Source organism: Miniopterus natalensis, chromosome 16 (genome assembly GCF_054644295.1).
Source record: "Miniopterus natalensis isolate mMinNat1 chromosome 16, mMinNat1.hap1, whole genome shotgun sequence".
Taxonomy (NCBI): Eukaryota; Metazoa; Chordata; class Mammalia; order Chiroptera; family Miniopteridae; genus Miniopterus; species Miniopterus natalensis.
In genome coordinates this window covers 28558139-28630227 of record NC_142096.1, presented here as the reverse complement: position 1 = coordinate 28630227, position 72089 = coordinate 28558139, and the positions used below count along the sequence as shown (strand labels likewise).

The following is a 72089-nucleotide window of genomic DNA, read 5'->3' as shown; positions in this document are numbered from 1 at the left end:
CTTCAGGTGTCTTTGTCAAATAAGTTTTGGTACTAAGCTTATAAAAAAGAAAATGATGGTTTTTAAAGCTTTTTAAATGTTGGAATTACAGATAAAGGATGGTAGCCTGGAGTACACTGTTCTGTACCCTGTGTTGTTTTTAATTGGCAATATATTAGAATGTGTTCTTAGAGAGCTTCCTCATTTATAAGCAGTTACACCTGGCTCGAATGCTAGCTTTCTTGTAGAAAATAATTTACATACATACAGTGGTTTATGTACATATACATATGTGTATAGATGTGTGCATGTAGGTACAGATGTATAAGATTCATATATATTGGTTCTATTGAGAGCAGAGGCAGGTCTAGATCAAATTGAGATATCAGGCTGGCTCTAATACTATAATGCCTGGGTTTTTAAATATATATGTAGTTAGAAATAGTAATAATAGTTTATAAAGAAGATATGCAGTTTAGCCCAAACCAATAGAATTGGCATATATAACATTACCCTTTGTTCAGCGTTGGAGGCAAGAAAGCCTTAAGAACTAGAATTTAGTTTTCAGTGTTCCTTAAGAGAATGCATTGCCAAGTAAACATATTCAGGTTTATTTGTAATATCACTATTCTTTGTAGAAAAATCGCTACTAGGAAAGGCGAGAGGCTGTTTAAATCCCGGAGAGCCTTTTTTTAATTGGTGTGTCAGCACCAGCGACGGGGAGGAGAGAGCCGGTCCCAGCCACGCAGTTGTCCCCGTGCCCGGGCGTTGGGCAGAGCAGCCTGACTAAATAAGGCAATGCCCAGTGCGCCTTATCAGCGTCTCACCGGCCCTCGCTCCCGGCCCGGCCCGCCCCGCGGCCGAGCCCAGCCTCCTGGCAGGTGGGCCGCTATCACCGACAATGAGTTACTACGGCCGGCCTCCGAGGGGTTGCACCTGCGTTTTCTTTTCTCTCTAAAGCTGAACCTGAAACGCCCAGTCTCTAGAGAGGACAGAGGAGAGTTCATTTTACCCGTCCAAAACTGTGTTGTGCATGTAAGCAGACTTATTTTTAGTGGTGTGTCAGGGGAGAGTTTGCTCAGGAATTCATTCACCGCCCCTGCCCCGCAGCCCTCGCCCCCCAGCCCGGGCCCGCCAGCAGCCGCAGCGCGAGGCTGGGGTCCGAGCAGGGAGAAAGCCATCACGGCCACCCCCAGGCCCCCTCGGTGGACGGGAGGGAGGAGGAAAAGCCGAGCTTTTCATCACATGGGGTCATTAACGGGCCTCTCATCTTTCATTCCCTTGGGCCCTGTGTTCTGCGTGTTTAGGCTCTGCCAGCCTGGACGCAGAAAAAGAAAGTGGAGCATTTTTTTATTGGAATTGGCCCACGGGCTCCATCCTAATGCCCACAGCACTGGTCTGAGTTTGTTAGTCTTCGAGCCTACAAACTGGCTCTCGTCCAGGCGTGGCCGTGCGGGGCTGGGGTGCGGGCTGAGTGTGTGCCCAGGCACATGTCACAGACATGCCCACAGCCGAGGGTTGTGTGTGATAACAGCCGAAGGTAGGACGGAAGGTGATGGGTGTGTGGAGACAGCTCTGAGCTGGAGTCACAGCTTGTATCCATCCTCTGTCAGCTCCTCTATCTTCCTCCCCCCCCCCTTCCCTCCTGCCTTTTCTTAACCCCTCAGCGTAGAAGGTTAAAGCAACACATCGCTCTGGCCCTGACTCCTGTGCCAGCCGTCACCCCCAACCCCTCTCTTCTGTGCTCTTTCCTCTCCCTCCGTTTCCCCAGGTTCCCTCCCTTCCCCTCTGTAAGTGCTCAGCAGTCGATATTTATTAGAGCTCATTGATATTGTGTAAATGGAAACACATTGTGTTTTCTGTGTATTTTTAGTTTATATGAATGGCACAGTGTCACAGCTCCTTTTATTTATACTATGTGTAATACATTAATAACATTTTACATTTTGTGTATAATTTTTTGGTGTTTTTTGCGGGGAGTTGCCACTCCAGGCTGTGTTTTCAGATCAATCCATGCGGCCCCATGTGTCTGACATGCCCTGACTGGTAGGTGTTTCAGTGGCCTCTAACTCCCCACTGTCACAGGCAGTGCTATAATAAACATTGTGTCCAGCTCTCTTTTAAAAACCCAGATACAGCCCTAACCACTTCATTGGTTAGAGCATCATCCTGCGGACTGAAGGGTCCCAGGTTCGATTCCAACCAAGGGCACGTACCTCGGTTGCAGGCTCGATCCCCTCATGTGGGAGGCAACCAATGGATGTGTCTCTCTCACATCGATGTTTCTCTCTCCCCCTTCCACTCGCTCTGAAAAGCAATGGAAAAAATTTCCTCGAGTGAGCATTAAAAAAAAAAAAAAAAAGATGCAGCCCTGCAGTGTGGCTCAGTGGTTGAATGTCAACCCATGAACCAAGAGGTCACCAGTTCAATTCCTGGTCAAGGTACATGCCCAGGTTTTGGGCTCAATCCCCAGTAGGGGGCATGCAGGAGGCATCCAATCCAATCGATGTTGATGTTTCTCTCTCATCAATATTTCTCCCTCTCCCTCTCCTCTCTCAATTCACTAAAAACTTACATAAACAAAAAATAAAACAAGATGTAGTTCCTTAAAGTACCTCTAGTAAAACCTTGGGGTGCCTACTCAAATTCAAATGGATACATTCTCAGGTTCTTCATTTAAAATGTTGTTCTACAGTTTAGGATACTGTTAGTACCCACCACAGCATGACTATTCTTAGCATCTCTGTCCTAATGGCACAGAAAAAAATCTGAACTTCCTGACAGGGCGTGGAATGCCTCCTGTGGTTGGGCAGATAGCTTCTAGGTCTTCTGTTTTAGAATAAAATATTCATACATCTTCCTTAATAATAGTTCCTGTCTTTGATAGGCCAAACTGGGAAGAAGATTCTAGACTATTAAGGGGGCACTGATCTGATCCTCGCACTGTAATTTAAAGTCATGGGGCGTAGGAAGAACACGTGCTTTGGAGTCAGGCAAAGTCTGGACTCCACCTTGGGCAGGTCATTTAACCTCTCTCAGCCTTGGTTTCTTCACCAATGAAATTAGGATAATTATAGAACCCTCCTCATAGGGACACTGAAAGTTCATGCTCGAGGTGGATCTTGTATAATGCCTGACACAGGGAGCCTTCCATAAAGGGTAACCATGGAACATCAGGAACGTCTCCTCACCTCGGGCTGGATTAGAGAGCTCTGCAAACGTGTCTCTCAGGGTTTCTAGGAGCCAGCTTGGGCATGTCTGCACAGCCTCTCACCGTCTTCCAGTTCACTGGAAGGTCAGAGCTGCTGCTCAGCTCTCCTAGGAAGGGAGATGGTGGTGGTGGATGGCATCAGTGGTTATAAGAAAAGGGCAGGGTGTAGGAGGGGGAAGTCCACCCACATTTAAGGTTTATCCCATGCCCTAAGCTCATCAGAGCAGGAATGAATGTGAGGGGATAATTGTGGGTCAGGCTTGGGGTCATTCCCACTAACCACAGAGGTCAGATGAGAACAGCTCTGGACGTGTTGCATGAGCCAGGCCTTGGTACGTGGATTCTGGCCATCAGGAGAGCATTGAGCATCTCTCACAAACTCCCACGAACCTGGAATGTGGATCCAGGAGATCATAGATCACTTCCCGGTCAGGGCACATGCCTGGGCTGCGGCCTCAATCCCCAGTTGGGGGTGTGCAGGAGGCAGCCGATCAATGACTCTCTCATCATTGATGTTTCTCTCTCTCTCTCCTTCTCCCTTCCTCTCTCTGAAATCAATAAAGACATATTTTTAATAAATAAATAAATAATAGACATCAGTAGAGGGCATATCCTCAGGTGAGGATTTAAAAAATAATCATCAGCCATGAATCCTTGAGGACCTTTCTGCTCTGTGCTCACGTGTACACACACATCTGTTGCTGGACGTTTTGATCTATGTTGTTATGAAATACAAACAGCTTCATATTTCACCTTCCACCAGTGGCCTGATTGCTCTGTATAGGCCATTATTTAGGGTCCTTTACCATTCAAATTGCAGAAAAGTTTTGGCTAGAAGGTATAATCACCTTACCTCTACCTTTATTTATGAAAGCAAAGTAATTCATTTTAGTAGGAAAGCTATTATAACTTTTTACAGATAGTGAAAAGAGGTCTAGTTTTCATTTATACGTAATAAGCAAACTTCTTTAGAAATAAAAGTATAGCTCCACAGTTACTGAACATTCAAGTTGAAGGGACTTTAGAACTCCGCTTTTCCAGTCATCTTCAAGCTGTAGTTTCAAGTTCTCTGGAAGTTGCCAGATTTTGTGCAAGGCCTGCTGTGGGAGGCGGGGAAAGCCGAGGAAGTGAACCAGGTCCTGCAACCAGAGCATGCACACCTGGATCTGATCGTAGGTGGGGTGGGGGGAAGTATGGTAAATTTTGTTACAAGAATGAATTGGACTTCTCACTGGAACCCCATCATTTTATAGATGAGGAAGGTGATGGATCACACGCAGGTGAGAGGCCTCTGGTCACAAAGAGCCAGGAATCAACAGAAGAACTCAAATCTCTTAACCCCCACAGACAGCTTCCCTTCACGCAGTGCTCAGACTCCAGACATAGCGCCTGCCCACGCAGCCAGTGTCAGGAACAGAGAGCTGAGCCTGCCGGGCTGCTGTGCTGGGGAGGAAGGCACACCACTCGAGTGAGTGCTGTGTGTCATCGCCTCTCCTTCCAGTCTCCCTCTTGTTTGTTTCCACACCTTAAGCCTCCTATCAGGTAAACGTTATGTTGACACAATTTGGGGTCAGCTCTCAAAGAAACTGAACTCATTTTAGAAAAGTTGAGTGAGGTAGATCTGAAGCACGGAGCACACCCCATACCAAATTGTGACCCCAGGCAAGGACATCATCTGGCCGGCCAGGCTCTGGGCCACAAATGGGGACCGGTGTTATCACCACCCACATACTGGTGTTTCCAGAGGAGGGAGAGTGGCCTTGCAGGTTGTGGTAGCTTCTAACTGGTAATAACACTTGATGTGTGTGTCTTCAATTTACAAAATTCTTGCACACAGATCTCACTATATCCCCACAACAAACATGATGACCAACTCTGTGCCTCCAACAGTTTTAGGTAACCTGTCCAGGGCTACACAGCTTGCAAATGCTGGGCCCAGGGCCCAAACAGAGGCATCTGACCAGAAGCCCCACCACCCTCTGCTGCCCCGGCTTCCCCCAGGGGACACTCGCTGTCACCTCTCACGAAGGTCAGGGATGCAGTAGTTTGCCACAATATAAGGTGCTCTGTTTGGTTGCTCTTCTCTTGTTGCATGTATTGCTTTCTTTTGTGGAGAGGAGAAAACAGGCACTTTATTTTCTTGTATATACTTAAACTCTGGAAAAGGTCTTTTTAAAAAACATCAGCACTGGTTGGCTACGGCTGGGTTAGAACCAGGTAAAAGGGAGGTTTTTCGCTTTTTTATATTTTTTGAACCACTTGAATATATTATTTATAAACTTAATGTATATATTTTAATATGTTTTATTTATTTTAGAGAGAGAGGAAGGGAGAGGGGGAGAGAGGGGGAAAAAAAGCCACATAGATGTGAGAGAAACACTGATTGGTTGCCTCTCATATGCATTCTGACTGGGGATCAAACTCATAACCTGAGCACGTGCCCTGACTGGGAATCAAATCGGCGACCTTTTGGTGTACAGGACGACGCTCAGCCAACTAAACCACACTGGCCAGGGCAAAACTTAATATATTTTTAAGTTACTGAGTTAATTAAATGGATAAATATTATCTATAGTGATGTTGAGTACTCTATGGCCGGTGTTATGTGCATTGTCTGTTCGTGAGGCTTTCCATGTGTCACCCGTGATCCTCATAATAACCCCACAAGGTGGGTTCGCCACCACTCTTGAAACGAAGGCTTGGCCAGGCGAGGGAACGTCCCAGGGTTGCAGGCTGGTGAGGGTGAGAGCTGATTCGCATCCGATTCTAGAACTCATGCTCCTAACCACTCTAGGCAGGGACTGGACAAACAGCAAGAAACTCGACTTCCAGTGTGTTCCAGTGTGATGGAAGAGAGATTCTCAGGTTGGCACTTTTGAAGTCTCTGCATCCTCAGTAACTTGTCTCCATCTATAGTTCAAGTCCAGGGAGACTGTGAAATTTCTGTTATGCTGACTTAATCCGAGGATTACGTTTATGCAGTGGCTGGAACAATATGCCGTAGATTGAGGTATCAGGTTTTCTGTGCCAAATGTTACAAATGCTGAGACACCTAAGGACATGCCGAGGGCAGTGGGTGGAAGGGAACAGTCAGAGCCTCCAGATGGAGGAGACAGCAGGGACCAGGATGGATGGCAAGGTGGTCTTGGGGCGGCCCGGCAGGCACAAACTTCATATGCCACCACCACAGACGTGAAGTGCCTGCCTCAGAGGGTTTGGTGTGTGTCACTGTGAAACCCCAGTGAAGGACAGCAACACATCAGCATGTTACAGAGGTCTGAGGACATGTTTAACATGATTTATTTTTTAAATCTGTTATCTTGGAGTAAATCATTTGAAAAGCTAGTGCAGCTAATAATCCCTTGTTCCTTGATAGCATCGATCATCCTTTTATTTAAACTAAAAATTTTTACCCGTGAGGGTTATTATATACAAGAATCAACTCATGCAAAAAGGAGAAATATATATGCTAATTTAAGATAAATGTTAAAAGTCATTTCTGGGGGGGAAAAGTTCATCTTTATTCAGATGATAAGGAAAACCAAGTATTTACAGCTGGAGTGAAAAGGAAGACCACCCTAGGAAGAGTCTGTACAGCTTCATTAGGATTTTTTTTTGCGGGGGGCGGGGTGAATGCCCAATTCCAACATTCAGTTCAAATAAGCTCCCACCACTCACTAGCACGTGACCCAGGTTGGGTCATAGGAGACAGTACACGTCACGTTCTTAGAACAGATAGTGCAGGTTTAGCCTGGCATAGAAAAAGCAGTCCGTGTTAACAGTAATTATCATTTTCAATGCTTGCTTGCTTGCTTAATACAATACATACATCCCAGGCATTTATATTTTTCCAGTGGTGATACATCAGGTCCTTGAATAAAGTGGTTTTGTTGTAACATTGGTGAGATGCCCTAGGAGCTTACCTCTTGTTTGTATCAATTAGCTTGTGGCAAAGTTGGTTTCCTAAACCGTTTTTCTTGACGTCACAGGACCTGTCGTGCCATAAAGTGAGGACCTACAGTACTCTGTAGATTGCAAGCCACTGCGTTGACTAGGAAGAGTCTACACCTCTCCTTTGTGTCTTGCCCTGCCCATGCCATGTAATGACCAGAGGCAGGGGCTGTCCTCCAGGCCACAGGGAGCGTAGACACAGGTCACCTCCCTGCTCACACCTTCACAGCCTGGAGTAGGCCTGTCTGCTGTGGGTGGTGTAAACTCCTGGGACCTGTCCCATCCAGTCACCCCTCTTTTCCCTGCCCGACCCAGAAATTTGGCCTGTACCCCTTTGTTTTCAGCTCCTACCACCTATGGTTTTATTTGTCTGTTTAATGTTCCTCTCCAGGACTCCTTAAGAAATGTGATATAATTTTTCTTAACTTCTCCTTCACCCTGTCGCTCCTAGAAATCATGAGACATCAGCCCTTTGTGTATTGTAATCCTAGAGTATGTGATATCTTTATAGGTATGTGTGTGTTAGCTGATAATAGTCACAGAGAAGCACACAATATAATGAAATTGAATAATTTGGAAGTTATTAGATATGTCTGTAAAAGCACTAGGGATCATTTAAATTACATACCCACCCCCTTTTAAAGGCCAGATTGGTCTCTTTCCTGCTTGATTCTTTCCTACCTCATAGGACCTTTCTGTGCCTCGGGTCTCAGGGCAGGAGGTTAGAAGAGCCCACCACGTGTCCTTGTCCTGTAGGAAGATCCAGTGACTGTCGGAGCAGTTCACGAGAGGGTCTGACGGTCCTTTGGGGACATCGTACTTGCATGATCTGTCATGCTGTGGACACACTTGTCCTCCCATTGCCAGCATTTCTGTGGCAGGTTCTTGTCCTAGACTTGTAAATGCACCATTTATTCTAAATAGTTACACAGAGCTGTGGTGAAAGAGGCCCTTACATTTGTCCTTGTCATTTAAGAATGAGCTTAAACTGTATCTTAAGAGAAGACGAACTAGGAAGACCTCAGGTAATTTTCTCACCTACAAGAATATCAGGGAATCTAGGGAAGCATTTGGGAAAGAAGATGGCATGTTATTTCTTAAAATTTGGAATTACCTCTCCGAAAGCTTAGAGCACTACGGTAATACAGGATTTATTTCCAGTTGTGTGTTCATGGTACTCAGAGCATAATGATATTCAGTACCACCTGCATGCCTTCTAGTAAAGCCTGGCATCTCTATTTCCTTCCATTCTCTCCATCTCTATTTGGCTACTATGTAGAGAAATTTGAAAGCTTATAACCCCGACTCCGTGTAACCAAATAATCTACTAATGGGCCCTCCTTTGTTAGGGACTTTTAAAAGTCGTTTCACATGAATTGACTAGTGAATACTCTTTTCTTGGTGTAACGTTTCTAAGATGGTTTTCTTGCTCAGCCCAGAAAATAAAAAGCCCAGTCTTATTTACTACCTGCTCGGGTATAAAGTTTATTCAGCAAAAATAACCAAGTTGAATCTTGGCTGACATAAGGTAAAGTCTAATAGGCCAAGCAGTTGAAGTAAATGCCGCAGGCCTATTTAGACAGAAATCCTGTGCTTTAGCTAGATGAATGGGATCCTATAGCCAGTCTGAATTTTAATTCCACAGCCAGCAAAGTGAGCGTGTCAGTATTAGCATTTGTACATTAAGGCCTCGAGGCAAAACTCCTGGACTTTTAAAATAACTTTTTTAAAGCTGACCGTCTGATCGTTCATGATAGAGTCTGGCTTTAGGCTAGCTTTGGGCTGTGGATGTTTACAAGACCTTTATATCGTATTTAACATTTAATGACAAGGGGGCATTTTCAGTGTATTGTTCTTCTCTGAAGGAACAGCTTCAGCCCAGGTGAGAACTTACACCTCCTTCCCAGCACAGAAGTGTGTAAACTGCTGGCCGGGGAGGGCGGTGGGGAGACACACCTTGCGGGGGGTCGGAGGGGGGTTAGAACCAAGGGAGTCTTAGCATGCCCACTTCTCAAAGCTCAGGAACTTGAGAGAGCTGGCTCTTCACCTGATTGCACTTCTCTTAAGGCTCCCTCGATAGATGCATTACGTTTTACAAAATTCATATCTGGAAATTAGTCTTTGAAAAGTTACTCTGCAAATATCCCAGTAGCACTCAGCCAGAAGCCACAGGCACCATTCCTTTCCCTTCTGTTATGGTTCCTGTTTCTCCATTTACTCTCTAGTTTTCGGTGACTGCTCCAGGGTCCCTGCCATGGGTCATCCCTCCCAGAAATCACCCCCCCACACACACAGGCAGTGAACACTTGGATGCAGAGAGGGAGCTAAGTCAGTGTGTAAGGTACCGAGTCTCACGCAGCTTGAATCCAAGCCAGAGAGCAACTGGATTCCGTCAAAAAGGGAAAAGGTGCCGCCCGCATTTGCCGGGTTTGTGCACCACGCAGGCCAGTTTAAATATAGCCACGACCACAACTTGTCCAGAATTAAAATAGCCCAGAACGAGTGGCAAATGGCAGGGAGGAGGGCTCTGGGCCACGAGATGGGCTAAGGGATGGGGGAGACGGGCGATTGGGGGCGTTGTACAGGCTCGAACAGCAGGAGACAGGCCACCCGTGTCCAGCACTGTCGCTTACCTCTCAGGTCATGTAAATTCCCAGAGCATGAAGGAGGAGACTGGTGAAGACGCTCAGGAGCTGGGAAGGCTATTTTAAACACTGATGAAAATGTGCTGTCGTATTATTTTTAAGTTACAGTCTGGTTACCGAATCCCAGTTTAATGATTTCCCATCTGAAGGCAAGGGCAATGCCATTGCAGTTAGGTTTGCCGAGGAGAGGAGACCTGTTTAACCCATCAGTTGAATTACATAGCAAACCTGTAACCAGGCCTTGTTTGACAAAGGAGCCTGGTACCGTACATAGTGAAATTATAATTTTAAAATATGAGCAGCCCTGACTTAACTAGTTGCCAGGGCAGTGGTTGTAATCGTACTAGAGTTTTAGCTCATATTTCACTTAAAGTGTTCATTCCTGACATTTTTGTTTGGTTGGTTCTTTCTAGTTTTTCTTGATTTCAACTCTGTCATGTTCCCTGGGATTCAACAAAACTCCAAAAATTATTAGAAGATAATAAATACAGTTAATGTTTGCCCCAAATGAGAACAAACAAAAAAAAACCTTCAGACACACATAGTAGTGGTTCACATTTGTTGGTTTAGATATATACAGGGCTGGGCTAAAGTAGGTTAATAATAATAAATAATACAATAATTAATAAATAATAATACAAGAGTAAACTCTGTGTTTCATGTACTCACAACTATAAAACTACTTTTGCCCACCCCTGTATGTCAATCAAATATAACATCCACATGTTAAAATGTGTGTATATTACATATTTACATGTATTTATGTAATCTTTCCCCAAAATTCACTAACGGATTAAGCAAACATTTCATACTGCTGTAGAAATTTTAATGGTACAAGAGATTCACCTTCTCAGAGCATTTAAGTTGATAGTTACTTTTAAGATGACAAAGCAGATTTTTTATATAATAATAGTAATCCTAGGACTTCTCATTACATTTAGAATAAAAAAGGTTTGCTTCAAAAATTAATTTCAGACTTTTAGAACCAGGGTAGATAATCTGTTTTCTGGAATTAAGCTGGCACCAGAGAAAAGAATTTTTAGCAAATAAATTGCAAGAAGTTCTTTATCATATTAAAATATGTCCCTCTTGGTGACCTGGTACAATGTCTCAGAGCCCAGGGTGTGGCAGCCTCTCTCAGACCAGCGTCTGAACCTTTGCGTTCTGAGCTGATGTTGCTGTGACATCTCAGAAATACATTGCAGAGAAATTTCATGCTCACAATTGGCTGCTGTCAGCAGTGATCATCTGCCAGAGAGAAATTCAAGGGAAAAGCAGCTTTTGTTTCACCACCAGCATCACAGAGGGCTCCGAGAGGATGGTGATGCCTGCACTATACATGTAATAAGTAGGGAAAGAAGCAGGAGCACGGTTTTCAGAATTAGGTAGAATTAATTATGTGTGTCCAGAGTAACAAATAATTTAAAAGAGTTTCTAGACATCTGTGAATCATTAAGTATGTTAAGATAGAAAACCTTAGGAGTTGATCATGAAACGAGGGTTGAAACAGCGCTGAAAAGATGTCAGGAGAGGGAGGCCAGTGGTGATTATTTTAAGAAACCAAATTCAAAAGTGATCCGAAACCTGGAGAAGCATCCATAGGAAGACAGGGAACAGCAGGATATTCGTGACATTGGTAAGAGCTCCTAACAGCATCGATGCCAGCACCCAGCTGCTCACCAGCCTCAAGCTCCAGGTGCTGTCTCCTGTTCCTTGTCTTGCATGGGAACAGGCTTTTTAACTCCTCACTGTGTGGGACAAATGCCATTTTCCAGGACATTCCAGTCCCTCCCCGGAGGAAGCTCTGTCTACAGGACAGTGGAGTCCCCACCTCAAGCAACGGAGGCCTCTGCTAGCTGAGCTTACTCTTTTATTCCCCCCCCAAACTGTTTTAAAAATGAGACCCAGACACCTTTTTTTCATGTGAATGTGAGCTTTATTTATATATTTTTACTGCACCCATCCCCCCAACCCTTTGGCAACCATCAATTTATTTTCTAGTATCTATGATTCTGTTTCCATTTTGTTTATTCATTCGTTCTGTTTTCTAGACCCCATATGTAAGTGAATTCATACAGTATTTGTCTTTCTCTGTCTGGTTTATTTCACTTAGCATAATATTCTCTAGGCCCATCCATGTTGTTGCAAATGGCAAGATTTTATTCTTTTTTATTGCTGAGTAATATTCTATTTTTTATATGCACCACATCTTGTTATCCATTCATCTGTCAGTGGACACCTAGGTTGCTTCCATAGCTTGGCTATTGTAAATAATGCTGCAATGAACATGGTGCATAGATCTTTTTAAATTAGTGTTTTTGTTTTCTTCAAATAAATACTCAGAGTGGAATTGCTGGGTCGTATGGCGGCTCTAGTTTTAATTTTTTGAGAAATCTCTATACTGTTTTCCATAGTGGCTGCACCAATTTACAATCTCACCAACAATGCATGAGGGCTCCCTTTTCTCTAATTCTTCACCAACACATGTTATTTATTGATTTATTGATGACAGCTATTCTAACAGGCATGAAGTGATATCTCATTGTGGTTTTTATTTTCATTTCCCTGATGATTAGTGATGTTGAGCATCTTTTTATATATCTTGGCCACCTGTATGGAAAAATGTCCATTCAGATCCTCTGCCCATTTTTTAATTAGACTGGTTGTCTTTTGGGTGTTAAGTTGTATGAGTTTCTTACATACTTTGGATATTAACCACTTACTGGATGTATCATTGCCAAATATCTTCTCTCTTTCAGTAGGTTGTTTTTTCGTTTGTTGATGGTTTCCTTTGCTATACAAAAACTTTTTCGTTTGATGTAGTCCCATTTCTTTAATTTTTCTTTTGTTGCTGCCCGAGGAGACATATACAAAAAAATATTGCTATGTTTTCTTCTGGAAGTTTTATGGTTTCAGATCTTACCTTTAATTCATTTTTTTATTTTTACATATGGTGTAAGAAAGTAGTCCAGTTTTATTTTTTTTGCATGCGTTTGTGCAGTTTTCCCAACACCACTTCAATGAAACTACCTTTACCTCATTGCATGCCCTTGCCTCTTTTATCGTAGATTAATTGACCATGTAAGCGAGGATTTCTTTCTGGGCTCTCTATTCTACTCCAGTCATCTATATATCTGTTTTTATGCCAGTACCATACTGTTTTGATTAGTGTAGCTTTGTAGTATAGTTTGAATTCAGGGAGCATGATATCTTCCACTTTGTTTTTTTCTCAAGGTTTCTGTGACTAATTGGGGGTCTTTTGTGGTTTCATGTAAGTTTTAGGATTATTCTAGTTCTGAGAAGAATGCTTCTTATATTTTAATAAGGATTACATTGAATCTTACATTGCTTTAGGCAGTAAGGATATTTTAACAATATTAGCCCTTCCATCCATGAGCAAGGTATATCCTTCTACGTATTTGTATCCTATTCAGCTTTTTTCTTCAATGATCTATAGTGTCAGAGTATAGGTCTTTCACCTCTTTGGACAAATTTATTCCTAGGTATTTTATTCTTTTTGATGTAATTATAGATAGGATTGTTTTCTTAATTTATTCTCTGACCATTATTGTTGTATAGAAATATAACAGATTTCTGTATGTTGATTCTCTATCCTGCAACTTTATTTATTAGTTCTAATAGTCTTGGTGGAGTTTTTAGGGTTTTCTATGTCTAATATCATGTTATCTTCAAATAGTGAGAGTTTTACTTCTTCCTTTCCAATTTGGATGCTTTTATTTCTTGTCTGATTACTGTGGCTAGGACTTCTGATACCATGTTGAGAAGTGGTGATAGGGGCATCCTTCTCTTATTCCTTAACTTAGGGGGAAAGCTCTGAGCGTTTCACCTGAGTATATTAGCTGTGGGTTTGTCATATGTAGCCTTTATTACGTTGAAGCGTGCGTCTTCCCTACCCATTTTGTTGAGTTTTTATCATAAAAAGATATTGGCCCGGCCAGGCATGGCTCAGCAGTTGAGCATCGACCTAGGATCCAGGAAATCGATTCCCAGTCAGGGCACATGCCCAGGTTGTGGGCTTAATCCCCAGTCGGGGACGTGCAAGAGGCAGCCGATCAATGACTCTCATCATTGATGTTTCTATCTCTTTCTCTCCCTCTCCCTTCCTCTCTCTGAAATCAATAGATATATTAAAAAAAATTAAAAGATTGAATTTTGTCAAATACTTTTTCTGCATCTATTGAGATGAACATATGATTTCTAGCCTTCATTTTGTTGATGCAGTATATCATGTTGATTTATGGATGTTCACCCATCCTTGCATCCTGGGATAAATCCCACTTGATCATGGTATATGATCTTTTTAATGTATTATTGAATCAGGTTTGCTAATATTTGGTTGCAGATATTTGCATCTGTGTTCATCAAGGATACTGGCCTGTAATTTTTTTTTTTGTAATGTCTTTGTCTGGTTTTGGTGTCAGGGTAATGCTGGCTTTGCAGAATGAGTTTGGAAGTGTTTCTTCCTCTTCAGTTTCCTGAAATAGTTTAAGAAGGAAGAATGGGCTTGTTCTGAACATTATGATTGACTCTCAGAGGCCTCTCCTTTCCTTAATGTCCCTCACATTTTCAGGATAACTGGTCAACCCAAAGCGACTCCACATGAAACTATAAAAGGGTTTTCTGCACCACACTTCATTCATGCCAGAACAAAGTGAACAATGTGAAGTATCCCATTCTGTCACATCCATTGCAGCATTATTTGAGTCGAAAATTGTATATAAATGCATTTTATGGTTTCTACTAAGAATCCCACAGAGCCTCTCAAGGCTCCAGGGTTCTGTGCCTTAAATGCAAGGGTATTTTCACGTTCCTACTTCAGAGAGCGCAGAGCAACCAGAAGGTGAGGGCACCCCCTTTTGCCACCAAATCTTGTCATTTCGGTAGGAGCTATGATTGTATTGAAAAGGAAGGAAGAGTTGTTTTCAGCACTCATGCCGCTGGCTAAGATGTAGCACATTCAGGAAACATAACTTGGAAAGTGGCCCGATGCTCAGAGGTAGACCCAGAGGCCTCTATCTAGGGCTGCTGTCAGAAGCCAGCAAAGCAGCCGGGCCTTGCGACCCACACTGGACATCTATCTCCCAACCGGGGGAGGGCAGGTTTGGTTTGGCAGATAATTCTCCCTGTCCCTCCTGAGGTCAGCCTGACTTTCCCCCAGTTACAAGATAGTAGTCAGTAGATTTTGAATTCTTTGGCCTGAAGGGAAATTCTTACCTTAGCATTAATCACATCCCCCATATTTGGGGGGTGTGGCATGCCTTCTCTGCCTGGAATTCTTCTTGAGATTCTTCGGGCTCAGTGTGGACCTCAGATTGGTGAGGACTAGTTCCATTCCTGTTAATGCATCTGTCACTAAGGAATGGAGTCACAGAAGGCAGACCCTGCATTCCCCAGGGACTGCGGCAGGCGTCTGCCCATCCTACCGACAGGCGCGCATCCCAGGCCCCGAGTCAATTCCACCATGAAGAAAAACAGAGGTTAAAAGTTCACCAGAATGTGTCCGGCAGACAGCAGACTTCTGGTCAAGAAAATGCCAAGTATTATAAGCCCCATAAGGATGTAGTAGTATTGAAGCAGATCACTGCAGTCTCTCAGGACCAGAATGAAAACATTCCTATCGTTTGAGCCAGCATTTAACATGATTCTTTTATTTACTTTATTTGAATCCTGCCTTGCATGTTACCATCATCAACGAAGGAGAAGTATGTATACGTTTTTTACCTCGATGTACACACATTCATCTTCAAAACTGCCATTGCCCTCCCTTAATTGTACCGAGTGTTATTTTTATTTAAAAGCAGAAAACCAGTCACACTGGTTTATGTATTTGTTTCTGCCTGCATTTTCCTCAGTGTCCTTGGATACGCTATTACTTTACCTGTTGAGTATTGAGATAAAAATTTTCTATTTTCTATTTAACACAGCAAGTGCTAAAAACAGGTAAAATCACAACAGAAATTTTTTGAGATTCTCATGAGGAAAAGAAAGAAATTTTTTAAGAATTCAGGAAAAACTGAATGATCTTCTGATATTTCCTTTTAAATTTAGAGGTGTTAATTACTAATTTGGTGATTTGGGGAAGGCAACTATGAGTTGGATGAATCTGCAGTATTTTTAACACCACCTAAAAATGTTCCCGCTTAAAGAATAACCTTGATGAAAACCAAATCTTTCCTATAGTCTCCAGTGAGATGTTTTCTAAGCTGTGTTATTTCATTTGGAAGTCAGCCAAAACTGGTTTTAAAAATACATATATATGTAGGAGAAGAAAGCTCAAATTTTGCATTTTTCAGTGGGAATCAGAAATTTATTAAAACTAAAGAATTGAATAGAGAAAGAAAGAGGGCTACAGACTCAGAAAGAAAATATGAATATAAGAAGATAGAACTATGACTGTGAATGAACTTTTATAGCAGAAAAAAATGTATAGATGAAATAATTAAATGACAGCATGTTTGCTAAAGCAAAATCTAGAAGTAGCACAGAAATTTCTTTTCACAGCATAGTCACCCAGCTTTGCCCATAGGTTAGGAGACCCGGGTTCTGCCCATTCATCCCACTGAATTGCTGTGTGACTTTGAATATGTTACTTAGCCTCTCTGAGTCTCAGATCCCTACAGAAAGAAAAGGAATTGACCACAGGGCTCTCAGAGGCCCTTCCAGCCCTAATTGTGGTTTTTAATCTGTCTGGTAAAGCAGAACTTTCAAGAGGCACTTCCTCAAAACCAGAAGGTTACCACAAATCAGAGCAAATCATTTGTGCTCATTAGATTGTTGTCCCGAATATCTGTCGCAGCAAAAGACTGATGATTTAAAGTGAAAATCATCAAGGAGTTCTTGGTTGAACTATTGAGTGATTTAATGTTACAGACCAGGCATGAAATAAATGAAGGTAATAACTGAATTACAATTTCTACAAGGAAACGTGAGGTGAATAAAACTAGTTAGCTGAGAATAACTGTACCCTACTATTTCGGCATTCCTCACAAAGCAGTCCTCTCATCAACTCAACCACTTCAAAATGTGTATGTCGAATGTGATGCAGCTTAAGATGCAGGATGGTTTTCATGGCCAGTCCCAAGCAAGTTCTTGTTCAGACAGTTCAGCATCAAATGCCCGATAAAGGAGTAGATCCTTTTATTGTTCAGCATTTAAGCTGTCAAGACAGGACAAAGGGAAGGGGTGAACTGGTAGACTGAGCAGTTGTAGAGAGCCTTTTTTTATGATACTGATGTTAATTTTATTCTTATTTTTTATAATTTATAATTAATTTTCTTATTTTTTATAATGTATGTAATAATTGACATACATTATATTCATTTCAGGTATACAACATAAGGATTATATCTTTGTGTCCTTTGTGAAGTGATCGCCATAATAAGTCAACTTCTGTTGCCATACATAGTTACAGAATTTAGAAAAACATTTTAGGTAATATAATATAGAAAATGGGGGTTTTGTTACCTAGGAGAATGTGTCTCAACTGTGAGTAGGAGGAGTTCTAAAGGGTCCTGTCATTTTTGAGGAGGTTTGCTTAATTTTTTTTAAAAATGTGTAAGGACTTACACAATGGAGAATTTGAGCACCACAGAGTGCGCCTTTAGTGGGCGTTTGCAGCAGTAAGTGGAGCTTGGGTCCGCCTCGGCTGAACACTGCTAGCTGCCGTGATGCGTTTTGACCATTAGATAGTCTTAAATTGCTCTAATCATTAGTCATACTTTGATTCGTGCCCATAATAGACCATTAGTAAAGGACAAGCTACCCAGAGGGTCTTCTCAGGTTCCCAGGGTTGCAAAGTTCCTATCGGGCACATCCAGATGTTTCTGTTACAGCAGAAAATGTAGTCATGATTCTGCCTGGTTTTGTTTTATATAGTATGCATCCATTTTAAAATAACTTGACCCCCCCTTTTGTTACCAAAAGCCTACTAGCTGACCATTCGAACTAAAGAAATACTCTAGTAGTAAACCGAATTTAGTCAGAATAGGGCAGTTTCTACAGAGTCTGCCATGGGAAGGACAGAGCCTTGTTTCGATTAATTAAAAAGCACCTAAATCTGTAATAGCAACCTGCATGTATAGACTTCACAGTTATCTCCTCCCCGTTTTTCACTTGATCCTAACTGAATCCCTTCAACTTCCTCTGGCCCAGGGTCTACCGTCAAGCCATGTGCCCTTACTCCCTACCCAAAGTTCTGCAGTGGGGACTTCCCCACCCTCGCTCGAGTCTCTACCCTGCGTCAAGGCCACCTCCTACCTCCCCTGCTTCTCCCAGAGTGAGAGCCCTGCTCAGAATCCTATCGGCCTGAAGTCAGGTCCTCCTGGTCCCATCCAGCAGTTTTAATACTCCTTCCTGCCATCCATAGCACTTTATACAGTGCTGATTCCAAAGTTTCACCACTTGAACCCCCAGAGTCTTCCTCCCAGCCAAAGTCTCAGCAGAAGACTAATAATGACCATTTATCCACGAAATACCCTCAGTGAGTGAGTGCTAAGTACTTCATATAAATCAGTTCTGATGCAGAACAATTCTGTAAGATATCATCCCCATTTGACAGGTAAGGAAATTGAGGCTAAAGTTACATGGCTTGTATGTGATAAACTGGATTGACCCAGGTCTGTCTGGTTCTAAAGCCCACAGCTTGCTCGCTCTCGCTCTTAAGCTTAGGATCCTTCAAATCACCTTAACACATTGGATCAACCCATCACGGTCCTTAAATTTTTTTCCCCATTTCCTTTGCTTCATCTAGGACCCGACTCCAACAATTGTCACCTTCTCAAAGCTTCTTCATTTTCTTCTCTGGGCATCTTTCTTCCCAACTTCCAACAGGATCAGCTCTTGTTTCCTTAAGCCACGAGTGAAACGTCTTTTCCCTTGACTCCCTTCATCGTTCTGGTTACTCTCCAAATTTCCTCCTTCCTTTCTGGGTCAAAAGTCTCCAGTATGTGGCTGACACCTGCTTCCTGTGCCCCTTTCCTCACCGACCCCCTTCCGTCTGGCTCCCGCAGTGGCCTTCGGGTTAGAACTGCCCTCTCAAAGCTTCTTAGCAAATTCATCAGCCTGTGCGGCCCTCAGCTTCCTCCAGCACGTGGCAGGATGGACAAGCCACCCCTTCCTCAGGCTCTAACAGTGCGTCACAGTGACTGCTGCCCCAGGGAAGGGACACATTGTGATCTGGCTCACTTACCTCCTAACAGGAGCACAGATTTATCCAAGAACTTTGAGTGGTTCTATTGGAAGTCCACCTTCCACCTGCACCCTGCTGCCTCTCACTGCGCATGTGTCCTTCACCGAGTCCCACCGGCACTTTTGTCTGTCTTCAGTCCTTTGCTTTTTTGACTCACTGACTTGATGGGTTCATGCACCTGTCGTGAACTCATCCTCTGTGATCGTGATGCCCACCTCCCGGTTTCTGCCCTTGACCTTTACGCTGCATTGCAGCCCTGCGAATGCCTGTGTCATGTAAGATCCTACTCTTCTAAAACGGAACCTGTCATCACCTTCAGGCCGTCTCCTGTTCCCACCTGCACAGTTGCCGTCTGTAGCAAAGCCATGCATCTGGATACCAAGTTAGGAGTCTTGGGGTTTCCCTTATGTTTCCATCCTTCTTACCCATTTCTCCATTCCACCAGTGCTTGTTGAGGGCAGCCTCTGTTTCAGGCTTTACTTTAGGGGCTGGCAGTGCAGACTTGGAGACCGCCCTGGTGTTTCAGAATGCTGATCGTTCCCTTCGTGTGTCCTTTGGCCCTTTTCTACAGCTCTCCCGCAGGCCCTGGCTGCGATTCCTGCAACTTCTCATCTGAGAGCCCAACCTCTGGTCTTTTCTCCTCACATCCTCTGGATACATAGGATGCTCTAGAAATACTTGTACAATTCTTTATTTTTAAAAATACACATAGCCTAAAATGTACCATCTTACCCATCTTTAAGTGTGCGGGTCAGTAGTGTTAAGTGCCTTCGCGTTGTTGGGCAGCCAGTCTCCAGAACCTTCTCCTCGTGCGCAACTACACCTCCACTCTCATTGAATAACAGCGCCGCGTTCTTTCTCCCTGACCCCTGGCCACCACCCTGCTACTTTCTATGAGTGACTCTTTCTAGGTACCTCAGGTGAATGCAGTTATACGGCCTTTGTTGTTTCATGACTGGCTTACTACACTGAGCATAGTGTCCTCAAGGTTCACCCATGTTGAAACAGGTGCCATAATTTCTTTCATTTTTAAGGTTGAATAGTATTCTATGTATGTACAATCATGGGCCATTTCGCATCCAGGATGCGTTCTGAGAAATGTGTCATAAGGTGGTTCTGTGATCCTGCAGACATCACAGAGCGCACCTACTCCAGTCTAGATGGTCTAGCGCACGACTGCAATTGTATGTGCTGTGCTTTTATGTGACAGGCAGCACAGTAGGTTTGTTTACACAGCGTCACCATAAACATGTGAGTAATGCTTTTCAATACAACAGCTGAGTCACCAGGCCATAGGATGTTCTTCAACAGCTGAGTCACCAGGCCACAGGACATTTTTAGCTCCATTATTATAATCTCATGGGCTCACCATCATATATTCGGTCCATCATTGACCAAATCACCATTATGCAGCATATGACTATATCTGCCACATTTTGTTTATCCATTCATTCGTTCATTGATGGACATGGGTTGTTTCTACCTTTTGACTATTGTGAGTGATGCTTCTTGAACACGGAGGTGTAAGATCTCTTTGAGACTCTGCTGTTCACTCTTTGTGGTATATACCCAGAAATAGAACTGGTGGATCATATGGTAATTCTATTTTTAATTTTTAGGAAACCACCATACTGTCTCCAACAGCTGCAACATTTTACATTCCCACCAATAGTGCAGAAGGTTTAAAATTTCTCCGCATCCTCACTAACACGTTATTTTCTGGAGGTTTTTTTATAGTAACCATCTTAATAGATGTGAGGTGTTATCTCATTATGATTTTGATTTGCATTTCTCTTAATGTAAGTGATGTTGAGATTTTTTTCACATGTTTATTGGCCATTTGTATGTCATCTTTGCAGAAATGTCTATTCAAGTCCTTTGTCAGTTTTTAATTGGGTCTTTTGTTGGTATTGAGTTGTAGTCATTTTTTATATATTCTGGATACTAGCCCAGTGTCAGATATATGGTCAGCAAATATTTTCTCCCATTCAGTGGGTTGCAGGTGATTCTATTTCAAAGTTAAATTTTAATCTTTAGTGGTAATGTTGTTTTTTTGTTTGTTTTTTAAATACATCTTTATTGATTTCAGAGAGAGGAAGGGAGGAGAGAGAGAGAAACATCAATGATAAGAGTGTCATTGATTGGCTGCCTCCTGCATGTCCCCCACTGGGGATTGAGCCCACAACCCAGCCGTGTGCCCAGACTGGGAATCAAACCTTGATCTCCTAGATCATAGGTCAATGCTCAGCCGCTGAGCCACACCCGACCAGGCAGTGGTAATGTTTCTGAACTTCAGAATGACCTCATTAAAAATGACTTTACTTGTGAGAGTAAATTTTAGATAAATTCTATAAAACTCAGAATAAAGTAAAAAAGGGCCAATTATGTGGCATATTTCAACTGGGGATTAGAAATGTGCATTTGACCTGGCCTACCCAGAGAATATAGCCTTTAAGCTTATGAAATTTGATCAAATTTTAGGGAATAAAGTCTGTAAAGTACTTAACAATGAGGACTTATTTTCCAAGCTTGAAAATGTTCTGGATATAGAAAAAAGTCCTACACAGGAAGTTGACTAGTACGTTCAGTTTTCCCCAAGTTATTACATATGTCCCCGAGCATTAACACACTGTGGGGGCTAGAGTTCAGAAAACAGAGAGCTTTATTGAGCCAGTAATTTTTTTTCAATATCCTGCCAGTTTCCAAAAAGGATTTGCAAGGGCATTATGATGAATCACACATACAGTAGCTTTTCTGACACTGGGGAATGTTAAAGCCGTGTAGTTAGGGAAGATAACCATACACATGGATTGAGGGTGAATTTGCTCCAAGTTTCTCAGTAGCCTTAACAAAAAGGGAAATAAAAATTATGTAATTCTTATGTATGATACAGGAAGCACACTGGTTTATCATCAGAGACCAAGTTTTTCCTGGCACTAAACTTTAAGGGGAATGTCTCACCTAGATCTTTATAAACATGACAGGGATACACACAGTGAACCACATTTTATAAAAGGTATGTAAACACTCTTCATATAAATCTTGGTTCCTCTTGTCTCCCCTTGATAAAAAGCTAAGGGTGTGATATGAATTATGATTCTTTGAAGAGATTTCTCTGATAAAGTAATGTGGTTTAACTTTTGATCTCATGGACAAGGATTATCTGTGGCCTAGACTGGCTTTAGCCTAGTCTGTGAGTATTAGTGCTTTCAAAGCCTGTATCATCATACCTCTGGAGTTGGGGCCTTTGAAAGATCAAATACCAAACTTCAATTGGGATATCAAGCCCCTTAGTTTACATTTTATATCTAAATAACTTGGTGTCGCTTTTAGGAAAGTAGGACGTGAACTCCTGCCCTGGCAAGAAAGACAGATGTTTGCTGATGATGTAACAAGTTTTTAACCAGGACTTAAGACTTCTGTCTTGAAGTTACTATCTAGGTCCTTTTAAAAAAAAAAAAAAAAAAGCAACCCTGGGAGAAAATTAACATTCAAGAAAGAATAAATATAAAGATTGACCCATAAGAAGTTGTCTTCCTAGCCCAAATTTACTGAGGATGGAGCTTTAGCAGAATCATGGTCCTTTCTAGATTAAAAAATTGTTGTGAGCCATGTCAGTGAATAGATGTATAAAAGAGTGAAAGTTAGAAATTGGGACAAACATCTAAGGAACCCCACGTACCTTAGCAGGAGTGTTTTTCCTGAGCCTTGCTGGGTCAGTCTTATCAGAGAACCAAATCCAGATGGAAAGACCAGTGACTTAGACATCAAGCCTCTGCTTTTTGGCTGAGATCTGTAGAGCCACTTAGTTCTTGTTAATATCAAGAAGCTTCCTTGCTTAGACTGATTTCTTCTTAAAAGGGGCTATAACTGTATGCACAAAATCATTCGTTTTCGCAAATCTAGGTCTCTCATAAATGAATCGTCACAGGCTAAAAGGAAGGCTAGCAGGTCATATATCTTGCATTTTCTTACCATGATGCCATAACCCAGGAAAGAGTTTTGGTTATTATCAGGCACTTTCCATGAGCTGAAAGGGAAATGGAATAGTTGGCAGCAAGGAGAGAAGCAGGGAGGTCAGTTCGGCCTTTGCAGTGTCCTGGTGACACATGACAGTGATGTGACCAGGGCAGGAGCAGTGATGAGGTTGGATTGGGGATATATCTGGAAAGAAATGCCAACTGGATTTGCTGACCGGGGATGTGGCATGTGAGAGAAGGGGAGGCATCAAGGGTGACGCAAGGGATTTTGGCCTTGCCATCGACTGAGATTTAGATTCTTACGTATAATCGCTCTTTTTAAATTTTGCTAATAATTTTTTTAAAATATTTGGACATCAAAGCAAATCACATGTATAGCCCCTGAACCAGATAGACAATAGCCTTTGCCATCAAACAGATCAGTAAACTTTGATTTAATATAACAAATTTTAAAAAGACATCAAGCCCTGGCTAGTGTTGCTCGAGTGTCTGCTTGCACACCCCAGGGTCGTGGGTTCAGTTGCTGGTCATTGGTTCAATTGCCGGTCAAGGGCAGTACCTGGGTTGCAGGTTCAATCCCTGGTCAAGCACATGTGAGAGGCAAGCAATCGATGTATCTCTCTCGCATTGATGTATCTCTCTCGCATTGATGTTTCTCTCTCCCTCTTTGCCTCCCTCCCTTCAACTCACCCTGAAAAAAAATCAATGGAAAAAAATATCCTTGGGTGAAAATTAAAAAAAAAAAGACATCAAAATCAGCATATTTTTGGGAGCAGCTTATTGTTGGGAAAAGAATATATAAAAAGTAGAAATAGAAAAATATGTAACTATTGTATGCAGTTTTACCTTGAACAGAACCACTGTCCTTTCTAGATTGAAGTTGTAATCAGCTATGTCAGTGAATAGATGTATAAAAGACTGAAAGTTAGAAGTTGGGACACACATGTAAGGGACCTATACTACCTTAGCTGGGTATGTTCAGTGTATTGTTTATATGTTTTTTTTTGGTAAAAGTATCATTATGCTTAAGAAATATTGGGAAAGCTAGGCTATTTTGTTCTGAGTAAGGTGACATGAAACTATTTCAGTCATTAAGGGTGGGGGGAGCTCAGATTCTCATAAAATTATCGATTGGAAAAATAAGTTGTAATTAAGTTCTTAAGTACAAGTGATGCCATGTTTGGAACTTCCACAGTGATGGTTTCCACATTCACAGGTGACCTTTGCAGGGCTCCTGTCCAGGAGCGAGTCACTTAGCTGCCGTGTGAGCTGAACTGGCTGCCCAGGTGTCTGTACCTCTTCACCCCTACGTAGTAACTCTCCACTAGTTAACACTTTGGTTTATTTCTAAAAATATAACCCTAAAAGAAAGTCAACGGCAAATGCCAGAGAGAAGTTGCTTTTCATTTACTTTTGACTGTGTCTTATGGGAGAAAGTGTATGTGATGATGGTATTTGAAGACTGGTGAGGGTCTGAAGATTATGGGTGTCAGCAGTCATTTGATTGAGAGGTTCTTGGGCCTGCGTGCTCCTTTGCATGTGTTTTTTCCATGCAACCAGCGACAGCAGCAGGGCATCCCCTGTAAGCTGACTGAGCTCATCTCTCCAAACTGACCAGCCCAAACCCCCACCCCCTACCCATGAACAACGGCATGTCTTACCAGCTAGCTGATTAAAGGGGCCGTGTGTTGCTCTGGATCTGAGCCTGGGGTGTGAACACATGAATTCACTAATAGGAGCCAGGCTCGAGCCCAGATTTTCCCCCAGGCAAAATCGACACGTATCAGTGGTCTGGCCACACAAAGCTGGTAGTGACCGCCAAGTCAGAGTGAGTTCCTGTTCTCTTCTACTTCTTGGGATCAGATCCAGGGCTACCGAAAGCTCCCAAGCAGACCTCTGGTCTCAGGGTCGAACATGGTTTTGACTCCTCAGCAGTGCGAGAGAATTGACACACGGATGGGCACTAGATGGAAATGTCCCCCCTCCCTGTTTGGTCTTACAGGAAAGAGCAAGTGAAACAGGAAAGGGTTAAGGCGTCCCTGATGCTGCTTCCAAAATATATTTGCAGAAAAGTTAAGCAGCGTTTGTCTGTGTTCATTTAGCATATTGTAAAAAGTGGCCAAAATAATGCCTCCATTTTATTTGACGCTGTGGTGGTGGGTTGTGATTGTATCAGAATAAGTCGTTGGTACTTGAGTTTTGTAAATTTGTCATTGAAGGGCTAGCAGGTCTTATTACAAAGCAGCGTAACTGTACTTACGGTTTCATTTATGATGATACCTGGACATGACTAGGCTCTAGCTGAGAATAGCAGATAACATGCAAACCAATTCTGGGGAAAAGGACTTGAGAGGCTGGGAAGCTGGCAGAACGTAACAGAGGCCCCCATAGATGCTCAGGCACCATACATGGCACCTGTCCTCAGTGATGGCTGCCCTGATGGGTGACAAAGCTGGTGGTTTAGGAGTATGTCCCAGCCCTCTTGACTTTGTCTCCATTTCATGATACCCTTCAGATAGGGATCATCGAAGCACCCTCCAGGAGTCAGAAATAACAATTTCGATGATTGAACATTGATCCACTCCTTTTTCATTAAAAGATTTTATTTTTAGAGCAATATTAAGTTTATAGAAAAATTAAGTAGACAGTACAGAGAGTTCCCATGTACCTCCTCCCCCCTCACCCACACCATTTCTCCCATTATTATTTAACATCTTGCATTAGCGGGTACATCTGGTACAGTTGATGAACCGATATTGATACATCAGTATGAACAAGAGTCCATGCTTGCATTAGGGTTCAGTGGGCTTTGACAAATGCATAATGTCGTGTATCCCCCATTACTAGTGTTGCACAGAATAGTCTCACTGTCCTAAAAATCCCATGATCCATTTGTTCATCCCTCACCCACTTTCACCCTGGACCCTTGGCAGCCACTGATCTTCTTACTGTTTCTGTAGTTTCGTCAGTCCACTCAGGTGTAAGTAACTACTCAGCTATTTCTAAGGAAGCATCATTCATTCATTTATAAAACAAGCCCTCAATAAAAACTGTGTGCCAGGCAGTGTTCTGTGTATTACGCATAAAGCCAAGGACCAGAACTTTAAAATCCCAGTCTTCGTGAGCTTACGCCCAGTACATCAAGCCGCCGGGCTAGGTCATAAGTAGGAGTGAAACGGCCCCAGGAGAGCCCAGGATGAAAGGACATAGTTGGAGAAAGTAACTGGAGAATGGGGCCTCCTACCAGTTAGCCCCGTGGTCTCAGGTCAGAGCGCAGCCTCCTGTTTCTTCTTCCTGGAACTCGGTCTGCTCGCCGCCTCCAGCTGCCATCTGTGTTTTCTCTCCAAAGACCAGCGAGGGCACAGTGCCATTTCCCAACGCCTCTCTTTTAGACTTTTTATTAGTAGTTATCTATAGCCCTGCCTGGTGCTTATGAGATAGAATAGAAAGTTTACAAAGTAGTAAGAAATAGGTGTTTGTGATCATCAGCCAAGTATTAACTGGCCAAGGTCTTCTCCTTTGGAGTGGATGACCCAGAGTTCTCGGTCACACAATCCCCTCTTCTCGGGCAGGCAGAAATCAAATCGGCAAATCCCTGTTGTTGCCATAAAAAGTCCCATCGTTCCCCCTGCTGCCTTCTCCCTGCCCCAGTCCTCTAGAAAGAGGTCTGAGTGAGGAACTATGGGCCGGGAGAGAGAAGACTGAAAAAGGCCATTTCCTCCTCTCTGCCAGTCACCTTTGGGTTTTATCCAACAAACATGCTTAAAGAGCAACTACTCCAGCCCTGACAGGTGTGGCTCAGTGGTTGGAGTGTTGCCCCGTGAACCGAAGGGTCTTATGTTCAATTCCCTGTCAAGGGCATGTGCCTGAGTTGCAGTTTGATCCCTGGCCACGGTTGGGGTGTGTGCAGGAGGCAGCTAATTGATATGTCTCTCTCACATCGATGTTTCTCTCCCCCCCCCCCCCCACCCTCCCACTCTCTCTGAAAGAGCAATGGAAAAAATATCCCCTGGTGATGGTTAACAACAAAAAAAGGAGCACTTCTCCTTGGAATCCCCCTGAGCACATTCTTAGAGCAGGCCTGGAGATCTGGTCCTGCAGGCTCGTGAGACCCGACTGCGTGCATCTCTTCCCAACCACACACTCCGTGGCATCAGGCTCATAGCCTGAAATTGTCTGTGGTGGGAGTATTTATACCATGGAAATTGGTCAGTGCTACAAATCAGCGTTTTATTTTCTTCCCCCCAGAGAGCTACTTTACCCACATAGCACTGGGCAGACCCTTCTTAATCAAATTCCACAATTAAGTCCACAAACACCATGTTGATTCATATGCTCTGATTCTACTCTCCATGGTTGGGAAGAGGAATGGCCACCAAAGTGAACAGGAGATTCCATCCAGCGAGTTTTGCATCAAGCTGCACAGAACACGGCCATCCTTCATGTCTCTTGAAAGAAGGACCGAGGCATTTTATTGGTAGTTTCGTGCATGTTGTCTTTGTTGAAATGTCACAGCAACAGGGCTGTAAGTCTTGCTGGTGCAGGTGCAGGGCCAGATCACAATTAGCATTGCTTTTCAGCTGCAGCCAGTTTGCTTGTCCGTATGTAATTAACAAGGTGCCACCCTGATGACTGGCCCTTTGTGCTCCCTGCAGGACTGCACATGCCAGAGCCAAAGCTGATGCCGCGGACCAGGCCGCACTGGCTGCCCGCCAGGAGTGCGACATCGCGAGAGCGGTGGCCAGGGAGCTATCGCCTGACTTCTACCAACCAGGTAAGACCACGTGATTTCCTTTTTTTTGATTCTTTCCCATTTCACTAAAAGGTCTGTGCTTCATGAATCACAGAAATACTAGGAAACAAGTGCAAATATCTAAAGTCTGAGTGTTAGTGCCGGAGATTCAGCTTATGCCCCAGTGTAGCTCCCTTCCTGCCTCCCCACTCGCAGCAACAAACTGAGTAGTAAAGGAGATGGGAATCCAAAAGAAGTATCTGATTCTAAGAAAGTTTAGGATAACTAGCACCCTGCACAACATGTGTGCTCAGCGCACATCTGGTTCCAATGAGGGGGATAGAATTAGTGACCATTGCAGATGCTATAACAAATACCCCAAATCAGAGGCAGTAAGAGAAGAGCCAATACGAACTGTAAATTTTGAAATATACCTGAACTAAGGCTCCCAGGAATGTGGTTAGCAGGTATAGAAACATACACTTAAAGACAGGTGACTCTGTATAGGTTGAGATGACTTTGTCATGATGGATGCAGAGAAAGTGACCACTTCAGAAAATAAAAATCAGTCCTGATTATCTGCTTCTCAAGTGTTAGGCAATAAGCAAATATTTGCTGTAGGTTTAAATATTGAAGTCACTTCCTAGTGGTTTCCAACTAGACTGTCCCCATTCTTTCTATAATATACTGGTTAGTAAATGACCATCACCATTTTTATGTGTTTCTCCATCATTTTATCAACATCTTTCTGGGGATTGATTGAGGGTTCAGTAGATTTCTAGGTGACGAGACCAAAAATGTTCTAAGTTTCTAAATGCCGAAATTTGTATTTTCTTGGTAAAGCGTTTTTCCACATTGGTTTCTATTAATTCAAGCTGGATAACTAGCACCCTGCACAACATGTGTGCTCAGCGCACATCTGGTTCCAATGAGGGGGATAGAATTTGGAACCCACGGGGCATGGCTGGGACTAAATGAGCAAGGTAAGTCGAAGGGACCAGAACAGCAAGATCCATATAAAAGCTAGAAAGTTGGCAGAATAAAGGATGGAGGAAAGAGAAGGAAATAGCAGGATTTTCTTTCTGAAAAGAATGAAGGCAGTAAAAGGCCAGGTTAAGAAGAGTCCGCGCATTTATGAGAGAGGCTGGGGCGAGGCCCAGTCTGGCTGCGTGATGGACTTGTCCTAGAGTAGCTTCTGCAGTAAATAGATCACGGGTGGTTCCTTCGTGTGCATTATTTTACCCTGTGGCTGAGATTGAAATCATTTAATATGGGTGTTTGTCTTGTCAGGAGAGGGAAGCTTCCAATTTTTATGGTGACCTCAGGTGGGAAGAAACTATTTTCTGGTATGAAATCAACTCCCTTCCCTGGTACCTAAATACATCGGCGAACTATCTGTTGTAAGGTGCAAGAGCTGGGAACCAGGTCCAGCCACCCACGAGGGACTGTCCCATTCCTCCCCCCTGCACTGCTGACGTTAGGAAACCACAGTGCTTCACAAATCAGCACTGATTGAGCGGCTTTGAAAGCAAACAAACTCCCTATTGTTGTCTGCAGATGGTAATTTCTGGATTCTGTTGTTAATTCTATTGGGGAATGGGGTCCCTATAGATTTCTATTAGGTGTTCCCAAGAGGTAAATGATATGGAAGGTCATCTCAGTTTCCCAGACTAAGTGGTCTTAAAAGCCTTTTATGGTGTAAAAGCATTTAAGGGAAAAAAATATTGTGGGAAAATGTAATTTCACCCTTTCTGAGTGAAACTGGCTTCATGGAAACTAGTTGTTGGTCAGTAATGAATATATCCCCAGAGCAGGGGGTGACAACGGGTCTATTTGAGACAAGGTGCAGGGAGGCTGCAGTCCCTTTTAACCCGCAGCCAGCACTTCCTTCGGCAACTGTCTAGAAAGTATTTTCTGTACTGTTATCGAAGTTCTCCAAGGAACATAACTCATGCTTTCCCCTCTGCCTTACAGGGTGAGCAAATCAGACACATCTAAAAGGGTTTTCAAGTACTTTTTCTAAGTCAAGCACTCATTTAATTTATATATCTCAGCTATAAATGTTTCTATTGTTTGGAATGCATGTGTCATGCGGAGAAGTTGTTAACCCTGGGAAAGGCAGGCCATCAGAACTAACTCTCAGATCACTTTCATAGTAAGTTAGCTACTCCAGGAGCTGGCAGTCTTTTCACATATTTACCATCTTTGTTAAATCTTATGTTTTTAGTTCAAAACTAAGGAAAAAATATAGCCCTGTGGGATGGCTTTGAGTATACAGATGTGGATGTGTGTAGGTGACTACATACATACACAGTGCGAGTGACACAGCAAGTCATCCCCCAAGAACTTAGGAAAAGGTTGCCCTCTGAGAGTTTAATTTTAAAATGAGCCCATGATACTGCACAGAGATATATAAAGTGCTCATAAGTGAGCACCTGGGTTTCAGAGTTGCAAGATTTCGTTGTCACCTGATTGAGTATATTAAAACATCTAAGGACAGAATTGGTCGCCCAAAGAGTATAGAAAAAAAGAGTCACAGAGGAAAGTGTTGGCAGCACCCATCCAAACACTATCCAGAGGAGAGAGGAGCCTTGGCCAGAGCCAAGAGTAAGCTAGAGTATAGCGGTTGCACTGGAAGGACATTTCTATTACGGGAAAGGATGCAGGGAACTGTGGCCAACAGTGTGTGGCTTTGTTGGCAAGATGACCCCACTGAGGAGTTGGCTGCATCAGGCCAGCTGAGCCCCAGGCCTTCAGAAATTTGATTCATCTCATGCTCCATGTCCTGACTCCGTGTTCACCAGCAACCTTCTCATGTTGACTGAGTTTCTGGTGGAGGTCGACCGCAAGGAGAGCATGCACAGGTGCTACCAGGGCAAGTGCCCTGGCCTGTGTGACATTGGTGGTTGTAAAATAATGAGTTGGCCTTCTGCGTCAGTCTTGTGAGCTTTGGTGGCTTTGTGAATCTGCCCCAAGGGGTCACTCTGCTTCACGTGAAGTCAGGTTGCTAAGCCAGGAAAGGCAAGATGAGACTTTGGTGGTCACTAAGGAAGGGGGAGTGGGACATGGTGAGAGTATGATCAAGAAACTATATGTGTATGGTTGGTTGTCCCACTTACAATTTCCTTTTAGTCAAGGTACTTAGTATCACTTAATATTAAAAATGAAGTAAGTAGAGCATAACATTTTTATGTTTATCAAAGTGACAGCATGAGTTAAAAAAGACTAAGAAATGCTGCCCTGGAATGTGGCAAATGTGTTAGGGCAAGCCCAGTACAGACAGGAGGGAGAGGAAAGGAGGGTGGGCGGGGGCCTCCTCCCCAAGAATGAGAGGCTGGTAGTGAAGTGAGTGGTGCAGAGCCTCCTCCTACTTGCTCTCAAAGACGAGAGGTAAGTAGGGAAAGGAAACGAGGGTGAATTCTGGTGAAACATCTCAAGGACAAGAGGTAGGCTGGGAAAGATAAGTAGGTAGTGGTGGGGAGCCTTCATCCCTGGGATGAGAGGTTGGTAGGAAAAGGGAGGTGGGTGCTGGGGAGATTTCTCCCAACTTGTGCCTAAGGCTGAGTGGTGGGTAGGGGAAGGCAAGGCAGGGGAGGTTGGTGTGGGTGAGACTTCTCAAGGACAAGAGGTGGGAAGGGAAAGGAAAGGGTGGTTGACGGATGGAGAACCTTCTCCTACCTTGTCATGGTGTTGGCATGGTCAGGGAAAAGAAAGCTTTACCAGAACCTGAGTTCTCACTTCACCTCTCCTGGGTGCATGCAAGGGGAGTGACAGAACTCTGTGTCTTCCTCTTTTTGTAAGGACACCAATTCCATCATAAGAGTTTCACACTCATGATATAATCTAATCCTATTTACTTCCCAGTGACCACACCTCCAAATACCATCACAACTTGGGTTACGGCTTCAGCCTATGAATTTGGGGAGCACACATGCAGTCCATAGTAGCATGTGCTTGTACACACATGGTAGAATTTATTGTTTTAAGTAAAAACTGAGGTCTTTGGCATAGGTTATTATGGGCCTAAGTTCACATTTCTGTTATGACTTAGAAGTCTTTAGAGAGGAGGGATCCAAGATAGAAGCAGAGTATGTGAACATTACGCTCACCTCCTCCCTGGACCAAACTGGAAGTACAACTAAAATACAGAGCAAGCAACCTGAATCACCATCTGAAGAGAAGTCTTATAACCATAGATTTACAGAAGAAGCCACATTGAGACTGGTAGGAAGGGAGGAGACACAAAAAGACCTGGCCCCGTTCCCACAGGCAGCAGCTGAGATTCTGGAGGGATATCTCAACTTCAGGGGGTCTCAACCCTAAGCCAGGCTTCCCAGCCCAGAGCCGGGAAGAAGCACCCACATAATGTCCGGCTCTGAAAACCAGTGGGGATTCTGTCTTCCAGGGAGAGACAGAAATCTGCTAGACGCACAGGTGCCCTCCTAAAGGGCCAATGCACAAAATCTCATTTGCAGCCACTCACCCTGCAATATTGTGTCTGATATATCTCCTCAGGCAAGGGAAACAAAAATAAATAAATGGGACTACATCAAACTAAAGTTTTTGCACAGCAAAGGAAACCGTCAACAAAATGAAAAGATAATCCAGTGAATGGGAGAATATATTCACCAATGATATATCTGATAAGGGGTTAATATCCAAAATTTATGAAGGACTTATAAAACTCAACACCAATAAAATAAACAATCCAGTTAAAAAATGGGCAAAGGACTTGAATAGACACTTCTCCAAAGAGGACGTACAGATGGCCAGGAGACATATAAGAAGATGCTTAATGTCACTAATCCTCAGAGAGATGCAAAGTAAAACCACAGTGAGGTATCACCTCACACCTGCTAGAATGGCTACCATCAATAAGTCAACAACGCTAATTCAAAAGAACATATGCACCCCTGTGTTCATTGCAACATTATTTACAATAGCCAAGATTTGGATGCAGCCCAAGGGCCCATCAGCAGATGAATGGATAAAAAAGCTGTGGTGTATTTACACAGTGGAATACTACTCAGCCATAAAAGCAAAGGCAATCTTACCTTTTGCAACAGTGTGTATGGGCCTGGAGAGTTATTATGCTCAGTGAATTAAGCCAGTCAGAGAAAGACAAGTACCATATGATTTCACTGATATGTGGAACCTAATGAACAACAAAATAAACTAAAACAAAACAAACAGACTCATAGACATAGAGAAAGACTGACAGGAGAGGGGCTGGGAGGCTGGGTGAAGGGATTAAGCAAAAACAACAGATTCAGACAACAGCATGGTGATTACAGAAGGAAAGGGGCTGGGGGGAGTTAGAAGAGAGTAAAGGGGAGATAAATGGTGATAGGAGACTTGACGTGGGGTGGTGAACACACATTTGTACAGTGTACAAATGATATACTATAGGACTGTACACCCGAAACCTATATAGTTTTATTAACCAATGTCACACCAATAAATTCAATAAAAAAATTTTTTAAAGTTAGAAATAAAGCACATTTTCATTATGTAATTTTCCATGCCTATCATTAATATGTAAATTTTACACTGAAGACGAGAAGCATTCTGGAACAGATAACTTCCCAACTCGCCAAAATCCAAACCAATTTTTTCATAGAAAATGGGAAATGGAATAATCTGTTAATACTTGATGAATAATTCATGATTTTGCTGGTTATTCTACCACTTATTCAGTTTCACAACTGTGTACTGAGTGCCAGCTCTGTGCAAGGGACAGGAATGGATGTCTATGGACAAGACTGCTATGGCCGGGTTCAGACATAGCGGTATTGTCAGGGACGGGACTAAAGTCCCGTAGGAAAGTGGTTTTCTTTCCATACTGCACATAAAAGTGCTTCTCCTGCCAGCTATATAATCTCTTCAGGACTTTTCAGTGTGGTTCTGCTTTACTGAAGGGGAGTCTCCATAGAAGATACCTCATTTCTAATTCAAGACCTCTCATGTTGCTACAGAGTGTCTGCTATGGAGCACTGCCCTTGTGGACATTTGTTTTGGGGGAACCTTCATGGTGCTGCTTCTGCCCGTAGCCAGCCCACTGAGGCTCACCTGTGACAACTAGCTGGGTACCCTGCTGTTAACTATGCCATAGCTGTTCAGAGCCTTCCTGCCCACTGTAACCAGTAACCTCTCAATGCTGGTGAATGATGTTTGGTGAATGTTCTTGTTTTATATTGTGTAGTATGTCAGTGAGCATGTCACCTACATCCCAATAGGAATCCTCAGGGGAGAAACCCCTTAAGATTCATAGAGCCTGTCTATAAAAACAGATGAAAATGCCTTATGCAGCAGCAGTTGCCACCCTTTTCCTCCCTGGCACTGTTCTGACTAGTATTTTTCATGAACCGCTGGATCTCATCGGCTTCACACTGCTGGCCTGGCGATGCTGACATACATTCCTGCATTAAAACAAGTAGCAGGCACAACTTGTGCCTTCCAAGAAAGTAGTCCAGGAACAACTTCTGTCCCCTGCCTTATATTAATGACTCGTTTCCAAAGCATTTGATCCGATTCTGGAAATTTTCATTGTATCCTTGATCAGCTGCCCAGGCCCCATATGACGGCATCATTGGAATCATTGCCACCTGGATGTAGTCCTGTAGGGCTGGGGTGAGGGCCACCACTGGTCAACATGTTTTCTTGCTGCTTTCAAATGCCTATGACTGGGTACGTTAGAATCTCCTGGAACGTTTGTTAAACCTCAAGATTTCCAGGCTTTGATTCATCCTCATGAAATCAAAGTCTCTGGGAATCGTACCACGGGTGCCTCTGGCAGGCAGCAGCTATGGAGCCACGGCTATGGGGGACATTTATTCCCTTATCCAGCTACTTTTAACACATAATAAAGCAAGGACTTTTTTAAATCTGACCTTTGGTGCTAGAGTGTACTTCCAACCTTCTAGTAAATTATTTCAGCTCCCCAGATTTTGAATTTCATCAGACGCCCTATAGATAAATATGAATGAATATGCCTGAAAACTGTGTTTTAGGAGAGGGGAACAAGCAATCGTGGAAGAAATGCCTTTCCTAACACATTTAGGACAGAAAAACTGTGTCTGAAGCAGCAACACCTCAGATTTTTACCGATCTAAGCGAGTGCTTAGAGTGGTATTTGAGAGTCGATAAACATAATGAATCCATTCAATAGAGTCCAAAATATAGCTTCATAAATCCATTAAGACATGTTCCTCCAGTGGCCAGAGTATTGCCAACTTGGCCTATTGATGGGAATGTAAGTTAACCCGGGAGAATTCTACTTACAAAAAGCATCTGAAAATGTGCTTTGTATTCAAGGACTGTCGCTCCATGCTCTTTTTCCAGATAACTAAAGCCTATTTCTTTAAGTGCCGACTTTTAAAAAATTACGTTTTCCTTGGATCCACGATGACTGAATTACCCGAGTTTCCCCCCAAGTGATCAGTCTCTTGCTGTCAGCTCTCGCTTGGTTGGCAGCTGCTTTGACAGAGGAGAGGTTTTGTGAAAACAAGTGGGCAATGGGATGGGGAGAGGGACCGGTGCCGGCGACCTGGATGGGCGAGTGCAGCCCCGCCCTTGGGGCACTAGATCCCGGGCACAGCACCAAGAATGAGCTTGAATTCGGAAAAGAAACTGCAGCTTCTCCCTTTTCTTCATGTATGTGACAGGCCTCTCTCTGTGCTGACAATTTGTACTGCCCCTGGAGATGGAGGAGTTAAAAGAAGGTTGCCAACTCTTAACTCTTAAAAAGAGGGTGCTTATGCTGAGTTTAGAAAGGACACGTCCTTTGTTGTTGACATGCGATAGTGACCTGTTTGGGAAATTTGCACCCTTAGGGGTGGATTTGTCTTTGGAAGATAGAAGGTGGGATAATGCTATTATGTTTTTGGCCCTGAGTATACAACCTATAATTGTGGGGTCTTAGGAATCCTCATTTGTGAGCTTAAAATATTACATTATACGTTGCATTCTATTTTAGCGTAAGGATACATAGGGGCTCTGTGACATTTGGTTTTTCAGCTGCTACAGCTGTTTCCACATCAGTGAAGTCAGGAGAATGCCTGCTTCCTAGGATTTTGGTGAGGCTTGGAATTTTGGAAAATACCTTGTATTTAGCAGTCTCTTAACAAATTATTACTCAGACCACCACAGAAGAGCAATTAAAAGTGTAAGGAGGCAGTCTGTATTTTTAACAATTGAGGATAATTGGCCTTTGGCCCCTCAGGGGGCCAGAAGGAAAATGAACATTAGGATGCTGAGGGGTTGACAAGAGCTGAGCAAGTTCTGTCAGTAATTGGTGGGATGGTTTCTTCCTTGTATATGGCAGAGATGACACTGTCAGCTCCTGCCCATGTGCAGAGCAAAGGGCCAACTGCACTGGGTGACCTTGGCTTCACCTTGTGACATGAAAAGTGGCTGATGGTGGAGTAGTGGCCAGAGGATGTATGTGACCTGGCTCTAGGGGAGGGGCTGAGAGGGAAAGTCCCTAGCAGCAGGGCGCTGTCCTTGAGAGCCCCGCTGATGTCCCTTGCCTGGACCACTGACACCCTTAAACTCTCGAGAGCGCTGCCATCTCATGATGCACTTTCTGTTTCTTTACTCCTCAATCCCTCCCCCCCACACACACAGATCTCCCATATAAAATAACAATGCACCCGGGTCCCTTTTTTTAAATGAAAGGTTTCCCATTGATAAAAATAACATGGGATTGTTATAAACAATCCCAAAGTGTTCAGAAAACAATCCTGAGACCTGAGGGCCAAAGACGACTGCCCTGTGGTGACCGTGATGCCTGCAGCGCGAACCCTTGCTGGGCGGGCTCCGTGCGAGTCCTCTGTAAAGTGCAACCTGGACCGGAGACCTGGTTCCTAACCAGAGACTTGAAGTGGTCCTTTGAAGGAGGCTCATTAAAAATATGTTATCTGCAGGTTCGCCTCATATAGTTTAGAGAATTATTAAATATTAAACACGCGAGTCGGTTTCACCGATACGAGTGTGTGATGTGTTTTAGTTATGCCACCTAATTTGAATATGCAGATCAGCCCGGTGTGGTCAGCATGAGCTCTGCCTCAGTGTTCTGCAGGCATCAGGGAAGTCACACGGCTTCACTCTTATGGCTCTCAAAATAGTACAAATAACCGTGTATATCAGTGTAAAAACACATTTTCAGCAATAACTAATCTTTTCTCTTGGGGAATGAAATGTGTTTGGCCTCGTAAGTATATTTAAAAGAAAAAGAAGAAAGGCTAAGCTGACTTACTGTATAGTTTTGCTGAGTCCTCACTTATCAGTAGGTTCTGTGACTAAGTGAAATAGGCATAATGAAACCAATTTCCCCACAGGCTACTTGATATAAGTTCCTAGGGCAGCTTATCAGCTTTATCACAAAATGACGCTGAATAAAATGACATTATTGGAGGACCTGTGGTATATATCTACTGTAAGGAACAAGCCTTTGTGCCTTATTTTTATTTTATTACCTTCCTTTCTGTTGTCACTTTCCCCCCAGGCCCAGATTATATCAAACAGAGATTTCAGGAAGGTGTAGATGCTAAAGAAAATCCAGAAGAAAAGATACCAGAAAAGCCACCTACACCAAAGGAATCTCCTCATTTTTATCGCAAAGGCACGACACCCCCAAGGTCTCCTGAGACAAGTCCCAAACAAAGCCACTCTCCCCAGCCTTCCCCCCAGCCCATGAGGAAGCAGAACCCCAGCTCAGGGGCCAGACTCAACCGAGACAAAAGGAGTGTGACTGATGAGCAGGTGACAGCCATCGTCAACAAGCCCTTGCTGTCAAAGGCTCCCTCCAAGGAGATGGGAGCCGTCATGGCCCCGTCCAAGTACTCTGGCCGCCACCACGTCCCCAACCCCAGTAACGGGGAGCTGCACTCTCAGTACCACGGCTACTACGTGAAACTGAATGCCCCCAAGCACCCTCTGGAAGACAGGCAGGAAGATGAAGGATCCGGCCACTCTTCCTCAGCGCTGGTGCATAAGTCATCCAACAAGTGGAGTCCCCCTAAGTCTGTGACAAAACCAGTTGCCAAAGAAAGCAAAGCTGAGCCAAAAGCTAAGAAGTCTGAACTTGCTATACCAAAGAATCCAGCAAGCAACGATTCGTGCCCTTCTTTGGAAAAAGAAGCCAATTCAGTAAGTTATCTACGACCTGTTTTCTCCTCCTTTCCTCTCTCTGGTTCTTTCAGGTAGCAGCCTGGGGTGACTTGCACCTTGATGACAACTAGGCTCACAAAAGTCCTGACACGAACAGGGCTGTTTAGAGTAGATCTGAGCACGTTTGTAGCTGCAGACAGGAAAGAGCTCTCCAGGCAGAAATTCCTCTATGTTCACTCAGTCAGCCAGCCACCCACCTTAGACATCATTCAGGTGGGTTAGAACATGATCACCTCGGAGGGCATCACTTCCTGGGAGCTGTCTTAGTTGGACTGCTATCACAGACATACCATAGATTCGGTGGCTGAAACAATACATGTATTTTTCACCATTCTGGAGACTGGGGAGTCCCAAGGTCAAGTCCCAGGAGATTTGGTGTCTGATGAGAACCTACTTCCTGCTACATAGACCCCAGGCCACCTTCTCACTGTGTCCTCACACAGCTGAGAGAGAAAGCAAGCTCTGCCTCTTCTTTGTAATGGCACTAACCCATCATGAGAGCTCTACCCTCATAACCCGACTACCTCCCAAAGACCCCATCTCCAAATACCAGCACATTGTTGACTAGGGTTTCAACATGAATTCTGGAGGGACACAAACACGCAGTCCGTAACAAAAGCTGACTCCCTGGTGGATACAAAGCTCAGAGCTCTAGCCAAGAAGAGTGCTCCACCACCATTAGCTAAGTTCTTAGCCCACCTTTGGACCCCCCCAAAACAGTATCTTTAGATGAAAGAACATCTTTTCTAGCAACTGTGAATTATTCTCATCAATATTTATATTGGATTTTACTTAATTAAAACCACACTTTGCAACTAGAACGTTTTTCTTTCCCATGTGAGAACTGAAAATTTTTCAACTGTTTAAGAAAATTACCTTGGTCTTCTAACCCCTCAGAGTGTTAGTGCTCCTGTGGCATTTCATATGTCTAGTAGATGCTGCTTTTATTATTAGTATTGAACATTTAAGATTTGTGTTATTCAACCAGAAAGCTTTCAGTTATTGATAACTCATTCGAATGAGATTGATTTGCTAATGATATACGGAATTCACATTTTATCAAATTCTGTAGAATTTATAAAATCTGAAGCTGAGTCATTTGTGATAAACAGTTGACCAACCTATTTATGTCTTTGGGACGGAGGTGTTGCTTGTTTATCCTAGCTTATGGAAGAAGACACAGCCAACCCAATATTTACTAGTAATTTCAGAGACATATTTGCATAAATCTTGGCCAACAAGAATATAATACAATCATCAGTTTATTTTGTCTGTTTAATTTCCTCATAGAGCTAAACAACTGAAATTCATCTTTTTAATTAACTTATATTTGAAATGTCTTAGGTTTGTTGACTTTGCTAATATCTATAAACACTAGTTCCCACCCTTTTTTTAATTACCTAAATGTATGTTAATCAGATTACCTGGATTAACTTTGAGAGTCAGCCCCCATGGAGATAGACCGTTTTCAGAAGAGAATAAATTTGAGACTCTGACTATTCAGTAAGCATTCTTTTTTTTTAGTTTAAACATTGATATTTCAGTATCCTCATATCTATAATATACATGATATCATTATTGAAGTTGTTAAATGTAATAATTCACTTCTCATTTGGCTTTTTCAGAATTTTAATCCATAGATTAATAAAGCTTCCCATTTATATTAGTATTAGTTTGCCTAATTTACAAGAGGGAAATTCAAATAAATCAAGACCCTGTAGTTTATAGCTTTGGGTTCCCAGTAGTAGGGTTCAGTTGACTTCCAGAGCTGCCCAAGGGCAAGCATATGCTCCGCTGTGCTACAATTAGGTGAGCCTACCCTAGCTCTTATCTGTAATAGTTTCTCTAAAAACTTCACAGTCTCCTTGTTTAGAAAAAGCATCTGTTTGACTTATGTGCAGAATTGTGTGATTCTTGGAGTTAGCCAGGCATCTCCAGCTCAGTAGGTTGGTCTCCAGGGTTCCCTTCCACACCCCAAGGAGAGAGGAGGCCGAGCAGCCCTCACCTCTGCCCACCATGGGAACTGGGAGTCAGGATTGATGTGGCACCTTCGTGGGAAGATTTTAACAGCTAACCTTCTCTTCCTAATAATAACCAAAAGCTGCCTTTCACACCCGGATCACTGTTTTCTTCACAGAGTTAGGACATGACAAAATCACCATCGAGGCAGTCAGTGAACAACCTTTACAACCAGGGAGTACTACAGACAATTTTGAGATTTAAAAACACTGTATAAGTTAGAGGTTGATAAATAATGACTTGAAAATTCATAGGAACATTCACACTAAAGCAGACATTTGAAGGAAAACCAGAATGAATCAGCCAGTGCTCTTTGCGGGCAGCTGAAAGATCCAGTTTGAGTCAGAATTGCCATATGTAGGGTGGCTATAGGGTGGCTCAGCAAAGTGAATCCAGAATTTCAACCAGCTTATTGAGACAGTGCAGGCTAGTGGCTGAGGGTGTGAACTGCGGTGCCAAACTTCCTCACTTCAAATCCCAGCTGCTCTGTGACTTGGTTTCTTCATCCTGTTATCATAAAGTTGTTGTGAAGTTTAAATGAGTTAATACTTATAAAGTTCTTAATAAGTATGGTAAGTGCTCAAAAACTATTGGCTATTAAGTTTGCTTCAACACTGTATTAGTTGAAGCATAACTCGTTGATAAATACAGTAAGTTCTCACTTAACATCAATACACAGGCACTTAGAAACCGAGACGAAGTGAAATGATGGGTAATGAAGCCAATTCACCGCAGGCTAATTGATAGAAACAAGAGTTAAGTTCCTACGGCATATTTCTGGTCACAAAACGATCACCAAAACACTTCTTATATTCAACACTGAAATAAATGTGAGCTATACATATATTTGAGAAAGATTAAAGACAAGTACTATCGTTCTTATTCCAGTTCAGGGTGGTGGGTGGCTGGAGCCTGTCCCAGCTGCTCAGGGAACAAGGCAAAACCCACCCTGGACAGGTTGCCCTTCCAGCGCAGGCCACTCACACCCAACCTCAGATTGGGACAATGGAGAAAGGCCAGTGCACCTCACGCGCACACCTTTGGGGTCTAGGAGGAAACCCACACAGACACAGGGAGAATGGGAAAACTCCACATAGATAGTAGCCCTGGCCAGGAATCAGGTTTTTTTCTCCATCTTACAACGAAATCATGTTGAACGAAACAACCTTATTTGAGAACCTGCTGTATTCCAGTAGACTGACCCGTCCAGTCCTCAGGATCGCCCAGGCAATTGACCTACTAGAAATCTAGAGAATCTTCTGGGGCACAGGCTATCACTGAGAGCAAATTACTTACTTGAATCTGAGAGGGGGGTGAAGAGAAGCCATAGCAGGGATTGTCCTGCAACCCCCTGGGGAAGTTTGTGGCTCCCATGGGCAGGGTCCGCATGTAGACTCATGTGATAAAATTTTTGAAGGATTTTGCAACCTGGCAACTAGGGTAGGAGTCAGTAGAGGCATCTTTAGAGCCTTGTCAGATAGAGTGGTGAGGGGTCTTCTAATTAAGAATCACATACCTACTCGGCCAGTGTGGCTCAGCAGTTGAGCATCTACCTATGATCCAGGCAACTGCGGTTCCATTCCCAGTCAGGGCACATGCCCGGGTTGCAGGCTCGATCCCCAGCAGGGGGCGTGCAGGAGGCAGCCGATCAATGACTCTCATCATTGATGTTTCTCTCTCTCTCTCCCTCTCCCTTCCTCTCTCGGAAATCAATAAAGACATATTTAAAAAAAAGAATCGCGACCCCTTCTGGAAACTGCCTGTCCTTTTTCCCACCCATTCCTCTGATCGGCTTCCAAGTTCATTTTGAGATTTACCTGTTGTTTCTTTTGAACTGTTGAAAAACTTCAAGCATTCCTGCCAGGTCATGTTTGAACCACACAAATACACACACAATGAAAATGTCCGATCCATATAATTAAATTTTGCTGTTAATTCTAAACTGAGCTTTGGTCTTTCACGTTTTTGGAGAAGTTTTCCATTTCACATAAATAAACTATACTATTTAGCAGGAAATTCCTTATTTCAAATGAATGGGTAGTCTTAAAGAAAAAACAGATTGACTTCTCAAGTTAGAATGACTTCCCATATTTTGACTTCCAGCACTTTATTTTCTAACTGCCTGAAATTGTCTTCCAATTGAGATTTGCACTTTGCCCTGAAACAGCTTCCTTGTGACACCTGTCCCAGTCAGTCTTGAAAAGCAAGACTGATTTTTTTTCCATTTTGCTATTTTAAGCTACAACTGGCCCCCGGTCATATTTATGGAACTTCACCTTAAAGCTTTCCACCCTGAAGAACACAGAGCTCGCGTCCTGATGTCTGCCCCTCACACGCAGCGTCCCAGAGTTCACTTGTCACCTGGTGGTTGGTTGAGCCTTTTGTTGCTGGTTTACCCTCATCTTTACTGAATCATCTTTAAAGATAACTTTATGAATGGTAGGATAAATGGGTGTGTATATTAGAATATATACAGGATACATATATGTTCAGTAGGAGAATTTCCTCATCTCCTTTCATATCACTGTCTTTGGGAATTAAATCCACTGACCCAGAGAGTTGAAACGATCCCAAAATTCATAACACCTTCGTGAGCAAAAGCTAATCAAAGTTTATAGAATCCATAGCATTTCCTTAATCTCCATGCTGTTGTGATGTTAAAAGATCATCTGAATTATTTCCTGAGTTGTAAGAGTTCCCTCGTGTTATGTCCTAAGTTTACCATGATTGAGAATTGCCTGGGTTAGTACTCCCCTAGTTCCTTACAAACAAGCATTCTAAAAGAAACATGGGTCATTCTCAAAATATGTTTTTCTGGTATTATGGAAGCATAGGGTATAGATGAAAGTGCCATTTTAAAGCCATTGATGGGAAATTATTATTTTTAAACCGAGGCCTGTGGCTTTCATAGGGATGTAGAGAAAAGGGCATGGGCTCGGAAGTGAGCAGACTGAAGTTTAATTCTAGTTCTAATTTGTTCAAACTGGCTGAGTTAACAACCTTGGGCAACACACCCTCTCAGCTCTGTAAAATGGAACTAATAATCACTTGTGAAGAATTTTTAAAAATAACCTGCAGAGGCATCTCAGCCCACTGCCTGGCATACCAAGACCTGCAGTAAATGTTTGTTTTTTCCTTTCATTTACCTGGGGTTCAGGAGCTAGGTAGGGTTTTGCTTCTTCCTAACAATACCTATGGCAAGGCACCCAGTATACCTCCTCCTTCCCCCAGCCTGATTGTACTAGTCGCCCTGTTCTTTTAATGTCATGGATTAGTCTGTTCACCATATCCGTGTCACCTGGAAAAGTGCCAGAAGATGGTAGGTTTTCATTAAACGTTGGTTGCCTGAATGAGCGGGGCAACCACTATGTGTGGGTGCACAGTGGTGAACAAGGCAGGGCCCTTGCCACTGTGGAACTCAGTCGGGGGGAGGGGGAGGGGGCAACAGCAGTTAACAAAAATGACAATAAGGTGTGAAGTTAGAATAGAGAAAAAATGGGGCACCCACCCTACCAGGGAGGTGACCTCCTTAAAGGATGTATGACCCAAGCCCCAGACCCTGCAAGATGAGCACTGGACCAATGGCAGTTCCAATCTTACTAACTCCATCCCCCAAAATTACAACAAGACATTTGAGGACTAACAGTTTCACTGTGGTCTCACTGGCTATTCAAACATAGTACAACTGTTTTCTCATCTTTAAACTAAGAACAAAACTACCTCCCCACCTAAGTCATGAGGCCAGCTTTAGAACACTTTTAAAGCTATTTTAAAAATGTTTAAGATGCTATTTTAATAACAAATACCAAGATTGTTTGTCTTCATAATAAAGATGTCCGAGCTTGGGCAGATCTGAAAAGGTGGGTCATATAAGGCTGGTTGGTTGGTTTGTTTTAAACAAGCAAAGTTTGGGTACCTTAGGCTCTGTGGTATTTATTACAACAGTATTTATCAAAATAGGATTCTGCGATTTCTTAAGTATAACTTGACTTCTGAAAGGTTAGAGTTATGAGCAGAGAAACAACAAAATTAGACCCGTAAAATAATTTCTAAAAGTGTTTGACTTCCCACTTGCAGTGTTTACTTTAAGGAAGGGGTTGTGTCCAAAAAAGACAACCAGAGAAAGCAAGAGAGAACCTCATTTTAAGTTTTCCCAGTATTATTTCAGGGAGGCCTCACCGTCCGGCATATTTGACTCCCACATGCTAACTGCCTTTACGAGGAAATAAATCTTCCCAGTCCAGATTGTGCCTTAACAAAAAATGCATATCTAATCCACATTAGTTCCTAACCTTGTTAGGTGAACTGCGTCTCACCCAGGCTGTTGCCCAATGTTTCGAGGTGAATGTAGCAGGTTATTTTTTTTAAGTCATAGTTTAGATTTAGTCAAGGCAGGATTCATTTTTAAGTGAAAGTTCAGAGATGGCTCCATCTAAACACGGCATTGCTATTTTTAGTTTATACCTTTTGTAACTGCTGTCATTATCCATGCCTTATTTACCGCAACTGTGTTGGGTATTTTTATATTTTTAGTAATTGCTTTTGAGGACTAATTTATGTACTGATGTTAAAATGGAAAAGTTATGCTTGTTTTTTTCTGTTTTATTTCCAGGGCCCTAATTCAGTCATGATTGTCCTTGTCATGCTGTTGAATATCGGGTTGGCCATTCTTTTTGTTCACTTTCTAACCTGATTGGAGTTAGGAAAGGTAAGACTAGCCTTCATTTCTATATACAGATCACAAAATAGAGCATTCTTTTCCCATATTCAAATCCACACGCTTTTGAACAACTACGTATTGTCCTTCACTTTCATTTTGGCTGTGCCTGAATGTGATGCGACAGAGTTACTCAATGATACAACTGTTCTGACCCTTCGGTGAAGTCATGACAACTAGTAGCGTTAGCCCCCGGTTCTCCCCAGTGGTGTCATCAGCCCTTTACATGGCATACCCCGGGGGGTCAGACTCAGACTCAGACACAGGGCAGGAGGCTGGGAAGTAGGATGGGCCCTGAGAGAGCAGCCGAACTTGGAAAATGCAGCCAGAGGCCCCGCTCGGTTCCCCTGGGGGTGCTCGGTGGCTTTGGGGTCCCGCGGGAGCTGAAGCAAGCAGCCGTGCTGGCGCGAGCGCAAAACTTAATAATCAATTCTTTTTTAAAATCTGCTGAAGCAGCCCCATCCGGCGAAGTTCTTGGCACTGGCTACTCCATCTGTCCTAGCAGAGTGTGACTAAACTGGAAATGTATGGAGCCGCGTGTTTTGTTGTTGATGGAAGCCAACAGCTGCCTTACTATTTTACCATCTGACGTTTGCAGCAGGGAGCCGGGGAAACAAACGACCCGGGGAATGCGGCCGGGGGATTGGGTTGCGGCCGCCGCCTCGCCAGCGCTCCTGTCGCGGCACCCGGACGAGGCCGCAGCGTCACTCAGCAGTCTTACGCCATGACCTGCTGCTTTCACGCTCCCGAGTGCTCTGGGGGAGAACGTTGCGTTTGCTTGTGCACGACTATTTTTGCTGTTTATTTAAATAGGATGTGTGGTCACCTACCGCGCGCGGTCCTGGCCAGATGAAACACACACGTTGCATCTCAAGGAAAAGAAACAACAGAATTCTAGAGAAAAATGTGTTGATTTTGACAGCAATACATCATTTTCTTTTAAATGTCATTTAGTCTTCCTAACCCTTTGGTGAAAGGCTGTTTATCTTTAAAATTTAGCAATGTGAAAGCATTATACCTTCCTAAGACATAACTTTCAATATCTTTAACGTTACTGAGATGAATTATTTATGCACTTGGGAAGTGCTAACTTCTAAAAGCCGAAAGACAACAAAATTCTAAGAAGTCAGAATATTGCATGGGTTGCAGTAACTGGTGTTTAAAGGATTCAGTTTCATTGCTGACGTACTTTACAACCAAATAAAATCTTGTCAGTGGCTATGTTAATTCCCATGAAAGTTAAGCAAGATGCTATTAATAACTGCGTTTCTCTTTTTTTTTTTTCCAACTAAAAATTTTTGTTGAATACATTCAGGTAGAGCGTAAAGCTTTGTAAAATCACTGCTTCTCAATTTTATGCCTTTCGTGTTTTTCAAAGTTTTTTTAAATTTTATTTCACATCTTAAAGGCTTAGATGTTTTTGTTTAAATATTTGTCTTTCGCCGTCCTTTGTTATTCTGGCATAATCTGATTTTTTTTGCTGTTTTATAATTTATCCTTTATTATTCAGAAGCATGCTTACTTCAAGAAACTACATGGTCTTTCAAAAAGTAATTATTTAAAAAGAAATCAGGGGAGGAAAGGTTTCTGTTAGATCTCTATGAACCATTACATTGTGGAGAGGGAGCTATTCCTTAATATTTTCACCATCTGCATGGTTTAATCCAGTTCTCTTTGCCTTATTTGCTACCTTTTCAATGCAGAAGAGACAAGTCACATGTTAGCACAGGTGCAGACTGGATGCTTTGTCACCTGCAGGGCAGTACCCAGTGGTGTTTTTTGCAGAAGTAAAATATGTTGAGAATCCTGGGTGTGACCAATATGGAATAAAGGAGAAAGCAAAAAGAGAGCAAATGGAAGTTACAACTTGTATATTTATTTATTTTTTACACTTTGCTTTGACTTTTAAATTTAGGAAGTACGTTTTTACCCAAGAAACGTTTAAGTTCCTGTGTCAGTCTCAATACTCTCACTTCTCCTTCCTAACCCCGTAGCTCTTTACGCTGGGAAAGCTGATTTTTTTAAAAATAAAATATTTAATCTTATTAAGTGTTTATTTAAAATGTGTAATGCTTTGAAATAATGGGTAACAGATAACGAAAGGATATGTTTATACAGTGAGCATGTTGGTTCCATTTATAAATATATGTATGATTTATAAGCTTTTTTAAAACAAAGCCCAAATTGTCGGTATTTTTCTAAAATGTGCACAGCTGTATTTTACATGAAAGGCTCTTTCTAAGGGGTTGTTATACTGTACTCTACATTTTGGACAGCACATGAAGTCTGCCAGTGTACTTAATAAAACATGACTTTATTTAAAGTTTCTTGCTGTGAAAAAGAACTCCCTACCTGTGAGTTCCTTTATTTATAATCCTTGAAACCAAAATGTATAATGTACAGTTTTCACAACTGTATCTGCTCTAATAAAAAAAGAAGTTGGTTATTTAAAAGGTTGCAGGTGTGTTTCCTTTGTGCATAAATTACTATTTGGAGTTATGTGGAATTTTTGATGGTGGTGGTGGTGAAAGAAAGAGCTGCTGAAAAATTAACAATAGAAATGGGGGGGTGCTCAAAGAAGCCATGTGGCAGAAAGTAGCTGTCCTACACCATTATTTCTTTTCTACATTTCTTTCATCCTGAGCCTTCCAGATAATCTTACAAAATAAGATCCACTGTTCTGGTTCTTGCCTTCATTAATTGGATTAGTGCCCTGTCCAGGGTTTCAGGTCTGCTCCTGTTTTTTAAGGAAAACTCAGAGTTGGAGTCAGTTTCCTCCCTGCATAGGTACTTTTCAATTAATTCAAGTTTTTTGAACATTGTGCCCCAAATAAGTTAATACATTGCTGTAGCCCCTACTGCTTAAGCACACTACCGGAAGCTTAGGCCAATGAGCAGTCAAATGAACCTGCTGTCACTAGAACTTCCAGCCACTGGGAGCCCTTTGAAGCCATCTTCAGTGCTGGCCTAGGCAAGCTGCCTGGGAGGTATAATAAGAGGACCTTCTCCAGAACAGCTTCCCTGGGAGCTGCCAGGGTGCTTTTAAATGTCCAGGTTTGTCACTCCTGTTGAGGGCTGATCTATTGGAGACCTCCATATAAATAATGCACAAAGTTACCACCTCTAGCTACTAACAGATTTATCAATTTAAAGATGAATCTCCTAGCAAATCCTAAAGGAACACAACACAGAACAGACTGTTTTGGAGCAAGCAGGAAAAGCACAGGGTGCTAGAAAGATTATTGAGTCCAGATTTATGTCCAAACCACAGGTGTTGATGCTTGTAGCCAAAGCTCGGGAGAAGAATGTGGTTGGGAAAAATCTGGAAAATATTCTGCATGCCCAGTTAATGTAATCAATATTTCAAGAGTTGTGGTGAGCAGGCTCCTAGACTCACACTCAGTGCAACCTGTTGCCCTCCTCTCATGTTCTGGGAAGTTGTGTAGCCTCGTCTTTCCAACTTCATATGGAGCTATAGACATGGCAGTCTGCCCGTCCATGGGAACAGTTCACAAGGCTGTGTTTGATTATCCCAGGTTTGTGAACAATGTTCAACATTTCATTCTTACTCCAAAAGTACTGAAAAGTACTTTAGTGTTCTCACCTATATTCTGTATAGGTGTCGGATTAATAGGAGTAGGAGAAAATAACAAAATACATATCATGTGATGAATACGGATGAATGTCATGATTATGAATGGACTTCTGGCTATGGTCCTGATTGTCAGTCCTCCTCTAATCTGTCCCCCTGGTTTTTTCTCTGTAAAATGGGTGGTGACCACAGTACTGACCTCACAGGCTGGTTGTGAGGATGAAATAAGCTCATTTAATTCAAGTGCTTGGTACAGTGCCTGGCACATAGCAACTGCTTCGTGTTAGATTTTACTAACTGATGGAACTAGGAAAAAAATATTAAATGCCTGTAAGTGTCTCAAACATGTTAAAAAATATAGTGGGATCCCACTAAAGGCCTCTTTATAAGGGTTAATTATGTCACAGGCCATAGGATATACAAGAAATAAAGAGAATCCAAAAACAACACTATAGGAAGTCATCAACTTACAAGAAAAGAGAGCAAGGGAATAAAAAAGGAACACAGAACTACAAAAACAGAAAAGAGTAAAATAACAAAACTACATACCTAGCAATAATTACTTTAAATGTAAATGGACTAAATGCTCCAAACAAATGGCATAGGGTGGTTGAATGGATTTTTTTTAAAAAATCACCCAGACATGTGCTGCCTACAAGAGACCCACTTCAGATCAAAAGATACAAACTGAAAGTAAAGAGATGTTGATATTTCATGCAGATGGAAACAAAGGAAAATGCTGAGGTAGCAGTATTATATCAGGGAAAATATACTTTAAAATAAAGACTAACAAGAAACAAAGAAGGGCATTTCATAGTGATAAAGGGATCAATCCAACAAGAGGATATAACTCTTGTAAACATTTGCAAACCCAACGTAGGAGCACCTAAATATATAAAGCAAATATTTATGGACATATAGGGAAAGATCAAGAGTAATGCAATAATAGTAGGGGAATTTAATGCCCCATTGACATCAATGGATAGGTCAGTCAGCCAGATGGAAAATTGACAAGGAAACAGTGGCATTAAATGACACATTAGACCAGATGGATTTAATTTTAGGGTATTTCACCCCAAAGCAGCAGAATATACATTTTTCAAGTGCACATGGAACATTTTCCAGGATAGACAAGGATAAGCCACAAAGCAAGTTTTAATGAATTTAAGATTTTAATCATATCAAGTATCTTTTCTGATCACAATGGTATGAAACTAGTAATCAATTACAAGAAGAAAACTAAAAAACACACAAACTTGTGGAGGCTAAATAACATGCTACTAAACAATGAATGGGTTAACAATGAGATCAAAGAACAAGTCAAAAGATACCTTGAGACAAATGAAAATGAAAACACAATGACGCAAAATCTATGGAACACAGCCAAGGAACTTCTAATAGGGAAATTTATAGCAATACAGGCCTACCTGATGAAAGAAGAAAATTCTCAAATATACAATCTAATCTTACACTAGGACCTAGAAAAAGAACAAAGCCCAAGTGAGTAGCGGGGAGAAAAAATCAAGATCAGAGTGGAAATAAAATAAAGTCTTAAAAAATAATAATAATAACAATAGAAAAGACCAATGAAACCAAGAGCTGGTTTTTTGAAAAATAAACAAAATTGATAAATCCTTAGACTCATCAAGAAAAAAAGAAAGAAGTAAATAAAATAAAATCAGAAATGAAAGAAGTGACAACCGACATGACAGAAATACAAAGAATGATAAGGAAATACTACAAACAATTATATGCCAGCACATTGGACAGTCTTTAAGAAATTGATAAGTTCCTAGAAAATACAACTTTCCAAGGCTTATTCAGGAAGGGAAAAAATCTGAAAAGATCAATAACTGCTCATGAAATCTAATCAGTAATCAAAAATTTCCCAGCAAACAAAAGCCCTGGACCAGATGACTTCACAGGTTGATCTTACCAAACATTTAAAGAAGAATTAATACTTATCCTTCTAAAACTATTACAGAAAATTTTAGAGGAGGGAAGGCTCCCAAACTCATTTTATGAGGCCAGCGTGATAACAAAAATGACAAAGACACTACAAAAAAAGAAAATTATAGACCAATATCCCTGATAAACACAGATGCAAAAATCCTTAACAAAATATTAGCAAACTGGATCCAACAATACATTAAAAAGATCACATACCACGATCAAGTGGGATTTATTCCCAAGATGCAAGTTTGGTTCAATATCTGCAAATTAACGTGATATACCATGTAAGCAAAATGAAGGATAAAAATCATATGATCATATTAATTAGATGCAGAAAAGCCATTTGACAAAAAATCCAGCATCCATTTATGATAAAAACTTTCAGCAAAATGGGGATAGAGGGAACATACCTCATCATAATAAATGCCATATATGACAAACCCACAACTAACATCATACTTAATGGTGAAAAGCTAAAAGCTTTTCTTTAAGATCAGGAACAAGACAAGAATGTACACTTTCACCACTTTTATTCAACATAGTAGTGGAAGTCCTAGCCACAGCAATCAGACAAGGCAAAGAAATAAAAATCACATCCGAATTGGAAAGGAAGAAATCAAACTGTCTTTATTTGCAGAGGACTTTACAGTGTATATAGAAAACTCTAGCGAATCCACCAAAAAGCTATTACAACTAACAAATGAAGTCTGTAAAGTAGGATACAATATTAACATTCAGAAATTGGTTGCATTTTTATAAACCAATAATGAACTTTCAAAAAGAGAAATTAAAACAATCCCATTTACAATTGCATCAAAAAGAAGAAAATACCTAAGAATAAATTTAACCAAGGAGGTAAAAGGCCTGTGCTTGGCAAACTATAAGACACTGAAGAAAGAAATTGAAGAAGATATAAATAAATGGAAGGATGTACCATGCTCATGGATAGGAAGAATTAACATCGTTAAAATGTCCATGCTACCCAAGTGATCTACAGATTCAATGCAATCCCCGTCAAAAGACTAATGACATTTTTTACAGGACTAGAACAAATAATCCTAAACTTTATATGTAACCACAAAAGACCCCAAATAGTCAAAGTGATCTTGAGAAAGAACAAAGTTAAAGGTAGTACATGACCTGATGTCAAACTATACTATTAGTCTGTAGTAATCAGAACAACATGGTACTGGCATAAAAACAGACACATAGATCAATGGAACAGAATAGAGAACCCAGAAATAAACCCATGCCTGTATGGTTGTTTAAGTTATGGCAAAGGAGGCAAGAATATACAATGGAGTAAAGACAGTCTCTTCAATAAATGGTGCTGGGAAAACTGGACAGATACATGCAGAAGAATGAAAGTGGATCACTTTCTTATACTATATTCAAAAATAAGCTCAAAATGGATTAAAGACTTAAATATAAGACCTTAAACCATAAAACTCCTAGAATAAAACATAAGCAAGAGCCTGGCAAGCATGGCTCAGCAGTTGAGCATCAACCTATGATCCAGGAGATCACATTTCAATTCCTGGTCAGGGCACATGCCTGGGTTGTGGGCTCGATCCCCAGCAGGGGGTGTACAGGAGACAGGCAATTAATGACTCATCTTTGATGTTTCTATCTCTCTCTCTCTCCCTCTTCCTCTCTCTGAAATCAATAAAGATTTTTTTTTTTTTTTAAATATAAGCAACAAATTCTTTGACATCACTCTTAGTAATGTTTTTTGAATATGTCTCCTCAAGCAAGGGAAACAAAAGAAAATAAATGAGTCTATATCAAACTAAAGAATCTCTGCACAGCAAAGGAAACCATCAAAAAAAAGGAAAAGACAACCCACTCAGTGGGAGGAAATATTCTCCAATGATACATCTGATAAAGGTTTACTATCCAAAATATACAAAGAATTCATACAATTTATCACACACACAAAAAAACAATCTGATTAAAGAATGGGCAGAGGACCTGAACAGACATTTCTCCAAAGAGGACATACAGATGGCCAATAGACATATGAAAAGATGCTCAACATCACTAATCATCAGGAAAATACAAATTAAAACCCCAATGACATACCATCTTACACATGTCAGAATGGCTATCATCAGTAAATCAACAAACAAGTGTTAGTAAGGATGTGAAGAAAAGGGAACCCTCATGCACTGTTGGTGGGATTGTAAATTGGTGCAAGTACTATGGAAAATAGTATGAAGGTTCTTCAAAATATTTTAAATATAACTGTAATATGACCCAGCAATTCCACTTCTGGGTATATATCTGAAGAAAACCAAAACACTAATTTGAAAAGATATATGCAACCCTATGTTTATTGCAGCATTATTTCCAATAGTCAAGATACGGAAGTAACCCAAATGCCTGTTGATAGATGAATGGATAAAGAAGAGGTGGTACATATGTACAATGGAACATTACTCAGCCATAAAAAAGAATGAAATGTTGCCATTTGCAACAGCATGGATGGACCCACAGGGCATTATGCTAAGTGAAATAAGTTAGACAGAAAAGACAAATACTATATGATTTCACATATATGTGGATTCTAAAAAACAAAATAAGCAAACAAAACAAAAGACAAACTCATAGATACAGAGAACAAATTGATGTTGCCAGATAGGAGTGGGAGGCTGGGTGGAAAATGTAAGTGATTAAGATATACAAATTTCCAGTTATAAAAACAGTCACAGGGATGTAAAAGACAGCATAGGGAATATAGTCAGTAATATTGTAATAACTATGTATGGTGTCAAATGCGTACTAGATTGATCACTTAATTATATAAATGTCTAATCACTATATTGTACACCCAAAACTAATATAATATTGTATGTCAATTGTAGTTGAAAAAATAAAAAAATATTTTAAAAAGAATATAGTATATCAGTCTTTGAAAAAAATTTTGCAGAGAGGATTTGGAGGTAGAGATCAATTCATTAAAGATGATTATAATGTTTACGTACAAATCTTCTCTTGTCTCCCTACTTGCCCCAAGCAAACTCATTGGCGAAATATGAAGAATAATATAGAACATTCAGTGTAATTCAAGATGATATTTGCTTAAGAGAAAGCAATGGAGGTCTTTGGTTTCAGACCTGTATATGTCCCATTCCTGCCATTTATGGCATATATTTGGAAGAAAAGAATCTAATAGATAAATATCACATCCCCTGTGCAGTAAAAGCAGATGCAAAGGTGAGAAGAAGCCAAAATCATCTAATTTTCTCATGTTTGGGGCATGTTATAACAACAGTTTCCAACCAGTAGAGCAGGTACCTAGAGGTCAAGTAGCTGTTTCTGAAGTTGATAAAGGCCAAGTTGATGCTCAAACATGAAATTGCTGAAGAGCTAACAAGTAGTGGAATCCTTCGCCTGAGAACTAGAGATGGTATTTTAAAAGCAGTCAGGTAACTGGGACAAATAAAAAGTTGGCAGAGGTTAGAAATACTCAAGTCCATACAGTATTCAAAAGGATAAAGTGTCATTAAGTCTGTTGTTACTCATCAGGCCATTGAAACCAGCAGGAATTCAGGAAGTAATCTCAACACAAGAAAGCACCAAAAAATTAAATATTTTTCAGCTCAAAATAGGGTTTGTTGTTATCTACATCCAATGTGTTTGTCATGAGATAAGTGATGCAAGGTATTCAGCATAATTGGACACTTCTCAGTGTCTACTTTGTTATTTCCTGCATTTTCTTACTTTAGAATTTGAATTTTTTTTCCATTAGAATTTTTGTGCATAGAAACATCTTTCCATTTATTCTAATAGACATGTTCTTTTTTTCTTCACAAAAACAAAAATCTAAAAGATCTAACAGACTGTAAAAATCTAACCTAAAGATCCTAAGAGACTGTATTTGGGGGTTTCCATAGGTTCAAACTATTAGCAATTTACCTGTATTTATGGTGATATTCTAAAGACTACCTGAGCAAATTATAAAGGAAGCACTCGAAACCTATTTGCTACCCTGCTCCAAGCTTTCAGGAAATTTAACACTGTGTGCTCAGCGCAGTGCCTACTGCCTCAGAGCCTGCAAGCCTGAGCTCTCCGTCACACCTGATCAGAGCTCCTTGTCAGTCTCCTCAGCCCAGTAGCATGCGAAGACACCCAGAATTCACCACTGCAGTTTGGCAAACATCCCAGCTTAGCTGAGGAGATTAATTCAACTAGAGAAGCATAAGACAGCCTAAATTCAGGAATGCCACTTCCTCAGATGCCATTTTTATGGAGCTTCCTTTTGAATTGTACCCAAAGCCATTGGATACACCCACACATATCCAAACATCTCATGTCCATGTTGGTAGACTCTAAAGATAGTTCTGATGTCTGTAAGATAGGAACAATAATATCTGCCTCATAGTCATTTTTATTTCAATTACAGTTGATATTCAATATTATTTTGTATTAGTTTCAGGCTCACATCATAGTGGTTAGACAACCATATACTTTACAAAGTGGTCCCCCTGGTATTTCCCACCTGGCACCATACACAGTTATTATAATATTATTGGCTATATTCCCTATGATGTAATTTGCATCCTCATGACTATTTTGTGACTGCCAGTCTGTACTTCTTAATCCCTTCACCTTTTTCACCAATCCCCAAACCCCTTCTATCTGGCAGCCATCAGTTCCTTCTCTGTATCTATGCCTCATAGTGTTTATATAAGAATCAAAGCAGGTAACTTCAGTCAACTCCCTGGCACATGGTAAACTCTCAAAATGTAGTAGGTACTGTTACACTTAATAGTCTCACCTTCATTAGCAATTTTTACTTATTCCTTCATCAAATTGCATTTATTACACATAGTTGATGGTTCTTAAAATTCACTGAAATGAAAGTCTACCAGCCTTAGGTCATTAAGCCTCAGGTCCTGCCCTAAGGAATGCATTCTGCATATAGAATCCATTGTACTTTATACAATTAAATGGGTTTCTTCTCAAAAGCAAAAAGCAGACAATTAGAATGCAAAGCTTCCAGTGGCCATCAGAAGGTACCTTGGCAAGTATTGATGCATTCTCATAAAAGGCTTAGGAATATTTAATCATATGGAACACTCATTACATACTCTAGGAACAGCTATTAATTAAAGTCTATTAGTCATCAAAACAGCATGAGAAAGAAAGAGTTCAGGTGTATGAGAAATGAGCCTGAGAAAGGCCCGCCACAGTGACTATACTCTTGGTTGTAGGAAACTTACTTCCTGAGGTATGTAAAAACAATCCTGATTTTTGGGGGCCCAGCTATTATGTTTAATCACTGTGGTTACGAACGTAGGCAAATGGCTCTGTCTTTACATAAAATTAAAATATATTTAATCAGAAATGATAGCAAAACATCATAAAGTCAGCGGTTCCAGAGCTGAGTATTCAGTGTAGCATCCATTAGTTCATAAATCCTGTCATTGGTATTTACTGAGAAAGAACAGAAAACGAGTTAACTGCCCCAGTCCAGCAAAGACATCCAGACAGTTGAGCTCAAATCTCGCATGAAGCCGAATTCCGAAGCTTTTCTGCAATGGGTAACAGGACACAATTCCCGTGCTTGAAACATATTCCACTCACCATTTTAAGGAAAACCTAACACAAGATGAAAATCACCTCCTGGGACTTTAACTAGCTTTTATATCATTAAAACACGCACTTGCTTTTTATTTCCCCTCTCACAAATCTCATTCTGTATGGGCCACAACAGGAAGGAGACTTTCAGAGGTTCTCCAACTCTAACCAGCACTGGGACCACCTGCAGGTAAAACATCTCTGAGCCTCACGGGCAGAGTTCTGACTGAAAGGGTCTGGGATTTCATTTCGAACACATTCCCAAGTTCTGCTGCTGCTGGCCAGGGAACCCCACGCTGGGAACCACTGCTCTGTGCAATTGAGCAATGCACAACTATTGAGCACCAACTACATTCAGGCCCTTTGCTTGGCTGTGTGTCTGGTGAGGCAAAGAGAATAAAGAACAGAGAGAAGGAACACAGATATGCATAACATCTGTCTAGCAATCATGTTATTCAGTCCTTATAACAACTCAGGGAAGCACTTTCCCCATTTTGCACAGTAGAAAACCAAGGCCCAGAGGGGTAGAGAGAATTGTTTTACCAAACACAGCTGCTGGGTAGTGGAGCCAGGACTGCCACACACAGGAACCCGTGGTTCCAAGTCCTGGTGCTCCTTCCCCTACATCTCAGCTGCTCTGGCTGTCCTCTGGCCACCAAGAGCTTAGAACACAAGGCACAGTCGGAGACCCCTTCTGACTGCCATTAGGCCAAATAACATGAAGGTTGAGTCCTTGCGTTAAATGGGACAAAACATTAATATCTGAGGTTGAAGGCAAGGATCAATGAATGAGTCATTCTCACAGCCACCAAGCAATTTATCAAACCTGATAGGAAATTGGACCTCATAAGATTTTCACACTCAAACACTTTCATTTTATCAGACAGTGCTCACATGATTATGCACATCATCCCCTCTGTACATCTATGTAGACTTTCTCCCCTGGCCTTGACCGGAAAGAAAATGACTAAACAGTTAAAGGCAACAGCAGTGTCCCATCAGGTCCCACTGACTTTCTTAGTAACCGCCAGGCAAGGAGAGGAAGCCTGGTTATCAGAGAGAAGGCAGAGAGGGGCAGGAAGCAGGGGGCTTCTAGAAAAACATCCTAAGCCTAATTTTTGTCGGGACCCATGTGTAGGGAAACCAGTCCTTCAAAGAGCATCAGACCAGGGCCCTGTATGCCTCAGAGGACTTATTTTCAACATCGAGGTTTCCATGAGTGGCAAAAATAGACAATGCACAGAAGAGAAAAATGCACACGGTCCATAAACATGAAAAGATGCTCAACCCACTGGTGGCCAGGAAAATGCAAATTGAAATGAGGTCTTCAAGCTCCTGTCGCTGCCACGTTGATCACATTCTTGGCTGAAATGGAAACAGGACTTGATTAGGAGTCAGTGCTGGATCTCAAATCCAGATCCTCTTTACTTTCCAGATCTGGGGATTCAATGGAACAATGTCCCTCTTCAGTGACTCCAGAGCACTTTGCTGCATAAATCACATTTTCAAGTCTGTCTTCACCACTAGGCTGTGTACTCCTTGCAAATGCAGACTTTGTCCCATCTCTCTACCCCAGTAGTGCCTGGAACATATATATGTGCAATAAGACTGCTGAGCCATTAATAAAACTGAAATATCCTTGCCCTTGGGCAGCTCACAAATGAATGTAAGAGCCATCTTCTATGACATGCCCTGAGGACATGACACCCAACTCTTTTTTCTCTTGGGGTTAATATTAATGTTAACTGGAAAGAGGGTTAATACTTCATAGAAGAGTAGGAGGTTTTAAGCGTATGTAGAAATCCTGTTGAGATATCATTTCCATTTGGAAAAAACTATGGCTGAGTGCCTCTGTAAAGTTGGTTTGCAAAGCAATTTGATAACACCCAAGAAGGCGAGCAGTTCATTGATCTTGGTTAAGATGATTTCTGACCAACAGGTATAACACTTTAGTGAAGCAAGATAAGTTCTAGAGGCCTACTGTACAACTCTGCATCTACAGATAGCAACACTGTGTTGTACACATAAAATCTAAGAGGGAAAACCTCATGTTAGGTGATCTTACTACAATAAAATAAAAATTTTAATCCTCATCAGAGGATGTTTATTGATTTGAGAGAAAGAGAGAGAAAAACATCGACGGGTTGTCTCCTGTATTCATCTCAACCGAGGACAGAACCTGCAACGTAGGAATGTGCCCTGATCAGGAATTGAACCTGGTGTACAGGACGACACTCAGCCAACTGAGCCACCCAGCCAAGGTGAATAAAGTTTTTGTAAAAATTACCTCTTAGCACCATGAAGATTTTGAGGCATATAAGATTAGGGGATGGCAGAATGGAGTTCAGAGCTCATTTGGAGATCAGTTCCCTATTCCTTATTCACGTAACTTAGAGAGGCAACTGTGGAGGTGACGAGAAATGAACAGATTAGAGCCATGCTGAGGAGACAATTAACCCGAGGTGGAGAATGACTTGGTGTGGATAGTGAGGGAAAAGCAGAATTCAAGAATAGCATCCAGGTTTGAGGCCCTTAACTAAGACAGGGAAGGGGGGGTGGGGGGTGGAGGAGCTGTATACTGGTGAACTGAAGACATCCAAGTCAGTGTGAGACATCTTGGACCTGAGGTGTTCAGGAGGTAGCCAAGTGGACAGGATGCCATTGGGCATACAGGTCCAAAGTTCAAGAGGACACTCTGTGATCAAGACATGTACTGAGTGTAGAGTGGAAAACACACACACACACACACACACACACACACACACAAAAAAAAATAAAAAAACCACCCACTTATATGCCATTATCTGCTTTTCTCTTTACAAATTAGTCTACCTATTTATTAGGGTAGGTCCCTCAAAAGAACTACATTCAGTAGATTATTTTATTGTGGTAAAATATCCATAGCATAAATCTACTATTCTAACCGTAAGTGTCCAGTTAAGTGGCATTAAGTACATTCACATTGCTGTGCAACCGTCACCACCATTCATCTTCAGTAGATTTTTAAAAATTGCCTCATTTCAGAAATATGATTTTGTAATTAATTTCACTAATTTGGGGGGTTTTTTACTATTGCAGAGGTATTTGAAGTTGTTATAAGTTGCTTTATCACTGAGTCTAAATTCACTGAATAAATAGCAATTCAAATGAAATATACAATTTTTCTAATTCATTTTAGAAAAAGGAATTTGATGGTTAAGCTACTATAAATATCTGAATCCTTAAGCTATCTTCAAATCAAGGAAGTTTTTCTTTACAAGAAGGAGTCCGGCCCTGCCATCAGGCCTGAGGGCAGAGGACAGAAGCTGCTGGTCAGGACTGCGGAGCCCCTTCCTGCTCGAGGGCAACTGGCCTTCCTTGTCCGCTTTCCTGTTGTCTTAGTTTCCTGTACAATCAACTCATAAATTTTAAAAACAACAAAGTTTAATCTTGAAGTCCAGGAGTATTTTTCTTATCATTGTCTAGTTGGAGAGACTGTTATTTATTTATTAAAAATTTGGGGAGGGGGCAGAATTAAAGCTTCTAGGAAAGGGAAAGGAAATTGAAGCTTTTGCCCAGGAAACCAAAAAGGCAAACACATCACAGGCTACCTGTGATGACATTTGTTATTTAACAAGAGAAGTTTATGAAGATGTCCACTGATCTACAGTGAAATGATAAGTCACTGGATAAACCAGAATTCTCACTTGCCAAAATCTCAGCTGCTTAAAAATCTCCCCTTAGGGTAGGGAACCACTGTCAGGCAATCTTATTCCTATTTGCCAGATTTTTGCTTTCTTGGCCTTTTTTTAACCCTTGGAGATGACTATGTGACCAAATTCTGGCCAACGAAACTGCTGAGTCCTCTGGAAAACTTGTTGCTTTCTTGAGAAAAGCAATAGACAGCAGAGAACTCAATGGTGCAGCACCTTCCTCTTTCTTTTGTCTTGAATGTAGATGTGATGCCTTATGCAATGGCAACCATTTTGCAACCATGAGGCCATAAGAATGGGAAAGCAGAAAGTTGGAAAAAGCTAGGATCTTTAACAACATTGTTGAACTTCTCTTGTTAAATAATAAATGTCATTGTGGTTTAATCTCCTTTTTAAAATATTTCAGCTGTTATTAAAATAATAAAAGGAAGAAAATAACTTCATTATCTAAGTGTAAAAAGATTATCAACAACACTCATGCTTGTTATTCACAGCTACCCTGAAAAATAAGAGACTTTTTTATAAATCAGTTCATTTCTGTACGTGGGAGAGTTGGGCTTCTGAAACATCACAGACCTGAAGAGACCTCAACACACACTCTTGGCTCCTCCATGTGACTTCCCTGAGCAGCCCAATGGGATGCGGACACTCTCTGCTGCAAGCCTGTCTCCCCAATTCACCCTCACAAACTGCACTGATCAGACTGCCCAGTCACTGCCACTCATTGGCAGCTGACCTACTGTAAATGCTTCATGGTTATTTCTCAGTTAATTTGTTCCTTACAATAAATAACTAGGAAATAGTCACTGTCATCCCAGAGTTTACAAATTAAAAACACCACATCAGACTTCACGAGGTACGATACCCACTGGCACCCTCACAGCTAGTAGTAACAGAGCTAGAATTTGAAACCAGATCTATTTTTGAAGCCTGCCTCACAGGATTTGTGAGAATTGCCTTCCCAGGTTCTTTTCATGGCATTACAGCCAACATTCCCTCGGGGCTGAAACCAGACTGCTCTCTGCCGGAGCCATTGTTATCTCCCACACATTCTGCCTCCAGTGCGTCTCACATGAACCCCTCTTTTCCAGTCCCAAGCCACCATTCAGCTCCTCATTGTCACCAGTGTCCCTACTGCCAGTTGGCCCTTTCTATCGCCACAGCTAAGACTGGCCGGAGATACAAAACCACATCTTCTAAAACTTAGCTCTGAGCCTGGGATGCCCTCAGGAAAGACAGTACACCAGCCTGTTCACTACCCTAAAAAGTAGAAGAAATAAGGAAAGGGCCCCCATGCATTCACCGGACCAGGCCAGAGCCTTTCCAATTCTGCAGTCATGCGTCTAACCTCGGTGACACGTCCTGAGAAATGTGTCGTTAGGCGATTTCGTCATTGTGTGAACGTAGAGCGCACTCACACAAACCTACATGGTCTGGCCTACTGCGCACCGAGGCTGCACAGTCTATGGCTCCTAGGCTGCAAGGCTGCACAGCACGTTACTGTACAAAAACACAAGGTTAAATCAAGCACCAGGGAAAATGATGCTATAGAGACACATAAACACGAGATATATGCGGCCACTGCCACCCTAACAAGACATCCTTTTTTTGTTTGTGTATTCGTTTGTTAATTCTCATCTGAGAATATTGTTTCCATTGCTTTTTAGAAAGAGTAGAAGGGAAGGAGGGGGAGAGAGAGAGAGAGATTGGTTGCCTCCTGCACGCACCCCGACCAGAACTGGGGAACAAACCTGAAACCCAGGTAAATGCCCTTGACCGTGGAATCGAACCCTCAACCCTTCGGTGCACAGGCTGACGTTCTGCCACTGAGCAACACCAGCCAGGGCAAGACAGACTCTTTACAGCAAACTTTGTTATAAGTAGAAAGTATACACTATAAAATAATAAATCGTATAGTAAATACATAAACCAGCACCAGGGTTGTGTATTTCCATTATCAAGCACTGTGTACTGTACATAACTGTATGTGCTGCTCTTTTATATAACTGGCAGTGCCGCGGGCTTGTTCACACCACATCACAAACATGGTCTCTGACCATTCTTCGGATACGGGGAACCTTGTACCGTCACGCACCCCATAATGACCTTTGGTCAACGTCGGACTGCACATGCGGGTGAACGGTGGTCCCATAGGATTATCATGGAGGTGAAGAATTCCTGTTGTCTAGTGATGCTGTAGACATTGCAATGTCTTAGGGCAACACTAGCCTCATGTTTGTGATGGCCATCTTCCTGCAACACGGCCAACAGCTGGGGGGTAAGCCCCTCATTCCTGAGAGGGATGCTGGGCAGCCCCTCCCAGCATTCACCACCCTGAAATTCCCTCTTCAGCAAAGTCCACGGGGGAGTTCAGCTTCCTCCAGGAAGCCCCCGTGACTGCGGCCTCTCACAAGGACTGCTTCTCCTCTGAGCCCACTAACACTGCAACACTGTGGCGGCTTTTACTTCAAAGCCCAACTTCCCCTGTTAAAGTGGCCAAATGGTAAACTCCCTGAGGGCAGCGACACCACCGTCTGGACGCTCCCAGCTCGGCCTTCCTCTAAGAGCAGTGTATTGGGCTCAGATCCCCACTGGAAGTCTTACTTGCTCAGGCAGCTTAGACAAGCTATTTAAACTCTGACAGCCTCCACTTTCTCCACTTTGAAATGGAGATCACATACCCAGGCCTCTCTCCGGCTTATTCCAGCAGCAGACCTACAGAGAGGCCAAGACGGACCAAACGCCCTCACCTCGTGCATTACTCTAGTTCTTACATTCCCTTCCCCTCAGCAGTGCCATTGCCGGGGTGCCTCCCAGCTCCCACAGAGCGAGGGCTGTAGCAGGCCAGGGGCTGCTCCTTCATGCTGACTCTGTACCTGCGGACCCCCAGGGCTAACAGCTGTAACCACCATGGCCCCCAAATGTCTCAGCACGGCAAACAAGGCGCTCTGTCATGTGGCTCCAAACCACCTTATAGCTTCATCTCTGACATCGTCCTGCCTCACTGGTCTGCTCCCCCAGCCCAGCATCACTGCCTCCCCTTCCCCTTCTCCCCCTCCCAGCTGAGACCCGTCCGGCCAGTGACCCACTGGAACAGCACTCCCTCCGTGAAGCTCCTCGCATCTGCCTTCTATGTGCAAAACACTTTACTCCCACCTCACATGAGCCCTTACGTCACCCTCTGTCCTTGTCTAGTTATTTAAGTCTTTTCTTCAGTAGACTGCAAACTCCTGAGAGACCATCTGTCACCACTGTGCTCAGGTAAGCTTTTGTTTTCAGTAATAAGTGGTGACCACACAATGCAATATACAGATGATGTAGCATAGAACTGTACCCCTGAAACTTATATAATTTTATTAACCAATGTCACCCCAATAAATTCAATAAAAAAGTGCCAAAATGCACCTATTGGATTTCTTCAAAAACCATAGTTCTTTAGTTCCAGAAAACCTTTGTAAAGGTCCTATTTCATCTCAAGAAATTTCATGGTTAAAGTTCTTTCTTACCTTGCCTGTGGCAAGAGCTGTGCTGTGGAGAGTCCCCTGAGCCTGGTGACCCACTTGGCTTTGTATCCAGTGGCGGTGGTTCTTTCTTTGCCTGTCGTGGTTTTGTGTCGCATGCTCTCACCCCAGCCCTGCAGGCAGACAAGCCGAACTGTCGGGGGCTTGGGAACACGAGCAAACCAATAAAGGGTTGAAGGTGGGCCTTCAGCAAGCAGCCAGCAAATCAGTACCCACGCACCTGAGGCTCAGGAGGGCCCTTCAAGCCAGCTTGTGAGGATCACCAGGTGAAAGTCATGCAGCAACAGTTCTCAAGGGTCAGCCTCCTGGGCAACTAGGAAATGTCAGTGTTTGCCCCTGGCCTCCAGGAGAAGCAAGCTCTGTCCTCTGTAGCCCTCCCCAGACACCAAGGAGAAGGTAACACTGGGTCTGCTCTCTCCAGAGATCCTGGGAGACTGGTGGCCCGGGTGCCTGCTCCAAGCCCCATGAGCTCCCCTGAGAATGAAATGGAAAGGAGAGGGTCAAGGATGCAGCCAATCTGCTGCTTCCCTGCACAAGGCCCCTTTCCTTCTGGAAGAACACTGTGCCAGGTGCTGTGGGAAATACAGAAGTCAATTCCACTCCCCTGTCCTCAAACAGCCTGCAGTCGAGCAAAGGAGACAGGCCCTGAGGATGTGGGGGCACCTGCTAAGGAAAAGCAGAGCCTAAAGCTGGCTCTCTCACCACCCCTACCCCAGGGACCCAACTCTCATTTGACATATGCGGTTGGACTGTCGTGAGCCATCAGCTTTTACAGCCCAGATCAATGTGTTTCTAATTCCCCAAGGACAGAGCCTGCTTGCTGGGAGCCACAGATGCACAAGAAAGAGCTGCACTTAGTGGAGGCAGGATCTCAGGGCCAAGTCACAGACACAAGGAAACAAGCCAATTACCCGCATTTCCTGCTCTAACAACAGCTTCTCCTCCCTGTGAGGCATCTGCTGGTTCCTGCGGTGCTCTTACCAAGGGAACCAGCAGGAAAGCACATTCCTTTGTATCCATGAGGATCTGGTGAGTTCAACAAAGAGAGGAACCACACAGACAGGGAAGCGGTGGGGGAAACAGCGCTGGGAAATCCTGGGTTATTTCCCCAGCCTGCAATAGGCTGGTTCAACGCAAATTTGCCAAAGAGCATGACAAAGGAAGGGAACCGGGGAAGAGGGATGGAGGGAGGAAGGAAGGGACAGGAACAGAGCCTGAGCCACTGCCCTGTTGGCAATAGTATAAGAAACTCTATATTTAAGAGCTCAAGTGGTAGGAACTGAACTGGACTTTGAAAAAGAGAACACAAGCAACCTCTTTTTTTCCTCCATCAAAAACGTTTATTGTGGTTTTGATTGAAATTGTGTTACATCTCATAGGCTTTTCTGTAAAGGTAAATACAAATACTAAAAAACAGAATTTTTCCTGGTGCAAAAAGGGGGAAAAAAACCTTTCCTCTCTGCTTTTTTTAGAGCAACTCCTTGAGAAAACTTATAATTGTACATCTTTTCTCTCTCCCTTTGAGATGTATGTAAATCTTTTTTAAAAGGAAATAAGTCTCTCACTGGTTTTACAGCACAGAAACATCCTTTAAAAAAAAAAAAAAATCTATTACATCAGTTTCAGGTGTTTGGCATTGTAACCCGACATCTGTTTCCACTACAAAGTGACCACAAGTCAAGTTAAACATCCACTGCCATTCAAAATCTGTCAAGAACACATACAACTCAACAACAACAAAAAACCAATCCCATTAAAAAATGGGCAGAGGACCTGGTGAAACAACCTACTTTGATGCCTTTTGAAAGCTTTAAACCTGTCCCAAGTTTACCTAAAACGTAGTAGTTATTTACAAACCATATTTAGGTTCCTAACTGAATTCATTTCAGGGAACTGCACCGGTCCCAGCCTGTCTCCCAAAGCTATAATTCTAGATAGCTCCTCCTTTTCACTGGTCAGATGTAATCCACCACCAACTCCCATTGATTCAACATTTCCAAATGGCCTTTGAATCTACCTCCCGCTCCATTTACACGGCCTCTGACTCAGTTGAGCCTCCCATCACTCCTCGCCTGTATTATCGCCAAGGCCTCCAGGAACAAGGTCCCCTCACCTTTGTTTTTTGCTACCAGAACTGCAACGCAGACCCCCAACATGTGATAACAACCTCATGTCCACGTCTGCAAATGCACGACACTGCCTCATGAGTTCCGTGACTTTCTTTACACGTGCTTTCACCCTACCTGCAATGTCATCCCTCTCCCATCACACTTGTCCACCAACAAGCTTCCCCTCATTCTTGCACGCTCAAGTCAACCATTGCTTCCCAGAGAAGCACCCCCGACCTCCTCAGGATGCATTCAGCACTCCTCCTATGGCCATAGCATCCAGTCGTTGTTGTCTCATCTTTTTTTTTCCTGTTAGTTCATGGGAAATAGAGACTATTCCTCATTCCCCTTTGCATTCTGCGCTTGAGCCTGGCACAAAGCAGTTGTTGCTCAATAAATAGTTGTCGAATGAATGAACAAATTTCTACTGACAGAGAATGAGCGAAACTGAGAGAGGGTGTAATGACTTAGCTGTAATGAAAAACTTCTTGTATGATAAAAATGGTTTTTAAAATGTTTCAGCCCACCCTCACATCATATATAAAAATTAACTCAAAGTGAATCATAGACTTACATGTAAGAGTTAAGAAAATAAAACTTTAGAAGAAAACATGGGAGTAAACTTTAATGAACTTGGATTAGGCAGTGGTTTCTTATATACAACACCAAAAACACAAGCAACAAAAGAAAAACTGAATAACTTGGTCTTAATCAAAATTACAAACTTGTGCTTCAAGGACATCATCAAGAAAGTAAAAAATAATAATAAAATAAATACCTCATGGAATGGGAGAGGATATTTGCAAATTGTACATCTTATAAGTAACTTCTATCAAGAATATCTAAAGAACTCTTCCAACTCAATAAAAATAACCCAACTTAAAAGCAGGCAACAGATTTCAATACACACTCCTCCACCGAAGATGTACGAACGACCAGTGAGCACATGAAAAGATGCTCAGCACCATGTCTCTAGGAAAATGCACCCTTCCTACCCACGCCTGCCAGAGTGCTGAGGCGGGTGTAAAATGGTGTAGCCACTGTGGAAAAGTTTGGTGGTTCCTTAGAAAATTAAACCCACAACTGCCTAATGACCCATTAATTCCACCCCTAGGTATATATCCAAAAGAATTGAAAGCAGGAACTCAAACAGCTTACTGTACACCAACAGTCACAGCAATGTTGTTCACAGTAGCCGAAAGGTGAAAGCCATCTAAGTGTCTGTCAAGAGATTCATGAATAAACAAAATGTGGTATATCCATACAATAGAATATACTATTCAGCCATAGAAAGGGATGAGATTTTGATATATGCTACCAAAGGGATGAACCTTGAAAGCTCCATTTCTATGGGGTGCCTAGAATAAACAATTCACAGATATAGAAAGTAGAATACAGGTAACCAGGGGCTGGAGTAGGTAGGAAGAGAGTGTTACTGTTTAATGAGTATGGAGTTCACATTGGGGTAATGAAAAAGTTTTGGGTACAGATAGTGGTGAATGTATTTAATGCCACTGAATTGTACACTTACAAATGATTTCAATGATAAATATTATATCTATTTTGCCAAAATAGAATAAAGAATGAAGTATTGAACATACTACATCATGGATGAACACCAAGTGAAAGAAGCCAGTCATAAAAGGTCACGTTTTCTATGATTCCATGTATATGAAATGTCCAGAAAAATAGACAGATAGGCAAATCCACAGACACAGAAAGTAGATTAGTGATTGCTTAGTGGGGAGGGAGGGAATGAGGAGTGACTGTTAATAGGTACAGAGTTTGGGGGGACAGGAGATGTGATGAAGAAAATATTCTGAAATTAAATGATGATTGCACACCTCTGTGAATATACTACTAAAAACCACTGAATGTTTACTCCAAAACAGTGAGTTTCATGGTGTGTGAATTATGGATCAATAAAGCTGGGTGTTTTTATCCTTGCCCAAGGATATGTGTGTGTTTTTATTGATTTGAGAGGGGAGGGGAGAAAGAGAGAGAAATATTGATTGGTTCTTCCCATTCGTGCCCTGACAGGATCGAACCCAACTTCTGGTGCACAGGATGACACTCCAACCAACTGAGCCACCCGACCAGGGCAATAAGCTGTTGTTGTTTTTAATGTTGTGGTTTTTTTAATCCACTAGAATGAATTGCAAATTGAGAATTTAAATCTTTCCTTTTGAATCTTGAAACAGTAATATAAATACCCATTGATGTAAACTGGTTTAGGGAATTGATAACTTCAATGATCACTTACAAAGTTAATGAGACAATTAATGAATTTAACCTGACCTTTTTTTTTTTAACCATTTTTACCTGTCAAGTTGGAGGAAGTCAAAGTTTAATAATACACAGTGTTATCTGTGTTATCCTCCCAGTGCTGATCTGAAAGGTAATAAATGCTCTTGGATACTGTTGGGTAGCAGGTGAATTACTGCCAGCACTTTGGAAAGCTTACTGACAATATATAGTAAAATGTAAAGTACAGTTACCCTTTGACCAAGTCATTTCTCATTTGTAAATTTGTAAATTTATCCTTGAATGAGTAAATACATACATATAAAGATATAAACTGCATAATACTGGAAATAATTTAAATATCTACCCCTAAGAGGGCATGTTAAGTAAATGTTAATACTTAGCAATGCAGGTATTTAAATTAATGAAGTCTACATGCATTACTTTGGAGCAATATCCAAGATAAACATTAAGTTTTTAACAGCAAGGTGCTGAATTTGTATAAAATGAAGCTGCTAATTGTCCACCCAATATTCATTTTTTCCTTAATTCTTACTAAATGAACCCTAATTTTATTTGAGCTGTGAAGTACCTGTCGAAAAGGCCTTCTTTCCCATCCTTCCTCACTGCTAGGGATGGTTGATGAGACACAAGTAGAAATTGTTGAGTGGGGTCTCTGAAAAACTGCTTAAATGAGGTTAACTCAGCTAAGAGGGCACAGCCTTTTGTCTTTTCCTTTTTGTTTTGGCCTGGTGCATGGACGTGATGGCTGGTGCTCCAGCAACTACTTTGAGAACATACAGCACCTTTGAGCATAGGTGCCATGCTAAATATGATGGAGCAAAATGACAGCCAGGAAGCTGCCATTCATCTGCCTTCCTCCGACTTTTACATGGAGAACATGAATCTCTATTTTGTTTAGCCACATATTTGGAGTTTCTGCTACAAGCAGAAAAATCTTCTCCTGAGGCAATTTTAAAAACATAGATGAATGTTTGGTATACATGGGATGTTGTTGCCAACTACAGCCAGTAACCTGAAGGTCTGCAATGGAAGATACACTTATTTATTGGAGGCTCTTCTGTATTGCTTGAAATTTTACCAAATCTGTATTGACACATCTTAGGGGTTCCACTGAGTGTCTCCAGCTTCCTTCAGCTCTCTCCTAGACCTTTGCTGCTGGCCCTGTCCCACTGCTGTCATTGTGACACACTGGTCACACTGGTGAGGCAAACGGCCCGGGTCTCTGGCCTCTTCCCACCGCTTCAGATGGAGCCCGACTTCTCCAGCAGCTGCTAAGGGGTCATGTGATGTGACCTGGGAGTTCAGGGGCAATAATACTCCATGGGGTAAACTTGACCTCTATGGGAACACATGAGAGAGCCAGCAAATACATTTCTTTCTCATTCATTCACCGATGGACTGCTCCAGGGTACAGTGTTTCTGCACCTCTCATCCAGAGCCACCCCAAGTAGCTGAGAAGCTGCCTAGATCCATTTGTGAAGCCTTCTCTGTGCCTACAGGGAGTTTCTATTTGCTAGGCTAAGGCAGTGTGCATATATTTCTTTTTCAATTAAAAAAGAGAAAACTAGTTAAGTTTTTAGAAACCCAACAAACAAAATAAATGAGGACACTGGACCCTGGCCAGTGGGTTTGAAGCTATTCTAGTTCATAAATGCTTTCATTTCTGCAGTTAACCAAAATATTATATGCAAGTCCTATTTTGCCTAATACAGCCCAACATTCTTATTTTTCTTAGGGTATCTTATTAGGCCTTTTACACAGTCTAGCAAGCAGTGAAACCGAGAAGTTTATAACCTCAATATATACAAGGATCTGAATTTTTACTGAATGATTGAAACACAAAAGAACAGATCCCAAAGCCAAGGACACAGGAGAGCACCTGCCTGTGCTGTCCTCATCTGACTTTGTGTGAACCTTAGCGACAGTCACAATCCCATCAACCTGGAATCCGATCTCGCAGACCGCAGGATCAACATGACCCACTCCAAGGCCACTCACTGCTTTTTCTGTTGACACGACTCGAAAATTCACTGGCAGCCAGTGTCAAAGCTGCAGGCCCAGGGAGCCATGTCTCTGGAGCTATGTGATCTAAGTGAGAATCCTCATGATTGCATTTCTCAGAAGTTGGAGTAATGGCCACATTCCTCAGGCATGCTTCAGCTGTAACAGCTTCAAAGTCATCAGCTTCTGCTTCTACAGCAGGGAGCCAATGCAGAGACCAAAGGATTATCGGCCAAACCCACGCAGCGCTCACAGCACCAGGGCAGGGGCGCCCAGTCTCGCCTCCAAGACGCCAACCTGACCGTTGGGCTAGTGGCAGGGCCCCTTCCTATCCGCGCAGCCAAGGTCAGGTTTGACATGTTATATCCAGGAGTGGCCAGAGATGTGCATTTAACCAACACATGTGGGCCTCAACAGCAATGTCACCCTCCCCGTGTCCTCTGTGTCCCTTCAAGGCCTTCCGTGCAAAGCGAGGAGATGGCAGCACACTGAGAACATTCTCACAGCTGTGCCAGGGGCCAGCTGTTGTGTCTAGGCACCAACGAGGCATCTGAGATATTCCAAGCACGCCTCCAACAGAAGCACTGCAGGCAGGTCCCTGTGGAGCACCGCCCAGGGAAACCGGGTGTCCACGCAGATATGACGTCAAAATTACTGCTTTAACAACACATCGAAGGCTTGCACACCCATCTTGATAGCATTATTCACAATAGCAGAGGACAGCAACCCAGGTGTTCATGCGTGTACGAATGCATAAACAAAATATGGTATATCCATACAATAGAATATTATTCAGCTCTAAAAAGGAATGAAATTCAGATACATAATACAACATGGATCAACCTTGAAAACACGCTAAGTGAAATAAGCCAGATACAAAAAGACACATAACGGTATGGTTCCACCTAGTTGGATACCTAGAATGGGCAAATCCATAGAGACAGAAAGTAGAACGGAGTTTATGAGGAGCTAGGAGGAGGGGGGAAAGGGGAGTTTTTGTTTAACAGGTACAGAATTTCAATTTGGGGTGATGGAAAAATTCTGGAACCGAATAGCAGTGATGGAGACACAACAAGTGGTGACACAACATAATGTCACTGAACTGTACAGTTAAAAACAGTTAACATGGTAAATTTTACGGTATGTGTATGACACACTTAAATTTTTAAATCAAGATAAAAATGTCATTGTTAGTAGAAGTATCCCACTTAAAAATAAGCTATGCCTTTAACGTGCACTTATTAAATATCAATTACGTGCTAAATTTTGAAGTAGGTCTTTTGTGGGATGCAAAGCAAGTCTCAGGAATGGTCAGTGCCCATAAGCAGTTGAGTAAATAAGAATCAGTATGAAAAGTCAAGTAATAATACTTGTGTAGTAAAGTTTAAAATAACATTTGTATTAGGTTTACTCAAGACTCTCTTATTTCACTTAACCCAGATACTGTGTGGCACCTGAACCAAGCTACATGCTCAATAATATGTTAGAAGTTGGTACCATTATGCCCAACAATTATATGTGGCGATGCCAAAACAGTCTTTCAATATCAATGTCTGAGCTTGTTCCACTAAATTACAACATCATCAAATGGTTCCCATATGGATGGAGGTGTCCCTTTCTCTCTGGATTAGTTAGGACATGGCTGCTGTAACAAAATGCCAAAACAACAGACTTAAACAAAATAGGATCTGTTTCTCCCTATGGAACAGTCAGGGTGTAAGCAGCCCATTACTAATGACTGTGTCCCTCTGCTGAGAACACAGGCCCCTTCGATCTTGTGCTTCTGTGTCCTCAGCATGCACCTTCCATTTTGTAGTCCAAGATGACTGCTGTAGCTCCAGCCATCATGTCAACATTCCAGGCTACAGAAAGGGGGACGACTGAGTAAAGACCTTAACCCTTTAAGGGCACAACCCAGAAGTTACACACATCACTTCTGGGCACATCACAGGTCTTGGTAGCATAGCCACACCTCGGTGTAGAACTTGTGGTCATGTGTTTCAGCTCAAACTTGGGGCTCCGTGATTAACAGAAGGGAGGTTGCTATGAGAGCACATTCAGCAGGCAGGCTCTGCTATCCTTACATCTGGACAAAGTCAAGGTCCCTGGCTCCTAATCTCCACTGGGCCAGGCCACTCTACGGGGCTTCTCCTCCCCAGAAACCCACACTGCATTGTGCCACCCTACATGCTGTGTCATCGACCTCTGATAAGCAGATGCTGATGTTAGGAAGGCAATCTGATAGGACAGTCTATGCCAGGAGGTTGGAGTTTTCTGTAGGAGGAAAGGCGACGTCGCCTTAAATCAACTCAATCTGCTCTGTGTGTAACATTAGCCATTGGAGAGGAGAGAAACAGGAAACTGTGACCTGCAGCCTCCAGAACACACAAGTCAACTGTCGCCTGGCCACAGGGCTTCAAGGAAACAGCATGTTCAAGGCCAGGACTGTGCCCTCCTTGTTACAGTTCCAGCATGGGGCCTACCGCAAAATCGTAACTGTCATTTGTCACTTGGCAGTTTACAAAGTGCTTCCACAGACATTATCTAATCTTTACTCAAATTCTAGAAAATAGTTATCGTTACTGTGCCATTTTATCTGAGGACACTGCAGGTCAGTGAGCCGACTGAACCACTGCCCAAGAACACACAAGCCACCTGTTACTCATCTTTGTAGTCCTACAACTTGACAGTGTACCTGACATGTACCAGTTGCTCAGTCTTTTCCAACTGACTAGTCTGTCCACAGACAGGCTCCCTCC

At 42.3% G+C, this 72089-nt stretch overlaps 1 protein-coding gene across 1 annotated transcript; it reads left to right on the top strand.

Annotated features, from left to right (window-relative positions):
- The first annotated feature begins 17376 nt into the window (after positions 1-17376).
- LOC107539566 (junctophilin-1) lies at positions 17377-47065 on the top strand. The gene is made up of 5 exons (XM_087825589.1): positions 17377-17426; positions 27630-27748; positions 37212-37855; positions 44508-44603; positions 45069-47065. The coding sequence occupies exons 1-4, from the start codon at positions 17377-17379 to the stop codon at positions 44586-44588; spliced, it is 894 nt and encodes a 297-aa protein (XP_087681715.1). The 3' UTR covers positions 44589-44603; positions 45069-47065.
- The last annotated feature ends 25024 nt before the right edge of the window (positions 47066-72089 follow it).

Bases quoted from the DNA above. Each gene is read 5' to 3' on its own strand.
- LOC107539566 (XM_087825589.1), top strand. From the start codon at position 17,377: ATGGAGAATTTGAGCACCACAGAGTGCGCCTTTAGTGGGCGTTTGCAG. The intron at 17,427-27,629 runs GTAAGTGGAGCT...TGCTCCCTGCAG, and splicing joins TTTAGTGGGCGTTTGCAGCA to GACTGCACATGCCAGAGCCA. The intron at 27,749-37,211 runs GTAAGACCACGT...CTTTCCCCCCAG, and splicing joins GCCTGACTTCTACCAACCAG to GCCCAGATTATATCAAACAG.